Raw genomic sequence first — 72,089 nt, 5'->3', positions numbered from 1 at the left:
CTATTGCTATTGCTATAAAAGACTAACAACATAATCTAGCAAAGCAGAAAGCAAAACACTCTATCATTATCAGCAACAGTATTTAAACAGAACATCCTAACCACAACCAGTGTTCCTAACTACCATATGTGTGTGCAATTAAATCTTCCTAGATCCTAATACAATTCAAATACAGATGGAAAAGGGGAAAAGGAAAGCTGAGGGCTGGCATGGTTTGGGGAGATTAGTAGAGGAAAAGGGGGGGGGGGGACGAGAAGGAGGCAGGAGAAGGGGAAGGGATGAGGGGATTCCAGGCTTGTAGGAGCAGCATATTTACCAGGATCAGAGAGATTTGAGAACGGTGAATCTCTTCGGCTGAAGAAGCGAGGTGCTTGGCAGGAGGCAGGAGCATTTGCAGTTGCTCAAATCACGGCTGAGAGTCAGAGCACCATGGCTGGGGGAAAGTCTTAATTTCCTCACTGCGCAGTAGAAGTCACAGACAGCCTCTGTCCATGGGCAGAGTTCCTGCTTGTTGCCTCGCAGTTTAGCAGCAAACTCTGGGAAGGCGTGTGAGCAGATTGCCCATAGGCACAGAACTGCTAAACTGCCATGTCCAGAGACTCCTTATAGTGGTTCCATCCTTTGATGTCCATTTGAGTCTTCTGGATCACAAAAGGCGTTTATTCCTGCTATCCTCTGAATATTGTCTTTTAATTACCAAAAATCTCTTAGGATATTTGGTCAGTTCAGAGAGATCTCAGTCTCATCTCCTGTAAACTGTGCGCTTAGAAGGGAGGGGGAACATTGCCCAAGGCAAATCTGCATCTCAGAGCTGCAAATTGCATCTTCCCCCAGAAGGTGTTAAAAGTCAGGAGTTAGTGAGAAAATTTAGTTCTATTGGTGAGAGACAGCCATTACATTATTTCTTGTGTACCTGTATATAGTGTGTAATTATACATGTGTGAGACGTTCAATACATTTGGCTAGCGCAGAAGCATCAGTGAGGTAAGAATTAAAGTCTACAGGCGGATCTCTGTATGCATTTCGCCATGTTGAATTTCTATGGAGAGCAATTGAGTTAATCACTGACAAGGATTAACACTGGCTTCTTGCAACAGGAAGGGGAGGAGATCAGCCCCTGGCAGACTATTGATTAGCTCAGGCCTAGCCCGTTTGTTTCTGTGAGTGCTCATTCCACAATACAATGCTGGATTGCCTCCTCCCTCACAGAGCAGTTGACCTGGGCATCAGTTCACCTTGAGTCCAGGCATTTAATTGAACTCTTAATATAAAATGAAATCAGACACAGGCCTAATTTCATATACTTCTGGCGTCCATAACACCATGTACACAGTTCTGGGCTCCTTGGAGGAAGAGCATGATATAAATGGTTTTTTTAAAAAGCAGAAAGTGGTTGGAGAGGAGCTTTGCTTCCTACGCTCTATGCAAACATTTGTTTATTCCACTGTTGGTTTGATCTGCTCTGCTTCTGGTTCTGCTATCAGGTTATTTGGTGAAGGGAGGGATTAGGTGGCAGGACTGTAGGACAGGAGGGTTGGGTTAGTGAGTTACTAACCCAGCACTCACTAACCCAACCCTCACTGCCCTTCTTTATCTTCCCTTCACTTAGACTTGCCCCATTGTTGCTTTGTCCTTTTCAAAAACAACCCCCACCAAATAAAACCTTCTTTATATGGAGGGATTTAATTTTTCTAGCCATAAATAGATCACCCTAACCCCACACCCCCTTAAAGGCACTTCTTCTCTCCATCCACCCACCCATCAGAGTTAGGGCTTAATTAAAAAAAAAATACCAAGTTCTCTGAGAGGGTGTGAAGCAGAACCCAGAGCAGAGTGGCAGGCAGAGGGAGGAGAGGTTGTGGTTGTGGTGGCCAATGGTAAGAGGGGCCTACTCCGCAAGTCATCCCCACCACTGATATGGTTGTGCACAGGCTCTCCTATCCAGAGGAGCCTTGTCCCACAGTGCCGCCACCTGTGGCGGCTGAGGAAGAAATAGGAGGGAGGCCCATCTTTTGTCAAGGAAGAAGCTCTGAGACTAAGGAGGAGCCATTCCGGTTGTTCCTGGACCTTCTCAGCTTTTGGTGGAGGGTGGCGGTGGTGGCGGCCCACAGAACAAACCAGCACCCACAGAACAAACCAGGACCATCACCTCCAAATGGTTCTGGACCAAGGGTAGCATGTATGAGACCACTTTCAGCTCTGTGCTTCTGACCCACACCATGCTGTCTGTCTGCATCTACTGCAGGACACAGGTCAGCCGTGGCAAGCACTCCAAGCATCTTGGGACAACATGGATGCTGCAGCACCTACGATGGCATCACCCGGGGTTCTCTTCTTCTGCAGTCAGCAATAGGCCTGGTCAGCCCTTGGGTAGCAACAAAGTACCTGTTCCTGCTCCTAAGCAAAGGAAGTTGCCTGTGTGGTGGGTGCAGTTGGTTGGCAAGTGGTCTGGTCACCCAGATTATCTCATCACCTAGGCCATTGGGGAGATGATAGCTTTGGATGACCAGCCATTCCAGGTGGTGGAGACCGTCAACTTCTGCTGGCTGTTCCAACTACTTGCCCCCAACTACAAAATCCACTCACACACCACCTTTACCAGGCAGGTGGTGCCCTCCCTGTACCGGGTGTGCAGGGAGCCCACACAACAGCACCTGACACCAGCATGCATTTCACTGCAGATCTGTGGAACAGTCCCTTTGGGAGGCATGCTGCTTTTCTGTCCCTCACAGCACAGAGGTGGGGGCAGAAGAGCAAGGGGAAATCTGGTGGCATGGCCAGCCCCTCCTATATAGCGAAGCACGAGTGGACTGTGCTGCATGTAGAGGTGCCGGACCACAGGTGAGCTGTCAGCAGCCATAGATCAGCAGGTGGAGGGGTGGCTGTCCAGACAGCCAAACCTTCGCCAAGGGTTCATGGTCACCAACAATGCCGCCAACATCACGGAGGCAGCCAAACAGGGTCAGTTTGTGTCCATCTGTTTTTTGGCACACACTCTGAACGTGGTCGTGCAGGATGCGCTTGGCCCTTCTGGGGCTGCAGCCAGGAGATGCAGAAGAGGGCAACCAAGATGATCAGAGGCCTAGAGCATCTTTCTTATGAAGCAAGGCTACAACACCTGGTGCTATTTAGTTTAGAAAAACGATGACTGCTGGGAGACATGATAGAGGTCTATAAAATCATGCACAGTGTGGAGACAGTGGATAGAGAGAAATTCTTCTCCCTCTCACATAACGCTAGAACCAGGGGTCATCGCATGAAACTGATTACTGGGAAATCTAGGACCAACAAACATAAGTACTTTTTCACACAACACATAATCCACTTGTGGAATTCTCTGCCACAGGATGTGGTGACAGCCAACAACCTGGATGGCTTTAAGAGGGATTTGGATAACTTCATGGAGGAGAGGTCTATCACAGGCTACTAGTTGGAGGGCTATAGGCCACCTCAAGCCTCAAAGGCAGGATGCCTCTGAGTAGTACCAGTTGCAGGGGAGTAGCAGTGGGAAGGAAGTCACGTTGGCAGGTCAGCGGGCCATTACAGGGGAAGGGGAATTGGAAATCTATTAACTGTTTCCCGTTCCAGCTGTCTTGCCAGATCTTTGACCTTGGAGAGCAGTGCCAACCACCTTTGGAACCTCACCTTGCTCCTTTGTAATACCAGGTTGGTCCAGAAAAAAATCAGAAACCATCCATGATCTGATTCTGGATTAATGGCCACCACACATGCTCAAATGACCTCTGTGAGGCCGTGGGCCATGCCAGGCCTTGCAGAGGCCATTTGAGCATGTGCGGCAGCAGGAAAAATGGCCGCTGTGCTGATTTACAGAGCCCGAACGGGCCAAAAAGGAAGGTTTTACAGGGGGGCAGCGGTGATAAACGAGGCCAGTGGGGGGAGGGGGAACCATCACAAACACACACACACACACACAACCCGCAGCCTTTAGGAAGCCCCCCGAAGGGGCTATAGGTACTAAAAAATGTTATTTATTTATTTATTTATTTATTAAAAAATCACAAACTGGTGTGGGGGTTCAGTTCCAGTCCAGACAGAACTGGGGGGGCTGGGTTCCGCTCAACTTCGAACCCCTGAACCAAACCGTCGAACCATGAACCCCTGAACCAGCTTAAACATCCCTAGTGTACACTTAAGTCTGAAGACCTAGGATAGATTTGGACTTTTGTTGGTGTACCAATCACCCCATTCCTCAACAGAGTCCCTAACTGAGCTGAAGGACTTGATCTCGGGCTTGGTGTTGGAGTCTCCCAGGCTTGTGGTGGTTGTGGACTTCAATGTTCATTTTGGGACCAATCTGTCTGGGGCGGCTTAGGAGTTCATAGTGACCATGACAACTATGGGCCTATCCCAAGTCATCTCGGGACTGACGCACATTGCAGGTCATACACTTGATTTGGTCTTTCACTATGATCAGGGTGGTGTTCCTTGGGTGGGGACTCCTGTGATTTCCCCATTCTCATGGATGGACCACCATCTGGTTAAAGTTGGACTCACAATCACTTCCCACCTTCACATGGGTGAGGATCCAATAGGATTCCAAGAAGCTTTGGGGGGATTTAGTGCTGGCTCTGTCAGCGATCCTGTTCATGCCCTGGTGGAGAACTGGAACAGCAAACTCACCAGGGCAGTAGACCTGATTGCTCTTAAGCATCCTCTCCGACCTGTTTCAAAACTGGCCCCTTGGTATACGGAAGAACTATGGGGGCTGAAGTGGCAAGGTAGATGACTGGAGTGTAAGTGGAGAAAGACTAGACTCGAATCCAACAGATTGCAACATGGAGAACATTTGACGATCTATGCTCTGGCAATACGAATGCAAGTTCACGTCCGGCGGAGTTGTTCAGGGTTGTGAGAGGGCTAGTATGCACCCCTTCTCCCTTGAATCAGAATCTGGAACCATCAATTACCCGTTGTGACGTGTTTAATGAATTCTTTGTGGGGGAAATCTCTCATATCCGGGCAGACTTAGACACAGTCTAAGACACAGTGGGTGAGACGGCGGCGGGCCCTGGCAGAAGAGGCGACCAGCAGGCAAAAATGACGGGGAGAGGACCGGGGTGGAAGGAGGGGGGAGCGGCGAGGAGAGACTAGCAGTGCAGATGCTGTGCGCCGGTTCAGCTAGTATCATTTATTTTGTTATAACTAATGTTTTAACCTTTTCTGTTGTCATTTGTTTTGTATTGTTGTAAACCACCCGGAGACGGTTTTGGTTTTGGGCGGTATAAAAATATGTTAAATAAATAAATAAATATTCAAAATTGTATTCCTATTCAAAATATTCATATTCAACCCCTGCTAACTGGGCAAAGAGGCACCTTTTACATTGGTGATTCTCTTTATTTACCAGGGGGAGAGTAACTGGCCCTATCCACCCCCAGCACAGTACTTCCAGGGACTGTTGCTGGTGTGTGTCTTAAGTTTCTTTTTAGAATGTGAGCCCTTTGGGGACAGGAAGCCATCTTATTTATTTATTCTCTGTGTAAACCGCCCTGAGCCATTTTTGGAAGGGTGGTATAGAAATTGAAATAATAATAATAATAATAATAATACCAGGGGATAGCAGAATAGAAGAAAAAGAAATAGAAAAAATCACAAAATACAAAGATCTACAAATTGAAATTGAAAGGCTGTGGCAGAAAAAGACCAAAATAATCCCAGTAGTAATTGGCGCCCTGGGTGCAGTCCCAAAAGACCTTGAAGAGCACCTCAACACCATAGGGGCCACAGAAATCACCATCAGCCAATTACAAAAAGCAACTTTACTGGAAACAGCCTATATTCTGTGACGATATCTATAACAATTGACAATAAAATTCTGGCATCCCAGGTCCTTGGGAAGGACTCGATGTCTGGATAAAACAAACCAGTCAATAACACCTGTCTGACTGTGTAAACAAGAAATAATAATAAATAATAAATACAAAACAAACAAGCTTGATAACCTTCTCTTTCGTGGTCTAGCAGGTTTTAGGAGGACCAACTCACTCACTACTACCTTCCCTAGCAGTTTCAGCCCAACCTTACCCTGCTGGTGTTCCAGCCTTCTGACTCACACAACACTCAGCCATCTGGCTCACATAATACTCAGCACTCCCTCACAGAACTCTTCTCCCACAGTCCTCCTCCTCTTGATTGTTCAGCCCAGGTTGCTCAACCCTCCCTTTTATCCAGTTCCAAAGAGATACAGGGAGCTTTTTCCCTCAGGCAGCCAGAATCTTCTCTCTCTCTGTGCCTGGTGACAACCAATCACAACACTTTGTAACTTACCCTCCAAAACTGTGCAGCAGACGACATTTACCTCAGATTTGTCTGTAAGAGGTTGCTACCTCTTGGCTGTAGAAGCTAATCCCTGTAGAGCCTGGAACAAACTTTTTTTCAGAACAAACTGAAGAAAAACCAACCATAAAACATAATGGGAAGGAGGCACTCCACAACAATATTTTACTAGCATCTTATGGTGCTTTTACCCAACCATCCCATTCCATTTCAATTTCAGTATGAATTGGTGACCCATTGTGAACTTCCAATCAGCCACTGAATGCACTAATGAATGGATTATATTCTGTGGCCTGATGAAATGTAGTCAAAGAATGCTTTGTCAATTATTTAAAAAACAATTCAAATAAAAATCCTAAATGGTTACTGCAAGGTATATGTTTATAATTAGCTTTATAAATGGAATGGGAGGGGAAATGGAAATGGGGGGGAATGGAAAATAATGTTTACCTAGACACTGGGAAAGTGCATACCGTATTAGCTCCCTAATTAGCAGTCCCTTAAGACTTCAATACAAAGTTTGGGCATAAAACAATTTGCTTCATGCTCTCCTTAACAAGTGAAGAAAACTTTTGTTGATATAGCTGCATAGGGGATTGAGAAACCTAACTGCTGCTTTCACATTCATTTCCCCCACCCCTCATGTCCTTGTTTCTTTCCAGTGGCTCGCTCTCCAACCTATCCCCAGAAAGACTATTTAATTACAACAGAGGCACCAAAGCTTCCTTCTATGTGTGGTTTAGGATTAAGTTTAGCAGCTTCTCACCTACTTCAGAAATAGCACTATTCTGAAAGCACGCTCTGATTAAGTGTACAAAACAATTCACAGGAATCCTGGATCAGAGAAACCCTGTTGACAACAAGGTCACATACAGCAGTGTCATTTGAAGCACCAGCCTCAGTCAGCCCGTTGGACCAGCCTGTTGGACCTCATCAAATTAGAAATCGACGAGGGGGGTGTGAATCTGTTGATCCTTTTGGATCTCTCAGCAGCTTTAGATACCATTGACCATGGTATCCTTCTGGGACGCCTGAAGGAGTTGGGAGTGAGAGGCATGGCTTTGCAGTGGTTCTGCTCCTACCTCTCAGGTAAGTTCCAGATGGTGTTGCTTTTCAAAGCAAGAACTCCAATATGGAGTCCCACAATGCTCCATACTGTCTCCAATGCTTTTTAAGGAGAGGAGAGCTGGTCTTGTGGTAGCAAGCATGACTTGTCCCCATAGCTAAGCAGGGTCTGCCCTGGTTGCATCTGAATGGGAGACTTGATGTGTGAGCACCGCAAGATATTTCCCTCAGGGGATGGAGCTGCTCTGGGAAGAGCAGAAGGTTTCAAGTTCCCTCCCTGGCTTCTCCAAGATAGGGCTGAGAGCGATTCCTGCCTGCAACCTTGGAGAAGCCGCTGCCAGTCTGTGAAGACGATACTGAGCTAGATAGACCAATGGTCTGACTCAGTATATGGCAGTTTCCTATGTTCCTAAATTCTACATGAAACCGCTGGGAGATATCATCAGGAGATTTGATGCAGGATGTTATCAAATGCTGATGACATCCAAATCTATTTTTCCATGTCAACTTCATCAGGAAATGGCCTGACTTCCCTAAATGCCTGCCTGGAGATGGTAATGGGCTGGATGAGGGAGAACAAACAGGCTGAATCCAAACAAGATGGAGGTACTCACTGTAGGAGACTGAAACATAGGAAGTGGGTTAGAGCTGCCTGTTCTGGACGAGGTTGCACTCCCCTGGAAAGAGCAGGTACATAGTCTGGGAGTACTTCTGGACCCAAACCTCTCCTTGCTTTATCAGGTTGAGGCAATGGCCAGGAGTGCTTTCTATCAGCTTCGGCTGATTTGCCAGCTATGCTCACTTCTGGAGATAAACGACCTTGAAACAGTGGTGCATATGCTGGTAATATCCAGATTTGACTACTGCAGTGTGCTCTACGTTGGGTTGCCTTTGTATATTGTTCAGAAACTGCAGTTAGTACAGAATGAAGCAGCCAGGTTGGTCTCCGGGGTTACCCAAAGATATCATATTACACCCATTTAAAAAGAACTACACTGGCTGCCAATAAGTTTCTGGGTGAAATACAAAGTGCTGATCATTACCTATAAAGCCCTAAATGGCTTGGGTCCAAGGTATTTAAGAGAATGCCTTCTTCTTCATCAACCCTGCCACCTATTAAGATCATCTGAGGAGGCCCGGTTGTAATAGCCACCAGCTCAGTTAGTGGCAACCCAAAACTGGACCTTTTCTAGAGTTGCCCTAGGACTCTGGAACATGCTTCCTAATAAATTTAGATGTTCCACTTCTCTGAATGTTTTTAAGAACCACTTGAAAACATACCTGTTTAGTCAGGCTTTTAGTTTATAGTTTTAAAGCTTTGGATTTTAGCGTTTTTATCTGTATTTTTACATTGTTTTGTGCCAATGTTTTAATAGTTTTTAAGATTGTACACTGCTCAGACTTTTTTGTATGGGGCAGTATAGAAATGTAAGAAATCACTTGCTCCCTTGCCAGTGATCCCAGTAGCCTTGCAGCTTATTTGGAAAGGAATAATTATAGCTAATGTCAGTTTCGACCTTTTGTTTGAACATTCCAAAGAAAAGCTGCATTAATAGGTGAAAATTGCTTCTCAGCAGACACCTCAGTTGACAGGGGGCCAGGAGCAACAGGATTGTTTCAGCTGCTGGGGCTTGATGATAAATGAGAGCTGAGACAACTGCTGGGAGATGTGCAGTACACTGGCAACAACATGTTGAGCAGGGGTGACATCACCAGCATAGCCACAACAAGATGTCAGCATGCTACAAATCTAGCACATTTGGGACTCACTGAGCTGTTATTTCACCTCTAGATAACAATAGGCATTATGGCTTGCCAGAGTCTATAAGCCTCTCATTTGCAATCAAAAAAGAAATTTATTTTATTGGGTGCTGCCCTGTGTTTGATGATGGCCTGGGAATGTCCATAGTACTAGCCCTAATTAACATTAAGAACATAAGAGCAGCTATATTGATTCAGGCCCAATTTAGTCCCACATCCTGTTTCCCATAGGGACAACCAGATGCCTCTCGGAAGGACGCTTTATATAATTTAGTGCTAAAACTGGAAACGCCAGTGTTGACCCCTGTTTCTACCTCGATGTCCATGTTGACCATAAAGCCTCCCAAGGAGTCACGCAGCAGATCAGTACCAATGCCCATACACAAGACTCCTAAGTCCTGATACCAGCTCATCCTCAACGCCGTGAATTTTAATGCTGGATACCCATGGTTCATCGTCAAAGGTAAACCCTTCAATTTCAAAAGAAGCTAAACAGGGAAAGCCTAAAGGGACAGGAAATGTCCTTCTAACAACCCAATGTTGAACAACCCGAAGCGTAAGGAGGGAGACTTGGTGTCAAAGCCGAAGTCTTCAACATTGGAGGGAGGCCTCTCAAAAACGCAGTCAATATTGACATTGAAGGTTATCCCCTCCAAACCTAACCTGCTCCCAGTACTGGTATCAACATCCTTGATGTTGGGAAGCATGGCAACGTCATCTCTTTCAACATTTACCATTCCTAAACTGAATATTGTCCCTACTACACGTCAGCAACACTCCTCAGATATTCTGATTCTCAGCTCTCTGAAAACCACCAGCTATTTACAAGTAACTTCAGAAATAACCCCCTGCAACATCTTAGCCCTTCCATCAAAAGCAGGCGTTGCATTGTCACGGGGACTATGCCCTGCTTCATCGTCTCTCAAGGGATTGTTCACCTTGCTGATGATGATGTTACTGAGGTCCCTAATACACCGTCCATATCCCCTGCCCCTCAAAGGAGGCTCTTGGGGGAGGAATGACACAAGCTAATACACTGGAAAACTGGAAAACCCTGGTGTGCGCACTCCACAATCAACAGTCCTCTACAACCCCAATGGTGTCCTCAAGGTGGAGGAGACTATGACTATCAGAGGCACCCATACCCTATGTATTCTGCTGCCTCCCACTCCTCTTTCATTGGTTTCCTTCAGGATCACCACTACACTCCATCTTTACACAGGATGTGCTTCCCAGAACCAGTCAGGGATGAAAATGTTTTTCTTCATCCACAAACAATCTATCGCCCTAGATTAATCAAGCACTCCATGACTTCAGCAATGTGAAGTTGAAGTATGAGATCCTGAGGAAGTTGCTGGACACGCTCCAGGAAGGACACAAAAAATTACCACGTTCTCATCATGGATATAGTCAAAGAACTTGGCCTAGAACTGAAACAAGGTACAGAAGATATACAAGACCCAGTCTATAAGTTTGTACAAGCAGCTAAGACCTCGCAACCTACTGCATTTCCCATGCTACCAGTTTTACTGCAGGCTTCAAAACAAGTGTGGAAGAAACTATCCTCCACAGCTCCAATATCCAGGCATTTAGAGATAATGTACAAAGTACAAGGAGTGGAGAGCTGCTCTTGTGGCAGCAAGCATGACTTGTCCCCTTAGCTAAGCAGGTTCCACCCTGGTTACATATGAAAGGGGGACTAGAAGTGTGAGCACTGTAAGATATTCCCCTCAGGGGATGGAGCCACTCTGGGAAGAGCATCTAGGTTCCAAGTTCCCTCCCTGGTTTCTCCAAGGTAAAGCTGAGAGAGATTCCTACCTACAACCTTGGAGAATCTGCTGCCAGTCTGTGAAGACAATACTGAGCTAGATAGAACAGTGGTCTGACTCAACATATGGCAGCTTCCTATGTTCCTAAGAGGAGGGATGTGAATATCTGTTCAAACATCCAACACCAAATTCCTTGGTTGTGAACTACTCCTGTTCTACACATTCCAATAGGAAACATCCTGCCCCGATGGATAAGGAAGGGCACAAGCTAGACTCTCTGGGTGATACGATAAGGGGGTAGGCATTGGTGGTGGTCTGCCCCTTATCCTATCACATGTAGCCCTCAAGCTGTCTCAGTGTTCGTTTTCTGAGGTTCATGGGTGATTCTGGAGAAGGAAAGATGTCACACAAGCACACTCACAACTGTGAGTTTAAATGGGCTTTATTAAGACTAATGATAACAAGTGTAGGCGATTAGGCATATAGGCAAGTAGTTATCAATTTCATTTTTCTATGATTGTAGTACAGTGTTCAGTAACAGCTAAAAGCATTCCTAAAATCATTTTCCCTTTTCTCAATGTGCAGAGCTGCTAACTAGGAAAGAGTTTTGGCCTTGCCAAGAAACAGACAGTCATATATCAGTAAGCTGAGAAATTCTTCTTCTGTGTGCAAGAGCACCTTATCTGCTGTTACGTAGCAACAAGTCAAAATAACTCCTCAACCTGGCAATTCAATCAGTGTTTTCCCTTTAATTTGGTCTAAGAATTTCTATGACAGTTAACTCCTACCACTAATAAATGTGAGGCATCTTTGACTCTTAAGAGAAAAAGCATTTCTTTCTAACCCTACTACTAAATGCTGAATAGTTTAAAACCATTTCATTAGGAGCAAGTGGCTGAAGGCCTTTTGCTATCTCCTGATTGTTCTCAAACAAACCTAGAAGCTATGTTTGGCAGAAAGGAAAAAAGCTAAAGTACAGTTTTCAAGGAGGGAGGAAAACCGACAAGAGGAATGTCCATTAAAACAGCTTAGGAAAGTGGGGAAGAAGATGGACCGGAAGGAGGAGAGGGAGAGACAAACCAGACGCCATTTCCTGACACCTGGCAAATGGTGCCTGCAGCAGGGGCTTCGCTGGAACTCAGGATAGGTAAGAAATAGATCCGGGGACAGAGGGGAAAGAGGGAAGGAGAAGGGGAGGGGAACAGTCAGAAGTGGCTGGTTCATGAGACATAGCTCTGGACACTATTTACCAGTTTTCCAGTATGCTGGGACGAGATCTTCACTGGCTTCTCCGGTGGGAGGGTGACTGACTCTGGAGATACAGGGAGGGGCTACATGTTGCCTCTTCCATGAAGAAGCCCATGCCTACCCTTCCCCATGGATGGCTGCCTGCAGGTTTTTATACCTTTTTGGCCAGCTCTCCAGGTCAAAATAATCACCACATCTATGCAGAGTGTCTCAATCAGGCCTGGGTCTCTGAATCCCTCTCTCGGCCTTCCAGGAGGAGCCCATCAGGAGCCCGGCTCTTTGTTTGATCAATCTCAAGTTAGAGACATTTTTCTTTGTTTTATCAAGCCAGCCCTGGCTTGTAGTCATTTTGGTCTTGTTGATGTTCTTCAGCCCAGAGAAATATGTTAGAAGGACAGAGAATGTTACATAAGCAAGGAGGGGTTCAGTATTATATGAATGTGTTAACCCCCCCATAGCATGGCGCAGGTGTTATCCTCTCGATGTGGTTTCTTATAATTTCCTAAATCAGCTAGATATGATTATGCTTGACATGTCAAACTAGTTCTCATGACTGGTTTTTAGCTCAGCAACAAACTACCCAAGGCTCTTTGCTAAGCAGTAAACAACTTCAAGGCTGGGAACAATTGTGAGTGGAAAATTCCCCTTCTTTCTCAGACTCTCAAGAATAGCATTTCTGCTCACCGGCCTGGCTTAGAGAAATATCAAAGTCAGGCTTCCGTTTCCTGCAAGACAATTCAGACACAGGCCTCAGTCTAGCCTTTTGGCTTTGGGGGGTCTTAGAGCAGACCCTGGTTCTAAAAAGGGGTCCACCCACCTGTTCATATCATGGGTAGACGTTTATATTCAACCTCTACCCCATCTATGTACATAGCCAACTACATGACATGTATGTCCCACTATCAGCACTCCCTATGGGAGGAGTTCGCAGAAACTAAGCCAGAGGACAAGGCAGCAAAAGCTAAAGAACTCCAAACCAAGTCTGCAGATATAGCAATAGCAATAGCACTTACATTTATATACCGCTCTATAGCTGGAAGCTCTCTAAGCGGTTTACAATGATTTAGCATATTGCCCCCAACATTCTGGGTACTCATTTTACCGACCTCAGAAGGATGGAAGGCTGAGTCAACCTTGAGCCCCTGGTCAGGATCGAACTTGTAACCTTCTGGTTACAGGGCAGCAGTTTTACCACTGCGCCACCAGGGGCTCTTTATATATAACGAGACAACAAATCAGCACAGCCCTAATGATGACCTAATAGACTGTGAATTGGAAAACATGGCTGGAGCAGTTGCCCTCCATCACCATGCATGGGTATGGTCATCTACCCTCCAATACTAGTGGTGTGCATGGAACTGGCGTCTGCCAGTTCAAAGGTGTGTGTGGGGATCTCTTTAAGGATGGGGGGAGGGTGTTCTTACCCATTCCACTGCATTTCCGTGGGTGGGGGATCCGGTGGTTACCCCATTGTCATGGAGGGACTACCACCTGGTTAATGTTGGTATCATGGCCACAATCCACCCCTGCAGGGGTTATGGACCTATTCGGATGGTCCGCCCAAAAAGGCTGCTGGACCCAGCAGGTTTCCAAAAGGCCTTGGAGGGTTTCGATGTTGGTGCGGCCGGTGATTCTATTGATGCCCTGGTGGGAACCTGGAATAGAGAACTCACCAGGGTAGTAGATATTATTGCTCCTAAGCGTCCCTCCAGGCCTGCTTCTAAGATGGCTCCCTAGTACATGGAGGAGTTGTGGGGGATGAAGCGGCTTGGTAGGTGACTGGAACACAAATGGAGGAGAACTCGGCTCGAATCTGACAGAATGCAGCATAGAACCCATTTGAAGACCTACGCAATGGCAGTGCACGCAGCAAAAAAGCATTTTTGGTCGGTGCACATTGCGTCTGCGGATCCACGTATGGCAGAGTTATCCCGGGTGGTGAGGAGTATAATTTCTGCTCCCTCTGCCTCAAATCAGCTCCCAGAGATACTCTGCTGTGACACCTTTAGTGGGTTCTTTGCGGATAAAATTCCCTGTATTCGGGCCGACTTGGACTCCGCTATTTCTGCAGGGTCTGTGAGGGAGGTATCCCGCAATCCCTCTTGCAGTGTTAAGTTGGATCAGTTTCAATCTGTAATTCCTGATGACATGGACAAGCTGCTTGGAGCGGTACGACCTACCACTTGTTCTCTGGATCTTTGCCCAACCTGACTGTTTCGATCTAGTGGAGAGATTGTTGGAGATGGCCTAGTTAATATCATAAATGCATCGCTGAGGGAGGGTAGGGTGCCTCTCTGTTTGAAGGAGGCAATAATTACACCGCTTCTTAAGAAGCCTTCCCTGCATCCCTCAGTGATGGATAGTTATAGGCCAATCTCCAATCTCCCCTGACTGGGCAAAGTAATCGAGAGGGTGGTGGCTAAACAGCTCCAGGTGGTTTTGGAGGAAACTGATTATCTAGACCCATTTCAAACTGGCTTTAGAATGGGTTGAGACAGCCTTGGTCGGCCTGATGGTCGGCCTACCTTTACCAGGGAATCGACAGAAGGAGTGTGACTCTGTTGGTCCTCTTGGATCTCTCGGCGGCGTTCAATACCATCGACCATGGTATCCTTCTGGGTCGCCTGGGGTAGTTGGGAATAGGGGGCACAGCTCTGCAGTGGTTCTGTTCCTATCTCTCGGGTAGATCCAAGATGGTGGAGCTTGGTGACAGTCGCTCCTCAAAGCAGGAGCTGTTATATGGAGTCCCTCAGGGCTCCATTCTGTCACCAATGCTTTTCAATATCTACCTGAAACTGCTGAGTGAGGTCATCAGGAGATTTGGTGCTGGGTGTTATCAGTATGCTGATGACACCCAAATCTACATCTCCCTTTCATCCTCAGGAAATGGCAATCATTCTCTAAATGCCTGCCTACAGGCAGTAATGGGCTAGATGAGGGATAACAAATTGAAGCTAAATCCAAGCAAGACAGAGGTGCTCATTGTCGGGGCTCAGAATCTGAGAAGTGAATTAGATCTTCCTGTGCTGGATGGAGTTACACTCCCCCAGAAGGAGCAGGTGCGCAGCTTGGGAGTACTACTGGACCCAGGCCTCACCCTGGTTTCTCAGGTGGAGGCCATGGCTAGGAGTGCCTTCTATCAGCTTTGGCTGATTCGACAGCTGCGCCCATTCCTTGAGGAGGATGACCTCAAAAGAGTGGTGCACCAGCTGGTAACCTTCTGGCTTGATTATTGCAATGCACTCTACGTGGGGCTGCCTTTGTACATAGTTTGGAAACTTCCATTAGTTCAGAATGCGGCAGCCAGATTGGTCTCTGGGGCAACCCGGAGAGACCATATTATGCCTATTCTGAAATAATTGCACTGGCTGCCGATATGTTTCCAGGCAAAATACAAAGTGCTGGTTATTACCTTTAAAGCCCTGAATGGCTTAGGCCCGAGTTACCTTAGAGAGCACCTTCTTCTGCGTGATCCCCACCATACATTAAGGTCATCTGAGGAGGTTCGTCTCCAGTTACCACCAGCTCATCTGGTGGCGACTCAGAGGTGGGCCTTCTCTATAGCTTCTCTGGGACTGTGGAATGCACTCCCTGCGGAAATCCGCTATTTGAATTCTCTATTAGCCTTCAGGAGAGCCCTTAAAACGTATTTGTTTGGCCCGGCTTTCCAGGATTTTAAAATCTGTTTTAATATTCTAACCCGATTTTGGGGCTTTTAATCACTGTAATTGTTTAATGGTTGCTTTAAAATGTTTTTAAATTGTTAATTGTTGTTATATTGTTTTTAATTCGTTTTAGCTCTTTATTGTTTTAGTGGTTTGTTTTAATTGTAAACCGCCCTGAGCCATTTTGGAAGGGCGATATATAAATCAAATAAATCAAATAAATAAATAAATAAATAAATAATTTCCCCCACCGGTGCGGCCTTTTAAAATGGTCTGGCAGGGCGACAGCATGCCTCCTTGCCAGCCCCGGTGCCTCCTCAGACCAAAGGGGATTGCAAGTTGCCACTGCGCATGTGCACTTCACAACACAGATGTGAGCAAGTGCGATGTGCGCACACACATCCCAATGTGTGCACACACAGAGGCAACTTCCGGTCACTTCTGGCCTGAGGAGGCATTGGGGAGGCAAGGAGGTATGCTGCCACCCCGCTAGACCATTTTAAAAGGCAGTCCTTAAAGAGATCCCTCCACCTTCAAACCATCCAAACCACTGGTCTTTCAAAAGGTTCAGAGGTCCATAAAGGGCCTCTGAAACGGTTCTGTGCATATCTCTATCCAGTATGAGACAAAGGAAAAGATAGAAGATCTTCCCTTTGAAGGTGATGGCCTCTGGGAGGAGAGCTGGTCTTGCGGTCCGCAAGCATGAATTGTCCCCTTTGCTAAGCAGGGTCCACCCTGGTTTGCATTTGAATAGGAGACCACATGTATGAGCACTGGAAGATATTCCCTTTAGGGGATGAGGCTGCTCTGGGAAGAGCACCTGCATGCTTGCATTCAGAAGGTTCCAAATTCCCTCCCTGGTGGCATCTCCAAGATAGGGCTGAGAGAGACTCCTGCCTGAAACCTTGTAGCAGCTGCTGCCAGTTTGGGTAGACAATACTGAGCAAGATATACCAATGGTCTGACTTGGTATATGGCAGCTTCCTATATTTCTATGTTCAGCAATGAAACCAACGAAACATTTGAAAAGCTGAAAAAGTCTAAGCTGACTGCCAAATCTTTTGCAGTGCTTACCATACAACCCAACTATGCCCATAAACAGAAGCCAACCTATGCCTCGGGTACCTCCTATAATAGCTACAAACCACAATTCAAGGCTGTAGACAAGAGATGTTTCAAGAAACCTACTCAACCACACCACCCTAGAGGGAAGTCTGCCACTTCATGCCCTAAACAAGGCGAGAACAGAACCTATGATGCTACTGGACTCTGCTACCAGTCCTCCCATCCCTGATTCCCAATAACAACTTGAGATCTTGGGAACAGGTGACTACAGACAAGTGGGTCTTGTCCATAATTTGATCAGGGTATATGATTCACAGGGATCATAATTTGATCAGGGTATATGATTCACAGGGTATATGATTCACAGGGATCAAGTTTATGGCCCTGACCCCTGATCTATCAGAAAAAGTCACTACACTCTTGGAGAAGGATGCAGTAGAACCCATCTCCAAGTATTTCCAAGTACCGAAGAAAGACAGGGGTATCAGACCTATCCTGGACCTCAAAGGCCTGAACGAATTCATTCAAACAACCAAATTCCATATGATCTCCATTGCATCCATTACATAATTCCTAATAGGAGACACGTGGTTTGCCACCATTGACCTAAAGGATACATATTTTCATATACAAATTCACCATGCACACTGCAAATTCCTCCATTTCACAATAGGCCCTTGGGTCTATCAGTACAAGGTCATGCCCTTTGGGCTTTCCACAGCCCCAAGAGTTTTTAGGAAGGTCATGGCAGTGGTCACTGCAATTCTCTGACACCTTGGGATGGAAGTATATTCTGCCCGCCATTTTCCACAACCCCCAACCTACGCTCGAACGGTCGCTTTTCATAACTTAGATGTTCACATCTAAGCTTTTCATAACTTAGATGTTCACAAGATGAACAAGATGTTCACGTGGCCGTTTATCTTGACAAGACTCGCTCCTTCCGTAAGGATCTGGGTCTTTTTGTATCCTATAGGATGGGAAACATGGGAGTAAAAATTACACACCAACGGCCATCCCACTGGATTGTACAAGTGATAGGAGAAGCTTATAAATGCCAAGACAAGGACCCACCTGTAGACATTAAAGCCCATTCCCCCAGGGCAGTAGCCTCTTCAGAGGCAAGCCTTTCTGGAGTTCCGATGGACGGGTCAGAAGGGCTGCCACATGGTCCTTGGAAAACCCCTTTGTTAAGCATTATGCACTGGACCTTCGGTCTTCTAGAGACATACATTTTGGCAAGGGTGTTCTAAAGCAAGATCTTTCTTAAATGATCAGAAGGTAAGTTCAGAGGCACCCACCTCCAAAGGAGAGCTTGCTAATTGCCCAGTTATGTGAATATAGTGGGACCACGTCAAGTATAAACAGGTTGCCTACCTGTAAGATGATTCTTGAATGAATGATCCTGGGTATTCACACATCCCATCCATCCTCCCCATTCTTTGGAGGGCATGCTCTTGGCATTCACGCTCTCTCTATTTTAACCTACCCATTTTCTCATTTATCTTATCCAGTTTCTTTTACGATGGTTGCTGGAGCTCAGCGGTCATCCAGTAACCCAGGATAGCAATGCTGTAACCACCCCTCCTAAGACACATACACATGCTGGGCAGGGCTAAAGCGTTGCATAGAGCTTTAGAATCTCCCCGGACAATCCTACCGTGCAGGCATGATCCCAGTTGTGTGAATACTCAGGCTCACTCAAGGATTATGTGTTACAGGTAAGCAACCTGTTTTTCGCTTAACCTCCGTTAAACACTGGGTTTGAAAGTGGGGCTTGGTGTGAGTGCAGTGCCGAGAGCGACCTCCCTCCCAGCACGTCACACTCGCAGACTAATCCAGGCTGGGTTGCCCTAGCCTGGGTTAGAAGGCTGAATACCCTTTATGTTTTATTTGTTTTTTTCTTTAACATATTTACATACCACCCAAAACAGTTTTAAAACCGCCCAGAGACATAAATAAACACAATACAAATTAAAACAAAATTAAATTAAAACATTTAAACATTACAACAATTTAACAGTTTTAAACATTGTGCTACGTTTTTAAATCTGTTAAACATTTGTTTAACATTAACATTTAACAGTTTAACAATTTAACATTAACATTTAACAGTTGTTAAACATTTGCTTTTAATTAGATTTACAGTTTTTCTTAACTGCCTTTTAAAAAGTTGTCAGGGATAGGGAGGCTCTTATTTCAACAGGGAGCACATTCCAAAGACTTGGGGCAGCAACGCAGGAAGCCTATCCCTGACTAGCCATCAGACCAGCCGGTGGCAACTGCAGATGAACCTCTCCAGATGATCTCAATGGGCGGTGGGGATCTCATGGCAAAGAAGACATTCTCTAAAACATATATAATATAGCTGCTTCCCTCATAAGATATAATACAATAAATAAATATATAGAGACTTGTGGTTTTAAATTGTTTTAAGGTTTCATTCGCCCTGCCCCCCATTTTAATTTGTTTTATGTTGCTGTAAACTGCCCAGACACAGAAGTTTGGGGTGGTGTAAAAATCAAATCAAATCTATAAAATAAAATAAATTTTTTTTTTATTTAATTATTCATTCATTCATTCATTCATTTTTAAATAAAATTAAAGATCTATATAAGATTACAAAGTAATCTTAAGATTACAAAGTAATCTTATACAGATTTAACGAAAGGTTTATTCAGAAACAACTCAATTTTCTCCTCCTTTCCCTCTCTTTTCCTTTTTGACTCCACTCCCCATACTCTCTACAGGATCTCCACTGAGACAAGCTTCTAAACAACTAAACATAAAAGATTACTTGATAGTAAGCAAAGAAGTGTGTTGTATTCTAATGCATTTAAGGATGAGAAAACTGGTGAAAAGAGGCATGGTAAAAAGAAGGAAATGTGTGGCAAAAAAGGCATGCGTGAAGGAGAGGGGTTGTAGTTGCTCTCCGCTGCTAATTGATCAAAGAGGAACCTTCTTAAAGTGGTGATTCTTTTTATTTAGCAGGGAAAGAGCAGCTGGCCCTATCCATCCCCAGCACAGCATCCCTCCAGTGGCTGTTGCTGGTGGCTATCTTATGTTTCTTTTTTAGATTGTGAGCCCTTTGAGGAGAGGGAGCCATCTTATTTATTTATCTTTATTTCTCTATGTAAACCGCTTTGGGAACTTTTGTTGAAAAGTGGTTTATAAATATTCTTCGTCGTCTTCGTCGTAGTAGTAGTAGTACAGGGGAGGCATTGGAGCTTTTTGATAATGACCTACCAAAAACCTGAAGTCCTAGTTTTACAGTGCAAGGTGCGTTGTGAAGTATGGAGGTGCGCAAAACAGATTTTGCATTCTGTTTTGAGATAAAAATGCAATGCAGGTGGCTGAAATGTTTCATCGTTTTGCTCCCTATGGCCAGAACAAGCTGCATTCACAAGGTGCACACACAAGCGTTGCATTTCAATTTGCAATGCATTTTGCAAACCTGCCTTGAAAAACACTGCAGAAGAACATAGTAAAAAGGAATCTGTCCCTCCAACACAGACCACATGTTTCAAACACACTCCAAAAATGGCCAAAAGAGAATCACTGACCCAGAATCCACTGCCAGCCACAGTGCAGTAACATCATCGGCAGAAGTTGCTCTCTCACACACAATTATGACTCCTTACTTCAAAATTGCTACAGCTGCCACAGCAGCACCCTTTGCGAACACAGACCCAAATAATGGTAAGATACGTGTTGTTGAAGTCATGGAAGAAACTAGGGCCACTTTATTAAATAATTACAAAACCTGCAGTGGGGAATTGAACTACAGTGCAGGTATCCCTTATGTGGGTCAATCTCATAGGAGGTATGCCCACAAGAGGGCGAAAGACTGGGCTTTGATTCAGCTCGTTACCGTCCAAACCTCATCTTGGCCACGAGGTTACCCCTGATGAGGATGCATGCCAATTCACCTCAATCCAGGTCGCGAGGCACCGAGCGGCCTTTGCTGACATGCATCCGAGTGGGAGCGGATCCAGCCTGAGAGTCGCGAGATCACCAAGCCTTCCTCCATATTCCCACTCAGCATAACAGCCCTCCAGAACGTCATTGCAATTAACCTACCCTGTCCTACACTCAGCTGCAAAGTGACCAAATAAACCCAGTGACAACCTTAACAAAGTCAGTGAGAAGTAAGTGGGGAAAGGCCTCAACCATAGCCAATCAGCTGAGACCCAAAAAAATTCCTACTTGGTCCCAAAAGGCAACTGGAATATCCCACAGTGAGTTAAGGGATGGTGGGAGGGTGCCTCCCCACAAAGCAACTGAAGGAGAATTTAACGGAGCCAGCTGCTTATGCAGGCACTCCCGTGATCTGATTGGTCCACCCACAACATGTGACAGGGGACAAAAATGGCGGCCCACATGCCTGCCTCTTGGGCTGGGCCCACAACTCTACACACACACACACACACGCTCACGCTCACCCAGTGTTGGCGAAGGCAGCAAACACAGCCATAAGCTCTATTAGAGCAACTTCAGCCACATTTTGACTGAGTACACCTTGAAATGCAAATTACAGAACAGACCAGAGCAGTGAGTGAAGCACAAGTCAGTCTCAAGGCCAGACACAGCAGTCGCCAAGAAATATCAGAGTGAGAGAGAGAAAGAGAAAGAGATACCACTGTCCATTTCTCACCACAACACTAGTCCACAAACAAAACAAACCACAACTCAGGGAAGGCAGGCACCCAGTTCTACCTTTGTCAGTCTGAGATCCAGCAAAACCTGATCGTTATAGCATCAATCGCACAGCAAATTATACTTGGTGCTGAGAAAAGAAAACCACAAAATCAAACCTTCCTTGATTCCTTCCTCCTCTTCTGATGTATCCTCTTCATGAGAGGCATAAGGGCCGTCTCTGCCTCCCAGTACCTCCCAGTACATTTTTAAATTCCCTCCTTTTGTGTTCCCCCTCCTCTCTCCCCTCAGCCTATAGAAGCACAGTTGCCCATGACAACACTTGATTTGTATGGTAACAAGCCAACCAAGAAGCAAAGAGACAAGCCAGTGCCAAAAAAAAAAAAAAACCCCAGCAAAGGAAAAACAGGCTTCCAAAACAGCTCTTGAAATGTCAAAACATTTCGATCAAAATGGGGTTGTTCTGTTCTGAGCTTGAAACAGTTCCTTAATTTAAATGGTGTTCTGTTTCACATTTGAAACACTTGAAACGGCCTGTTTCAAGTTGAAAAGTTTTGACTTCAAAACATTCTGCACATCCCTATTCTGAAGCTGCTTCCCTAAAAGTGGCTCCCTCCTGATGCTGAAAAGTTAACATCTGAAGACAAAGCAAGACCTAGAGATCCACAGCCTGTTTTGTGAAAAATGAACCAGGATATCCTACTTATCACCTTGCTTGACAACAAGTTCATCCAATACATTCAATCTAATCAAATTACTATCTCAGAAGGTTACAGGGATAAATTTACAGTGCTGGAATCCTGTTTATATAGCGAAATCCTTTAAACTAAATAGCTGAGATTGGACAGGCTGGCTAATAAATGAAACCACGCTGTACCAAATAAAAATATATGGCCTATTGCATCTGTTTAACAAAGAACTTATTTAGTTAGTAAGTTCATTGGAGTATCCAAAGGAGGCCTGGAAAGGTGAAATTAATCAAGGAAATGTGAAGTGCAGCAAGAGACTTATCAAAATCCTGATGCTGTAGAAGTTGCTAGTGGAGTGTGATTTCTGTGATGAAAATTTCATTTGCATCAAGAGTTTAAACATGTTTTTGCACTTGATGTCAATATCACACATAAATGTGACTGGATGACATTATTACAAAGCAAAGCCCACTCAATGTGCAGGGCAAGGGAAGAGGAGGATGATTAATACTGATGAATGCTGTTTTCCCGGCTCTTAGAATCCAATTAAATTGTTGAAGTTCTGAAGGTGAAGAGAGAAGAAATGTCTAGTTCTGACAGCAATGGCTCTACATAGCCACTAAAACTTAGGAGAAACCGCAACTTCTACATGTGGAAGGAGATACTTATGAAAAGTCTGATGAAAGCCTGCCCCCATTTATTGAGCCCAGATTAGCCTGAATGGGCCATTTTCTATGGCTTGCAATACAAAAGAGCGTTACCCACCTAACAGGACCCTGGATAGCCTTAGCCTTGCCTAAGGACATGCATTTAACTATCACCCTTCTTTTCTAACTTTCCTCCACACCACTCAAGTTGCCATCCATGCTGTGCCCCCATGACCTCACAACAACCCAGCGAGATGGACTTGCCCGAGGCCACCTGGTGGTGACCTTCATGACTGTGTGGGGCTTTGAACACGAGTCCAAATGTAGCACTCAACAGTACATTGGCTCTCTGAGGCTCATCAGCAATTACTTACGCAGATAAGGTCAGATGTCAATAACTCTACTCTGTGCATTGTTGAGCCCAGGCTAGGGGTTTTAGAGTGGGATATGGGCAATTTCAGCTCCAGCAATGCAACAACTATCAGTGTTGCCACATAAGTGACCTTCCACTTTCCCAACTTTATATGGCGTTGTCATACGAAGAGGCTCTTCTGGAATGAGAGGGTAAAGGTAGTGTGTGGTCCCCTGCTCTGCATTCCATAGGCTTTTCATCAGCCCCAGAGCCAAAACAGAAGTGCAATCCTAGAGCACACATCTCTTCAGCTTCAGTTTTCATAGCAACCCACCACCTACAGCAGCTAAACATAATCTATAGGATTAGCTGGCTAATAATTGCATTTAATTTAAGAACACACGTGGCTACTTTGCTCCATGATTACGTTTGTTCTTTATTCCCAGTTTGATAGCAAGATAAGTCCCACCCCACCACACATAATTTTACACCTGGCAATTTTAAATCCAAAAAGTAAGAACCGTCCCCACTGTACCCACACCCACACTTCACTTTATAGAAATAGGATCCTGTTTCAAAATACAACTGTTTGCTGACTCTATGCTGAGAAGAGGAATTGTGGTGGAGTTTTCAGCTTTGCTCCTCCCAGGGGAGGAGGTGCTGCTGTATTTGATCTCACCTACTCACCTTCTACAGAAGCACGGATCAGGGGCCTGGGGAAACCAACCAAAAGCATTTAGCATGTGAACCTGCTTCTAGGATACAGGAAGAAAGGAGTAATAATGACCAAAGTGCTACATTTGGATGGCTCTCCATATGCATTCCAGGGCAAATCACACTGTCTGGAATGTTTAATCTGTGGCTTCTAGTAGTTCTGATGATGCAACCCACCCACCCCCCCAAAAAACCACATCTGCACTTTAGTAAAACCAAACACCAAAATTAATACACACAGGAGTCCTTTTTCTCCATAATTATCACTTTAGAGAGAGGCTGCACAACTTCACCCTCCAGCTGTTGTTGCACTACAACTTCCATCATCTCTAGGCACAGTGCCGACAGTCTGGGGTGATGGGAGTTGTACTCCAACACAACAGCTACAGGGCAGAAGCTGTGCAGCCCTGCTTTAGAATGAGGCATATAAATATACATATAAGTCTGTTAACCATCATTTTACACACACCAATTTAGCCTCAGAATCCTTATTTCCCCACATAGAAACCCAGTCGTAGAGGGGTTTAAGGAAGATCTGCTCTAACACTTTATCCTATGGGCAGGATCCTCTACAAGCTAACCCATATAATTCAAGGTCTGACTTAAATAAAGAATTGAGACTAAAAAATGAGGACACCCCCGCACACACCCCGATAGAACTCTCCTAGTTCCATGTATATAATACTGGCAGTGCATATGTTTATAGCAGGGAGAGGCTCCGTACTTCACTCTGAATGGCTTAGTTCCTGCACAATCACGGCCTTTTCTGAAACTTGTTCTTTTTGTTTCCCACATGCAATAAAGAACATTTGATTTGTTTGCCTCCTTGGCTTCATTCCTGGCTCTTGACACAGAGAAAGTCTGACGCTCCATCTGCTGCATCACACAGCGCTATTATTACATACATGTAGTGCCGCACAAGACATAGCTTGCAAAACATCATTATACACAATTGACAGATCCTTGCCCTAATCTAAATGAAAACTACAGTCTGCTTCTTGGAAGTCAATTGCAAAACCCACAAAATCACTTTCAGCACCCAACATTATCACAGTGCCATTGGCACAATTTCATGGTAGATTTCCTGATTTGTTTCCTATAGCTTTATGAAGTGATTTCTGGTCACAGAAGCAAAACATTCCAAGTATGTTTGATCTACCAAAACTCAGTCCAGAAGCTGAGAGCAGCAACACTTCTATATAAAATGGTATTGAAAATTGTATATAGAGGCAGAGATGCTCTTACCCCTGGATTTCAGGGCGGAAGTCCAGGGCCTCCACAGCCCCTGGGGGCCTCCAAATCCTCTTTAGTCTGTCCCAGGTGGTGGGGTCACCTGGTGGAGCATGATAATGCTTAATTTGCAGGGGAGGAGGGGCTTCCAAAGGCCTTTAGGTCCAGGCTCCAAAATTACCTAGGTGAGCCTCTATATAGAAGCAAGCATTGTGTGATAAGACAATTTTTGCCATTTTGCTTGCCACAGATATCCTCTCTATGATAAATGTGCAGTATTTTACTCTGCGCCATATTCTTTTGGGAGGTGGGAGCAGATTAAACCGCTTAATGACAAATGAGCCCATTTATTGTAATGTAGCAATTTGCCATTATATAAAGTTCACCACAAACTAAGAAAACAAACCTTACATATTGAGCACTTAGACACATTGCAAATTACAAAAGTCAAGAGAACAGGGAAATACCAGTGGAACTCTATTCACCAGTTATCCGTAGCATTTTAGAGCACAATAATAGTTCTTGGGCAACACAACTTGCTGTCCTAAATGTGGCAAACTTTACAGTACTATCCTTTAACAAAAGAACAAATTGTCTTGAGGAGAGTATCCAGTCTTTGAAGCTAATAGAGGATTAGTGACTTTGCACTAATGGCAGATGGTGTCACATCCAATTCAAGGATTCCTAAAGCAAAGAAGATGCCAGAACTGGCCAAGGCATTCCGACACCTGAGGTAGAAAGCTCAGTGACTCCCCATTGTAAAAAGTCTAATATTACGTAAACTGACCATTTGTTGCCCTTGCAAACTCTGTCACCTGTCACACCCTGTCTAATGCCAAGGCTGGCCCTGCAACAGATAAGTTATGCAGGCTTGTCTCACAGAAATCATCAATAAGGCTTAAGTGCACACCTAACTATGTGCTGGATTGTGGCCCTGGCAAGTTATCAGCCTCTTTGCTTAGGCACTGTCGCATCTGGAAAAAAGAGGGCCATAAATGCAGACAGTTGAGATTAACAGGATGATATACAGCACTGCACAGTCCTGGAGAGTGAAGCAGGGCAGCTATAAAAAGAAGACAGGGAGATTTAGCTATATATTGACAGAGAGGAGGACTATAAGAAACAAGTCAGATAACCTGATGAGCTGAATGAATAAGTAGAATTTAATGCAATTATAAAGCTGATGCATAAAGGTTAGTTGAAAATGGCATTTGTGAGCTGATGCAATATAACACGGCTACAAAGGAGCACATTAATAAGCTCACAGATTATGAATAACCATGCCTAGGCTAGGATAACATGCCCTGGTTAGATCTCCAGACATTTCAGCCAAGTGCTCTGATTTCAGCAGAAACAACACAAAATAAGAAACAGAGGAAGGCAGAATACACAAGTGTGGAAACAGAACATGATTTCTCAGACTGAAACATAGGCAGTAACTGATCGTGCTCTTAACATGAATTAACGGAGCTACTATAATTAGGCTCAACATGTTTGTTTTACATGGCACAAACCAGTGAAAAGCACTGAAAACTAAGTCAGTCCATGCAAACCACTGGGAAATCCATTTAAGAACTAGTTAGAAGTATTAAAAAAGAAAAAAACAGACACTGCATGAAACTGTCCAATCTAGCCCAGGCTCCATAATGTGCATTCTGTCAAGATCTTTTTCTTACGACCTTTTCTTTACAGCGGTACTTATACTAGGGAGAGGAATGTGAATGGTTCTCTCCCAGACAAGAGAGCGTGATTTCCTCAAAACGATTACCTTTTCCTCCCTCTCAGCTTTTGCTTGATATGTCTCCTGCCTGCCCTGTAAACAGACACACACTTGCAGAAATCTAGGAACATGACAACAAAGAATTTTGAATCACAGAGCATTTTCAACATCTAAACCAAATCCCTTCCTAGAATCACAACCACCCCCAGTTCCTAGAACCACTGTGCTGCAAACGATGACCACATTCCCAAACACCTTCTTATTATATGCCTGCTAAATATACTTCACATGAAACTAGGCTGTGGTCACACACCAGCCTTGTGCTGGGGGACGGCATTTTGCCTCACTCCACCATTGAATAGACACAGGGCAGGGAGGATGGGCTCAGGTCTCCTGAGAGGGCAGGGTCTTGGTGGCCATTGCTACCTGCCTGCCCTCCTGGGCCTCAGTCTCTGCTAACAGGCTCTGAAGAAGTAGCTCTTTTGCTCTCCTCTGAGCCTGTCTAGGGCCTAGCGGTTCTAGTTTTTCATAGTGAGGCACAGCGGCGGCAGCTGCTTTGGCCCCTTTGGGGTGTTCTTGGGCTCAGGTGCCTGCTTGGGTCTGTGGTCTCAGTGGTGGCAGCGGCAACCCGATCTGGAGCAGTGGCAGCTGGGGCATTTTTAGGCTGTGTGGCCTCAGGCAACAAGCCAGGGAAGGCTTTCTCCAGCTGACTTTCTTTAAGCGAGAGTGATAATGGGGTGTTTGGAGTGAGTTGGGTGGGGGGTTTCTGCTGTACACTCCCCCTGCAACTGACTTGGGTCCCTGGTGGTACTTGGCCCCTCCCCCCACAGTGCTGGCATCCCTGGGGGTATCTGGCCATCCTCTTAGGGAATTACTGGGAGTTTGTTCTCATTGGTTGTGTGGTTTTAGGCTGGACACTTTCACTACCGCCCCCTTGGTAATTGGGTTGGGCCATACTGTTGTTTGCGCCCTTGTAGGGTTGGTTGACTACCCCCCTCGGGGGGCTACTGTGTTTTTTGGCCAAGGGAGTGGAGCTGAGCTTGTGGTTGTGAGCAAGAATTGCTATTCCCTTCAAGGGGTTTGTTCTCTTGGTGTGCTGTGAAGGCTTCAGTTGGAGTACCTCTCTTTTTGACTGTGGGATTTGGGGGCTCCTAGGGTTTTCTGACTTGGTGTTTCTGGGGTTCATCATTCTTTTTGGGTAGGCATGGTGCCTAAGAAGGCTAATGGTAAGAAGGGTGGGCACCCAGTGAGGCCACCAAGGAGGCCGGCACCCCCTCAGCTGTCTTCTTCTGAGGAAGAGGATTATTTGGGTGAAGTCAAGGCACTTATCACTTGTTTGGAAGCACTCAAGGAGGAGAAGGGTGGCAAAGATGGTGGCTCAGGGCCTTCCAGGCTGTCAGGTTTGTGCAAGAAGCGCACGGGAGTGGGGGCAGCAAAAGCTGAACTTAGGTGTGCTCTTTCAAACAGGTTGGTGGTGCTGGAAAGAGGCACTGATCATCCCAAATAGGGAGCCCTGGATGTGGTGGACCTGACCCCTGCACCAGTTACTCTTGCCTCAGTTGTGCCGCCAACGATGCCAGCTCCAGTTCCTTGGCAGATGCCAGCCAGCAGCCAGATTCGGCTGCACCACCCACTAGTGAGGACACAAACAGCGTGCCGGTTGGGGAATTTGGGGAGCAAATAATACAAGTTATGGAGTATCTTAATGGGGTTTTTCCCCATATTGGTATACAATATGGCATTCCCCATATTGATATACAAATACAACGGATATTTATTTACCTCTTTTCTACAAAGTTCCCAAAGTGGTTTACATAGATATAAATGGATAGATAAAATGGTTCCCTGTCCCCAAAGAGCTCACAATCTAAAAAATAAATATATGATATATACCAGCAACAGCCAGTGCCGGGATGCTGTGCTGGGGACAGATAGGGCCGGTTGCTCTCCCCCTGCTAAATAAAGAGAATCACAACTTTTAAAAGGTGCCTCTTTGCTCAGTTAGCAGAGATCTAATTGATATAGCAAGGCATGCTACATGGATTATACTATGGTTCTCCCAAGCATCTGTTTGAAGTTCTCTCTAGCTGAATATGTGATACCATTTATTTCATAACACACATTTAAAATACTTGTAATTACTGTTTTCCAGGGGCGTACCATCCATTAGAGAAGGGGAGACAGTTGTCTCCTGGCCCACTGCCTCAAAGGGCCCCCCGGAGGCAAGTCACACACATCTATCCCCTTCAGCTGTAGTGATGTGCCCAGACCGGTTCGGAGGCCATTCTACAGGCCTCCGGACTGGTCCGGGGACGGGCGGTTCGGGTTTGGATGGATTGGGGTGGGGGGTTCCATTAAGGGCGGGGGAGGGTTTACTTAGCCCTCCCGCCACTTTCCACCTTTTGTGCTGTATTCTCTGTAGCAATGGGGCTGCAGGATATCTCCCTGCCACCCCTTTCCCCGCTTGACTGCGCGCTACAGTCCAGCGCTGGTTTCCTTTTTGGGAGGAGCTTGCTTCAGCAGCTCCTCCGACGATCGCCCTGGCAGTAGGCCTTTTCTGGCCTCCGGCCCAGGTCTTCTGCTGGTGGTGGCGGCGGCAGCCACAGCACCTCCACATGGAACTGATGCGACGGCAGCAGTGGCGAGGCAGCATCCAGCACCGCGGTTTGGTCGCTCGCTGGCTAGGAGGAGCTCACTCAAGCGGCTCCTCCGACGGTCGCCCCAGCGGCCAGCCTTTTCGGGCCTGCAGGCCTCCGGCCAAGGGCTTCTGCTGGTGATGGTAGCTCCAGCAAGGGTTACGCTGCATCTAAGCAGCAGCACAGCCTATTGTGGAGGACTGCGGGGTCGGAAGCAGAGGTGGCAGCATTCAACGAGGCAGCGTGCGGTTTGGTGCCTCACTAACTTTTGGCCAGCAGCGGTGGGGAGAGAGTTGGTCGGCGGCTTCTGCCTTGGGTGGAGCAGCTGAGTGTTAGTGGCCCTTGGGACAGCGGCAGCAGTGGGGTGGTTTGTAGGCGGCTTCAGCCGCAGACGTACCAGCCCGCCTTGTGTCTGATTAGCAATTAATTATTTAAATTAAATGGGGAGACAGAAGGAAAAGAGAGAGGATAGAAAACAAGGGTGGGGGCAGACAGCAGGGCACAGAAAGCAGGGCACCGACAGAATCAACCCCACATGGTCCTTATTGGTGTGCACTGCTTTTGATGAAGGCAGACTGCTTGGTAGTTGGAGAGAGTACAGCCCTCTTTCTTGTGCTGGTCGACTCTGTCCCCCCCACCCCGTCAAGTCAGACCGCAGGAGCTGAGGAGATGTCCTGCCGCCCCATTGCTACAGGAGGCACGCAGTCAAGTGAGGAAAGGGGCGGCAGGATACCTTGACCAGCACAAGAAAGAGGGCAGGGAGGTATCCTGCCGCCCCATTGCTACAGAAAACATGGTGCCAAAGGTGGAAAGCAGCGGGAGGGGTAAGTAAACCCCCCTGCCCTTAATGGAACCCCCCACCCCAGTGCTGGACCACAGCTCTGCGGTTCCGTTCACACCCCTATTCAGCTGTGGCACTCGCCTGATTGCAGCCAGCTGTGCAATGGCCGACAGCCTCCTCAGTGTGGTGAGGATTCTGATGGCGGGGAGGCTTTCCTTTGCCTTCAAGGCAAGAGCTGAGCAGTTGCACCTGTGTGCCCTCTCTTCTCTTCTGGTTGGGGTGCGTCAGCAGCCACATGCTGGCCTCGTGTGCCGATGACTGAGCAGCAGGGAGGTGTGAGGGAAGCTAGGCGAGGTTGGCCAGCCCAGCCCGGTGGCATGGCAATTTGCAAAAAACAAACTTGAATAAAGGACCCGAGGAGGAGACAAGGAGGAGAGAAGCTCCAGAGCAAGCAGGATAGGGACTGCTACTGTGTAGGGGAGGCATTATGTCTCCACACTCACCACTTGAGCCCCTCTTTCATTCCCCTCCTGTGTGAGTCTTTAGTAGCTATTAGCAAGCAGCTCTGAAGTTGCAAGACTCCTCTCCAGAAATGCAGGAGCAGTGTGTGCTGGGAGTGCAGGTGGGGGACAGGAGTGGGATATGAAGAACCAGCGTGTAGGTTTGGACAGCTCAAGCCTTTGAAATTAGGCTTCCCTCTCCTCTCCTCTTTCTCGTCACCACCCCCCCAGACCTGTAGCTGCAGGTAGGAATAATAATAATAATAATAATAATAATAATAATAATAATTTGATTTCTATACCGCCCTTCCAAAAATGGCTCAGGGTGGTTTACAAAGAGAAATAACAAATAAGATGGCTCCCTGTCCCCAAAGGGCTCACATTCTAAAAAGAAACATAAGACACACACCAGCAACAGTCACTGGAAGTACTGTGCTGGGGGTGGATAGGGCCAGTTACTCTCCCCCTGCTAAATAAAGAGAATCACCACCACATTAAAAGGTGCCTCTTTGCCCAGTTAGCAGGGGTAATTGACACCCCCCCCAAATTCTCCTTGACAGCTCAGCCCTGGCTGATCGATTTTCACAGTGCTTCTCCTTGGCTGAAAAGAAATGCCTTTTGGATCATGTTACAGTCTTCCACTCAGGCAGCAGAAGAATGTATTAGCATTTGCATGCTAATTATTTGTCAGAGAGACACAGGTGGCCAGGCCAGCAGGGCAGTTTGTTTGTTTGTTTGTTTAGTTTTTATACCGCCCTTCCAAAATGGCTCAGGGCGGTTTACAATTAAAACCAGAAATCATTAAAACCAATAACAATTAAAACAGAAATACAAATATGAAACACCAATTTAAAAACATCTCAAAAAACAATTAAACTATCAGAACAATTAAAACCCTGAAAACCAGATTAGCTTTAAAACAATTTTTAAAAAATTTAAAAACCCTAAAAGGCCAGGCCAAACAGATGGGTTTTAAGGGCTCTCTTGAAGGTCACTAAGGATTTAAGATTACGAATTTCTGCTGGGAGTACATTCCACAGCCCAGGAGCAGCTACAGAGAAGGCCCACCTCTGAGTCGTCACCAAACAAACTGGTGGTAACTGGATACGGACCTCCTCAGATGACGTTAACATGCGGTGGGGATCGTGTAAAAGTTCCTTGCTGTCCCAAGATGAAGACAAGACAACTCTGTTTGTTTTAAAATATCATTTAAATTTTATAACAATTACTTTTCAGCCCTTTTTTGCAGTATGAAACATACTTTTTTGCTTTTAAAATCAATTCATTGATTGTTCATTGGTGGAGAATGCTGCATGCTTTAGTTATTGAGAAAATGGGAGCTTTTTTGGTTGGTGAGTGCTGGCATCCATTGTCCCATTTTGCATTTGTAAGGTGGGGAAATACCTTACAAATGTAAAATGGGACAATACATGCTCTGTCTTGAGTGGAAAGTCAAGGCAGAGCTGAAAGATTCCTGCAAAAAGTAGTCTTGCCAATTGAAAGCCCAATCCTGCATAGTGTGTGTGCACTCAGAAATAAATCATATTGAATGGGCATAGTTGTAACCAAGGAAGCTTCATCTACTGTACTTAAAAGCAGAACCAGTTTTAAGTTCAGCTTTGTTAGCTGTTGTATTAGTAACTTGTAACTGTAGTTGGGATAGTTAGCAGAGACATGGGGCCAGGAGAAGGAGAGGAAGGCACCAAGGGGCCTATTTTAAAATCTCATCTCCGGGGGCCCACTCCAACCTTGGTACGCCCCTGCTATTTGCTCAACATTAGATGAAGATCCAGGGCCACAACCAGAAACCCACATGGCTCTATATCCAGCTGCCCCTTGTGGTGATCTACCAGGACTACAGCTTGGAGGATCTCCCTGAGCAGTGAAGCATTCCCAAGTAGTAGCTCTGCCCACCCAAGATGGCCATTGTTTCTCCCTCAAGAGAAAAGGTGGGGCTTTGGCTGGGCAATCATAGAGTTTCATGCTCTCCCTTGTCATGGAGCAATTACTTTCCCCCTCCTAAATTCAAAAGAATAACCACTTAAAAGGCACGTCTCTACCCCCTGGTAACTGGGCAAAGGGATACCTTTTAAGTAATGATTCTCTTGTACTTAGGAGTGGGGAAGCAATTGTCCATTTGTATCCAAGTACAGCGTCTTTTCTAACGGCTGTTTGCTACTGTGAGATTATTAGACGGTGAACCCTTTTGCAACAGGGAACCATTTTATTTCTTTCTCTGCGTTAGCTGCTTTGGTGACTTTTTGTTGCAAAGTGGTGTGTGTGTGTGTGTGTTTGTGTGTGTGTATTCTTGATGAGGATGAGGATGATACTGATACCTATTTTTGTTTGTTGGGGTTTTAAAAGATTCCGTGAGCCCCTTTGGGGACCGGAACTCTCTGTAGTATGTAAATTGCTTTGAAACATTTTTGTTGAAACATGATATATATTTTAATACTAAACAGAATTAACATTTTATTTGTCATTAAATATCATTATCTCATATTTTTGCTTACGAAGAAATTTTTGTTGTGATCTTAAACTCATAGGCGTAACTATGGGGGGGCAGGGGGGCACGTGCCCCGGGCGCCACTTGGCAGGGGGCGCCAAAAAGTGCCCCCGCCGATTTGCCGGAAAAAAATCTTTTTTTTATTTTTTATTTTTATTTTTTTTGCAGAGCAGTCCCCCTCCCCCGGTCCCAGCGGGGGGCCCCCCATTGGCATTGCTCATCCAGCACTGGGCGCCGCGGCGTCTTCATAGTCCAAGTCTCTGACTCTCACTCCCCGGCGCGCCCTGCCACCCCGCCACCAGTCGCACATGCGTAGAGAGGAGGACACGCACCAGAGCAAACTTCCTGAACAACTCCCTCTTCTGAACAACTTCCTGAATGCCCGAACCAGTTCCCCTTTTTTCTCATTCAAGTCCTTCCTCCCCTATAATCTAACCACGTTTTAACTGAAAAGGTTCAGGGAGGGGGAGATGGGGGGATGTGGAACCTTGGGTTCCACATCCCCCCATCTCTCCCTTCCTGGACTTTTTCACTATGTAATGCAAGCTAATTTAATTATATGTCATCATCAAAATGGATTAGCTGTTTCAGCCCATCAGGAAAGTCTAAACCTCCACCGATTTAATTAACCAGACTGAAAATTAGATGAACAGAGAATGTTTTAATGAAAGGTGGTATATAAATTTAACAATAAGTAAAACTATCATTAGGAGCAATTAGCGATTACTTAAACATTGGTGCTGCCAAGCAATTTGTAAATAAAACTTGAAGCCCTTTGAAAATAAGCTGGAATTAATTGTAGGTTGGGCAGGGGGTGAAAGTATATACTTCTAAACATTTATTGTTAAATTTATATACCACCTTTCATTAAAAAAAACCCCAAAGTGGTTTGGTTTTAGTCATGGATTTTAATTTTAATTGCTCTTTTTGTCAATGTGATGAAGATTAGTTAAATCTGAGTGGTCTTAGGCAACCAATGTTGCATCTGAAATGCCATTTCATTTTTTATTGTCATAAATACTCTCCAACCAATTTAAATAGCAAAGGTGTATATTATCGCTTTATTCAATTGCAGGGAATCTCAAAAAAGCAGGATTTGCAACTAAGGCAGTGCATATCTTCTCTAAAATGGCCCTTTTATAGTTTTTCTAACTCTGAAATCGTAACATAAAACAAAGCATAAATGCATAAATGCTTCCCCCTCCATTTGAAACCTTTTCTGGTGTAAATAGCGCACAGTTTGGAAAAGGGGAGTCTTTCTTTAACAGCGGGAGAATAAGGAGTCTTTAGCACTATCACCCTGGTCCCTCGAATTACTTTGGAGTCCTTGGTTTTCGTTTTGTTAAAATACAGTCACTCACAAGGGAAAGTCAGGAACAGAACCAGGGCGTGAGGGAGGGGCATCATAATCATAATAATCATCATTGCATCATAATTCTGATGTTTGAGATACAAGTCAACTTCACAGGGTTGTTGTGAGGAAAAACCTAAGTATGTAGCGCATTTTGAAATTTTTGGTAATTTTTGTAATTTTTTAAATTTTTAAAATAAAAGTTTTCTGAAACATGTGTGTCAGTCAGATGTATGTTGGTGGGGGCGGCGGGGGGGGCGCAATTTCAGTGCTTGCCCCGGGCGCCGTTTTCCCTAGTTATGCCTCTGCTTAAACTGTAACTAAAATTAAAAGACCAATAATGGTAGATCAGCAGGTGATAATAGGGGAAGGGAATTAAGAAATTTAATTGTGGTTTCTCCCTCAATCAGGCCCACTACTACCTATGAATGTATTATGAATTTGAACTGTTTTATATTAGTTCTATATTATGTTTTAACTTGTACACCGCCTGGAGATTTATATATCAGGCAGTATAGAAATTCAATGAATACACACACACACACACACACACACACGGATATGTATATTAAGATATGCCTAAACTTACACCACAACTCTGGAAGAGAAGATACAAAGGAATTTGAAAAGACATTTTTGTCTGCTTTGTTTGGCTACCTGTCTATGGCCAAAATCGTAAATTAAAATTTTACACCTGTCTTTTCCCAAAATATCTATCATCTGTCTATCCAGAAATATGTATACACCACTTTTCAATTAAAAGTTCATAAAGCAGTTTGCATAACAAAGAAATGTGGGTGGTTGCAGAGAAGCTTCCCTATTCCAAAGAAGCTCACAATCTAAAAATATACCATTTCTTCTGGATTAGACTTATTTCTATATTATTTTCAATTCCATGGCATAACAGTAAAAGTCTGTGTTATTGCATGCTAGTTCAGCTTTCCCATTGAGTTTCCGTAGAGTTGCAAAAGGGGCCATGCCTGACAGAACAGTAGAAACTACTACAAGTTTAGAGGGCTGATATGGACAATTACTGGCTCACATGAATAGACAAGGGACATGTCAAGGATGTACCCAGTGTAATATAGAGACTTGTGTTTTGGGCAGTATACAATAAATAAATAAACAAACAAACAATAAATATGTTGAATATGTTAAAATAAATAATATAATATCTTTCACGGATGTCCATAGCAGTCCCAGTGTGTCCCTTTATTGCATCAGGAGTCTGTTAATCTGAGTGACCACTCTATATGCACTCCAAATACAATTGTAAACTTGGACAGCCCCCACAACCCCACCCCAAGACAAACAGGCATGATAAAGGGATATGCTAAAAGACCTTCAGGATGTCAGTGAAAGATGTCACAAGAGGTGTGCTCTCAGCAGCTCCCTTTTCTAATTGCATGGGCCAGTAAGTATCATCCAAACTGGACCTTAGACATAGACACCTCTGAATCCAGAAACCCAAATACCTGAACACTGCTCCTACTGTACCATTCTTTAGAGCCATTTTCTAATTTTTGTTTCCCATCCCATGAAGATATCAACATTTCCCATCTATTCCATAAGAAATGCTGATGCCAAGTTTCCAGTGGGGCAACAAAGATTCTAAGCTCAGCTACCTTCTTGTTAAGAAGTTGTTCCACCTCACTAAACATTGCTAATAATCAATTGCTATTTAATTAGCCACTGCCCTGATACATCTAAATTAGATCCTTACTGGAGACACTTAATTTAAAGTGGAGCCAATAATTTTTATTCATTAACTGTATTTTAAACATCTGAACTCAGAATGCAACTGTAAACATCCTTGTTTGGTTAGCCGCATAATTTTTCTTGTAGCTGTTGTGAAGAAATTGGAACTACAGTAATTATTTTTCTTGCATAGCACTTCCCATCCAAAGCTACTGTAGTGTTCTACACTGAACAGAAGGTTAATTTGCGCTATTTGCATACCGAGAAATTAGACATAACATTCCAGATCTCCTAACCAGAATCACCCTTGTAATCAGAGTTTAAAACTAAGGCTTGAAGTAGGTTTGCAAACCCTGGTTATGAGAGAATTTGTTAACATTAATGATAGTCAGCACTGATACAGATCTAATGTATGGTTAAGCAAAGCATGAAAGAAAGGGGAGAATTCACACACAGCCCAGAACAGCCTTACAAGTTCCCAATCGTGGTTACATCTACACCATAACAGAAATGGAATCTGAAAGAAGCATTAGAGCTAGGGATGTGCAAAGCATTGAAAGGTTTCGACTCAAAATGGGCCATTTCGAGGGTCTCAAGCTCAAAACAAAACACCCTTTCAATATGCATGCTGGGAGAAGTAGTCTGAGCTGGAGCTGTGGTATCTCCCAGCCTCCCTCCTGGTAGTTTATCGGTTGCTCTGCTCTTCCTAATTGCTCTAACTTTGAGCACCTGGGCCAACAGAGCCTCGAAGGGTGAGTGAGAGTCACCCGGTGGGTTTTTCTTCCCAACTTTGGCCCTTATAAAGGAGAGGAGCACTGGGGGTGCAGCCTCTGGTACAGCCACCAGTGTTGCTCTCCAATAGGCAGATCACTTGCAAGCGGCCACCAAAGCCAGCCACCAAAGGGAGCTGGTCTTTCGTGAAGACCTTCAGTGGTGGGACCAAGGGCTGGGTTAGGACCTCCTGATAGCAGAATATTATTGTCTTATTATTGGTTGTGTCTTGTGCAGGTATGTGCCTTGGGTTGTCCAAAGATGGAGAGATGGGGGGGGTGAATCTGGGGTGGCCATTCCAGTGGTGGTGGGGAATCATAGCATTGGTAGGTCAGCAGGCCATTACAGAGGAAGGGAAATCAGAAATAGCTGGCCTATCAGCTCTGCTCCCCTTTCCTTGGGGAGCAGTGTCAATCTCCCACAGAGCCTCACTTTGGTACTTTGTAATGTCAGGTCAGTACAAAACACACCAGAGATCATCCATGATTTGATTTTGGATGAAGGAGCTAACCTGATATAAATTACGGAGACATGGTTGAGGGAGGCTAGTGGTCCAGTCTAGTCCCAGTTTCTCCCATCAGGATACACTGTGGAGGAGCAGGTGAGAAGATGTGGGCAAGGAGGTGCTGTGACTGTGGTCTATAAAGACACCATCTCCCTTACCAGGATCCCTGTTGGAAAATTGGCCCATATTGAGTATCTGCACCTAAGCCTAGGGAACAAGGATAATTTGGGACAACGGTTGGTGTATAGATCACCCCATTGTTCAATGGAGTCCCTAAGTGACCTGACAGACCTGGTTGCAGAGTTGGCACTGGAGTAACCCAGACTGTTGGTGGTCAGGGACTATGGGTCTGGGTTGTCAGGAGTGGCTCAGGAGTTCATAGTGACCATGATGACTATTAACAGGTGGTCTCTGGACCTCTGCACGTTGCTGGTCACATGCTCGATTTGGTCTTTTACTCTGATGAGGGTGGGTTTCCATGGGTACAGACTCCTATTATTTCCCCACTGTCATGGATGGACCATCACCTGGTTAAGGTATGACTTGCAACCACAACCCACCTCTGTAGGGATGACAGATCCATAGGTTGGTCCACCTGATTGGATTCAATGGGATTCCAAGAAGCTCTGGAAGGGTTTTGAGTTGTCTCTGCTGCTAATTCTGTCAATGCTCTGTTTCTTTGTTCTATATTGACCTATTTCTACATTGTTTTCAATTCCAAGAAATTGCAAACTTGGAATAACAAACTGAGTATAGCAGTAAACACAATCACTCCTAAGCATTCTCTCCAGTCTGCTTCAAAATTAGCCCTATGATATCCGGAAGAATTCAGGGAGCTAAAGTGGTGAAATAGATGACAAGAGCACAAATGGAGAAAGACTCTACTCGAATCCAATGGGTTACAACATAGAGCACATCTGAAAATCTATGTTTTGGCAATACTTGTGGCAAAGAAGCAATTCTTTTCTGCCCGCATTTCATCTACAAGTTCATGTTTAGGGTTGAGAGAGGGATCATATGCTCCCCCTCCCCCTTGAATCAAAATTTAGAATCATGGGTTAACTGCTGTGATACTTTTAATGATTTTTTTCCCCACATTTGAGCCAATGCCAAAAATTCTCTCATTTGGGCCAAACTGGATCCTGCAATTAGGGTAGAGTCTGTTATGGAGGTATCTAGCAACACAAGTGATCAGACTGGATCATGTTCAGTTTGTGACTCCTGAGGATGTTGACAAGTTGTTTCAGACTGTGCATCCTACCACCTGCTCTCTTGACTTTTCCCAACTTGGCTTATTTTATCTAACAATCAGGTTGTTTGGTCTGGTAAATATCACAAATATTTATAGTAAACATCATAAATGTTTCTCTGAGGGAGCGTAGGATGCCTCCTTTTCTTAAGGAGACTATCATAAGAACATACTTGGAAAAGCCTACACTGGATCCTTCAGAGTTAGGATACTATAGTCCCATCTCTAATCAACCATTGTTGGGCAAGGTGATTGAGAGAGTGGTGACTCTCAGCTTCGGATCATCCTGGAGGAAACTGATTATCTAGGCCCATTTCAAACTGGCGTTTGAGTCTGCTATGGGGTTGAGTCTGCCTTGGTCAGCCTGATGGATGATTTCCAATTAGGTACTGACAGAGGGAGTGTGACTCTGCTGATCTTTTTGGATCTCTCGGTGGCTTTCAGTACCATCTACCATGGTATCCTTCTGGGTCACCTGAGGGTGGTGGCACTGTTCTACAGTAGTGAGAACAGTGAGAGTTACTGTATGGAATTGAACTGGGTGTCTCCAGTGCTCTTTAACATCTACATGAAACTGCTGGGAGTGATCATCAGGAGATTTAGTGCAAGGTATTCTCAATATGCTGATGATACCTAAATCCATTTCTCCCTATCAAGTTCATCAGGAAATGGCATATCTTCCCTACATACCTGCTTGGAGGTGATAACAACAGGGTTGTTGTGAGGAGAAACCTAAGTATGTAGTACACTGCTCTGGGCTCCTTGGAGGAAGAGCGGGATATAAAATGTAAAAATATTTTTTTAAAAAAAATTAAATAATGGGATAAATAAGGGATACACTGAAGTTGAATCCAAATAAGACAGAGGCGCAGTGGGGAAATGGCTTGACTACCAAGCCAGAGGTTGCCAGTTCGAATCCTCACTGGTATGTTTCCATACTCTGGGAAACATATTTTCCAGACTCTGGGAAACACCTATATTGGACTCTGGGAAACACCTATATTGGACAGCAGCGATATAGGAGGTTGCTGAAAGGCATCATCCCATGCTACATGAGAGGAGCCAATGGTACACCCCTCCTGTATTCTACCAAAGACAACCACGGGGCTCTGTGGTTGCCAGGAGTCGACACCAACTTGACAGCACACTTTACCCTTACTGAATGTGGAGGGTCAAGAACCAAGATATGGTTTAGATCTGCCTCTTCTGGATGGCATCATGCTCCTCTTGAAAGATCAAGTACGCAGCTTGGGAGTGCTCCTGGATCCACTTTCTCTGGTTTCTCAGGTTGAGGTGCTTTTTATCAGCTTCTGCTGATACGTCATCTACATCATTTCTGGAGGCAAATGACCTTAAAACAGTAGTACATATGCTGGTAACCTCCAGGCTTGACTACTGTACTTAGGCAAGTAACTGCAACTAGTACAGAATGTGGCAGCCAGGTTGGTCTCTGGGACAACCTGAAGGGACCATATAACACCAATTCTGAATGAATTGCACTGGCTGCCAATATGTTTCCAAGTGAAATACAAAGTGCTGGTCATTACCTATAAAGCCCTTAATGGCTTAGGTCCAGGGTACTTAAGAGACCCCTTTCTTTGTAATGAAACTGCCTATTAAGATCATCTGGGGAGGCCTGGTGGCAACTCGGAGCAGGGCCTTTTCTGTGGCTGACTCAGTGCTTTGGAATGCATTCCCTGCTAAAAGAAGAGCTTCTCCATCTCTGATTGCCTTTTGAAAGACCCTTAAGAAACACCTGTTTGCTCAGGCTTTTAATTAAAATTAATTAAAACTTGTTTTCTTGTTTTATTCTGTAAAATTGTTTTAATTTTTTCGGTTGTGTTTTAATTTTTTCTTTTGTCATTTATTTTGTTTTGTTGTAAACTGCCCAGATACATAAGCTTTAAAATATGTTAAATAAAACAAACAAAATTATTGTTTGACTTTGTGAATTATTCTTAATTATTTATATTCTGTGAAAGTGTTTTATTTTATTTTTTTTATAATGTAACTTGGATTTTGTACACTGCCTAGAGATGTATATATCAGGTGATATATAAATATGATAAATAATAAATAAATAAATAAATAAAATAAAATGGCCAATTTCAAGCTCAGAACAAAACAACCCCCTTTTGATTTAAAACGTTTTTATGTTTGAAGGGCCATTTAGGAGGTGTACATGCAGCCGAGACTGTGGGGCTCCCAGCCAGTCCTGGGGGGATACCCACAATGCACAGCAAACTTGTGCGGTTCCATATGGGATTTCCAGCGGCCAGGGCAACGCGTCCTGGCCCCTGACCCTCTGCACAGTCGGAGAACGCTGGTGTCCTTGCAAGCATGCTATTCACGTACCCTGCAAGGATGGGGCAATTGTCTGCAGGGGAGGTAAGTTTTCACAGCCTTCTTCTAAGGCACCTGAAGCCCTTTCTCACTGAGCATAAGAAAGGGCTCAAATAATAATTTGTCCTCCATAGAGCTGTGCTTTGTTTTCCATGCAGCTGTTCATGTGTGTTTCAAAAATCCTCGTGTAGCTTGTTACTGCTGCATGCTACAATCAGAGACAGCCATGGTATGGACTGGGGGAAAGCATGTGCTCTGCCAGAGCTGTTATGAAGGCTTTCACTGCAGCCTATCTCCCAGTAGACAGGGCAAGCTGCTTTTCAATTTGAAATGGGTTTGCTTGCTCAGCTGGGTGTTCAGCTTCAGCAAACACATCTCCCCTGAACATGCACACTTACCCAGCCTGTGCTAAAGCTATCTAGAGTTGCAGCCTTCGTTTTTAGTTCCCGCTTTGCTAACTTGGTTTATCCTCCGAAGTGCTCAGTCCATTTTATGCATCTGACAAAGTAGTATGTTTGTGAAAGCTCATGCAACAACAAACTGGTTAAGCCTGATTCAAACAGATGGACTATGGTGTGGTTAAGCTGCTTGGTGGGGATATGATGAGTCCATGCCACATCATAATCTCTAACTGATTAGAGGTTAGCTAAACCAGGGATCCTCAACGTTGGGCCCTCAGATGTTATTGGACTTCAACTCCCATAATCCCCAACTAAAGGCCACTGGGGCTTGGGATTATGGGAGTTGAAGTCCACTAACATCTGGGGGCCCAACGTTGAGGATCCCTGAGCTAAACCACATCTTGCAGCAGGCAAGGGGGAAGGCTGGGTAAACTCACCTTCCCCACAGACAAGCAAGTTCTTGTTTGGAAGCACAAACCGCACTCCCAAATGATCAGCTCCGGAGGCCAGGACGAAGTGTACCCGCCTCTGGGAATCCCACAAGGTACCACGTGATACATTGGGGGATTCCCCCAGGAGACAGGCGCCTTTGTTTGCAGCCAGGTTGGAAGCAGACTGGCTCTCACACAAGCAGCAAGCCCAGGTTAAGGGAGCACTCACTCCTTAACCTTGGCTAGCAGCTGGGTTAAAAATCTAGGCAAGGCAGTGCTGGCCCACAGGGATTGGGCCCAATCCTGGAAGTTTTCATGAGCAGCCTAATGTGCAGCTGTGCACGAGAACAGACTCAGTAAGTACTCACCTTGGTACCACTGGGGATTCATAAGTGAAGTCAGTTACAGATCTTGTCTCTTGTAAGTTCCCCTTTATGCAGAACAATCCCTAATTCCAATAGCAGCAACACGGTTGCTAACATCTGAACTGGGCCCTGGTTTCCACAGCTCAATTCTTACTGAACGGCAAAGATGTCCCTGGGTCATATCACTGCAAAATGCAGGGGGAGGTGCTCCTTCATATTCAAAATTCCCTTCACACAGAAAATGTAATGCCAGAGAGAAGAGTCGCCTCATCTTTGTGACATGTAGTTTTCTATGTGCAAAGTTTTATTTTATTTTATTTTATTTTATTGGAGGAGATAAGATAGATAAGATAAGTTTGTTTGGTCATTGACCAGTAAAATTTTATTGGAGGAGCATTAAATGCTCAGAGCCCCACCTGTAATCTGAAGTGACTGCAACTAAAATTAAAATCGGACAGATCTGTCACCTCAGTGAGAACTAAATCCAAATATTTAGGGTCTTTTCAAATCAGTCTATCTCATTTGCACATTCAGCAGAATGAGGTGGTAGGATCCTGAGGCAATAGAATGGACTGTACCATTTTAGACTAATACAAGGTACTCACATTTTTTAATGTTCTACTATATTAAAATATCCCTGCAAGTAGAAAAACTGCATAGCAGTGAGCAAACTGGTCTTTTTCCTTCTATATACTGAAGTGTTTTCTTTTTTTGCTCCAAAGTTTATAGGTTAAATTCACACCTGTCTCTGGCTTCCATGATTTAACCCTGGCACCTCTATATTACATAATAATATGTATTGTAATGTCTTACATATACACTGTGATATCTAGGTGTTCTAATTTAAAGCCATTGCCCTCTGTGAGAAAATATATGGAGCTACAGCCATAATTTAAGTGGACAGTCTGTTGGTCTTCAGCTAACCTTTCTTGTTATCTATTCTGAACTTCAGCTTATTATTTCTGGTGAGATGGGATATAAATAGAAACTTCTGTAAGCTATAAAACTATATTGTCAGGCTTTACTGACAAAAAGGATTTATTAATAATTGGACAATAAGGAAAACTATACTACTACTACTGATATTTATATACTGCTTTTAAACCAAGTTTGCAAAGCAGTTTACATCAAATATATAAATAAATAAATAAGATGATGATTCCCTGAACCAAAAGGCTCACAATCTAAAAATAAACATAAGGTAGAAACCAACAGCAGCAACTGGAGAGATATGCTGTGCTGGGGTTGGATAGGGCCAGTTGCTCTCCCCCTGCTAAATATAAGTATCATTAATTTGAAAGGAGCGTCTTTGCTCAGTTAGCAGAGATAAAGACTACGCTAAGTTTGAGATTAATCACAGCAATGGAACAAAAACACTGAGCTTTTCAATTAAGGCTATAGTCCTATACACACTTACTGGGGAGAAAGTCTGATTAAAACCAATGGTACTTACTTTTAAGTAGGCATACATAGAATGGATTGCACTATAAAGCCAAAAACCTTAAACATTACAATACACAGGTAGGAAATGAGTTACATCACAACCAAGCTATCCTCCTCCAAGCTATGCCCTGTAGGGATCCTCTGCTGATAAAAACAAGGGCAACATTCCTCAGGGGGTGTCTTACTGTGAACCTCTCCCAGCCAGCTTCCTGTGCTTCACTTGCCATTCTCTAAGTCCTGCAGTTAAACAGAGTAATGACCACAGGTTTTGCCCCTTAACTCTGCTTCTACATAGGCTAGAGCTTAGCTTTTTGTTTTTAATGAAAGCTGGGAATCCGGGCAAGCTAACAGGCTAACCAGGCACCAGGGAATATGCTTAAAATCCAGTAAATATCAGGAAACCCATGGGAGATGGCAACCTTAAAAAGCACACAAAATCATGTCATCGCTTCATTCCCCAGGGCACCATTTGGCAACTTTACTGTATATTTATTTTATTTTTCTAGGTAAACTGCTTTGGGAACTCTTGTTGAAAAGTGGTCTAGAAATATTCATAGTACTAGTAGTTTCCACTGCCCACCAAGGTAGCAGCTTTCCTCCAGCAAAAGGAAGAAGATGAGTCCATTGCCCTGCCATCAGGTAAGCACTGCCCCTCCCCTCCAATCTGTTCTCATAAAGTATGTGAAAATTCGCTGAAAATATCCTGTTCTTGTATTGCCTCAGTAAGCTTTTCATATGATCGAAACCCGAGAGTCCGATGACCAGAGTCTTTTCACAGCATACAGCACAAATGTTAGATTTTCCATTTAGTTCAGTTTCCAGTCCATTGTTCCTTTTTCAGTATGAGCTTCCATAGTCCAAAAATATAGATTAGAGTAATAGGATGTATCGGACACCCCTTGCATCAGATCTGATTGGATCAAGCCTTGCTGGGTAATTTATTCATCAGACCCAAACCTGTTTGCCCAACAGGTGTTAGAGGTTGTTAATTTTTACACTCAATAGGTAAAACAGCAGAGCACTAAGGAATGAGAACACACTCCAGTTACAGAGTAGGTAGCAGCGAATGGCTTAGTTGTTGCAGCTATTTAGAGAAAACACATGGAGATCCTTGTAGAACTAAATACTAAACATTTATTGGTTAAATACATTTGGATAGGAAAGGCCTAAACCTAATCTAAAGGACTACATAATGGATAGGTAAGGAGAAGGAGATGTTTCCATCTGCTCTCTAGGAGGAAAGGAAGGATTGTGACTCAGCATAGTAAGTGCAGAAGAATCAGATCAGGGTTCATAGAGTAGAGACAAGACTCACTATCCCTACTCCCAGTGCCCCCTAGTGGTCATTAGGACAGTTGGTGCAAAAGGTCGATGCACTGGAAGTCTATCTCCAACAACAGTTCCAGTTATCAGCTCATTTGTCATCTCAATTATAGCCTTAGTGTTTTTAGTGCTTGCCAATCTCCCTGTTACAGAAAGTTCCATGCAAGCAGGAAGTTTCTGTATCCTCCAGTGGGTTGCCATATATAGTTGGTCACAAGTTGTGTAGGTCTCTTCATATACTTAACTGAAAAGGCAAAGTTTCCTAATACTATATTGTGTTTATTAGAAGCATAAATATATAGGAAATAGTGTTTCAAAGGACTGTCTTTGCATCATCAATCCTGCACTTTGCCTTTGCACCATCAGTAAAGCACTGCAGATTTCTTTTTAGCTGCCTTGCTGCCAATATCAATCACAGGCCAGCTTTGTTTTTATGGTGCTCCAGGGATTCAGTCTTGTTAGAAAGAGAAGCTCTTGTTGCTGTTTATTATAATAGTCATAAAATAGTCCTTGATGGTTGTTAGGCACTCGTAGCTGAAAGTTACTCTTTTATAGGTTTCAATGAAATTTCAATATTTAGGCTATCTGTTGGGTAGTAAAAAAAGGAGTCTGTGCTTCTTGTCTGAAGGCCTGCTTTTCTTCTCCAGTGCAAATCACAATTTACCTACAATTGCATTCATCTTCGTGACATCTTCATTTGATCATATCCACCAGCGTACATATCCTTGGCTACATAATGCAATATTAACAAGAGACTTGATCTCTTAGCAGTAATGACTGTGGGGTGATGGTGAGGGGTCATAATTCAGAGGTAGAGCAAGCACCTATGTTACAAGCAGAATGTCCCAGGTTCGGTCCCTGGCATTTCCAGGTACTGCTAAAAAGACCCCCATCTGAAGCCCTAGACAGCTGCTGCCAATCAGTCAAACGAGAATAAGCTAGAAGCACCAGAGGTCTGATTCTGTACAAGGGACCTTTCTATGTTACTCTACCAGTATTAAGCCAGATTACCTCCACCAGAATGTAAAGCCAGAATGTATGTAAATCAATGTCATTTAATGGAGAACTGCATATTCTACACCAGGCATTCTGAACATTGAGGCCCCAGATGTTTTTGGACTTCAACTCCCATAATCCCCAGCCTCAGTGGCCTTTGGTTGGGGATTATGGGAGTTGAAGTCCAAAAACATCTGGGGCCCCAACACTGAGAATCCCTGTTCTACACAACACTGTTGCTTCTCCTCATCTTGAGCACATTAGCCCTCAGTCCTACATTGCAAACAGGTTTTTAAGCACAAGATATGTATTTTATGCCTTTTTTAAAGCTTTGCTTCCATATTACTGAATTGCTAACTCATTTACACATATGTACATATTAAATTGTTCTGAAAATTATTAAAGCAGAAGTTGCCCAAATAGAAACAGTGAGCAAACAAAATGAAAACCTCTTTAGACTCCATAAATCCAGACAGGTAGCAGCCTCAGTTCCAGTACCATTACATCTATCCATTTCTGATGAACACTGTATTTTACCAGCACAATCTTTGAGTAGACCAGACTATGCAGCATAAAAATGGTGAAGCTTTAAATTAGTAATATAGGATGAACTATAAAAGGCTTAAAAAATAAAAAAGGCAAATCACATAGCTTCCACAAACAATACTAGATTTTTCTTTTTTCTAGACTTCATTTTGAGTTTTCCGCTCTTTGCAAAACTGCTCTTTACCCCCAAGTTGAAAAAATAAGTTAGGAATTCAGAATGAGAACAATTAAAAGAGGAAATTAGCCACAGGTAAGGAGCTCCTTACCAGGCGCGTAACAATGATAGGGCAAGGGGAGACAGTTGTCTGGGGGCCCCACTGCCTGGAGGAGCACCCCAGAGGCACCTCATGTGACTCCCCATTGCCCCCTGCCCAGCCCCATAGCCTCTCAGCCACTTGCCCTCTTCACCGTCTCTCCTGCTTGTTCTGCTGGCCCGCAATGGAAGCAGCAGGCAAGCTGCAAAGAGCTCCTTTTCTCCCGCCTCTCAGCTGATCGGCGGGTGGGCGGGGCTTCCAGGGAGGCCTCCGTGTAGGCCGCAGTGAAGCCTGAACTCGAGTAGGGCCCAAGCAAGCCAGGAAGGAGGAGGCAGCCAGAGTGTTCTCTGCAGCAGAAGACCCCTTGCTGCCCTGCTTAACCCAGACCAGCATTTGCCAGGTAGAGTGTGAACACCTTTTTGTGGTTACCTTTCCCGCCCCCCCCCCCCCCAATATATAGGGATCTGCTTGCCATAGGGCTTGGATGGGGGGGGGAGGGACCGAGAAGTCTCTGAATATTTATTTTGAAACAGCTTGGAAAGTTTGCTGACTTAAAAAAAAACTATCTAAAAAGTCCTATAAGTGGCTTGTTTCATGGCAGAAAATTGCAAAAACTTCTGGAACAGTATTTTATTGATTTTATTCATTCATTCATTCATTTATAAATGCACTTATGTTCAAGTTGTTTTGCAACCCAGAAGGTCTGAGTGAGAACTGTGAAGCATGTGTGGTGCTTTTATTTTATTTTTCTTGTGTGTGAACTGCTCCCCAATAACTTGCAGGGACTTCAGGGTCAATCTGGCCAACATGTGAATGCAACACCTCCATTCCAGAGGAGATGTGTGTTAAAGGGCTTTAAAAGCCTCCTGTGAAAAACCTCCTGCAATCAAACTTGACTGAATTTGTTCAGAATTCTGAGAAAACAAACATAGGTTCACCCTGCATGGTTGAAAGTCTCCTTTGCTAATCTGCAGCGAGGGGCCCATTTTAATAATTCATCTTTCTAGTGTGTTCTAGGCATTAAAAGTAATACAAATGTATAGTACTCAATGTAGATCACTATATATTGTGATGTGTGTGTGTGTATTCAGTGAAATGTATTTGCAGGCAGCATACTTATTTTGGAATATCAGACTTAAATCCTTGGGGGCCTGGGGTGTGCGGAGGCCCTGGACTTTGGGGGGGGCATTTTAAAATCTTGTCTCTGGGCCCACTCCAACCTTGCTACGCCCCTGCTCCTTACAGTACCTGCTCACCCCCTCCCTGCTGCTTTCCCCCCACCAGTGATTGGGGCATTCCTTCCTGTAGCCCCAATCAGTGTCAACATGCAAATGACTGGGGCGCATGTGTGCTGGTCATTTGCATGCTGTGTACTGACCTCTGCCTATTCAAAAGGCAGATGGAGTGGATGTTGGAGAAGCAGGAAGCTATGAAATACACTTCCTGCCACTCTAACTTCCCCAATCTCTGCTTTTTGAGCAGGTAGAAAGAAGACTGAAGGCAGGAAGGAGTGCACAAATGGCAGCTGACACCCACCACCAACAGGTAAGGAGCATTTCCAGAAAGAGCTTTTAGCTCAGAATAGAGGGTGTGCATTCACGCCAAAATCCATGCGAATATTGGGGAGCACTTCACACACAATTCAGGTTTTTCATTTTGCATTAGTGCCTAGACCAACTTATGTCCAGGTTTTTTTAAAAATCCACTTTTTGCATCTTTTTTGACAATTTCTAACTTGCAATCTGCAGTAAAGCCTGCTGTCTGGGAAAGCTCCTGCAATAGTCAGATCAGAAGCATCTGACCCGACTCTTGTAAATACTTTAGAAGGGCTCAGCACAAGGAGGGAGGCCACTGGCAACCTTCACTCTCCACATGGAGCCCTGGCAAAGCTTTGGAGGGAAGGATGCCTGCCAGCCTTTCCTCCTCTTCCCAAAAGGCTTGCAAGGGTCAATCTGGTGCTTGCACGCCTTTGCAAGGAGGAGTGCCAGCAGACTCAGCTATTTAGGAATTCCAGAGGGGCAGCTTTGAAAGGGTAACAAAAGAAAAATTGGGTGTGTGAATGAACCTATGTGCTGCATACCCCATGACAACACAAATTTAATTCCCATACAAATGAGAGCACCTGCTATTAAAAATAACTATACACCAAGCTATTTACAAAATTTAAATGCCCATTTCGTCACCTTTTCCATTCCTTTGGATTGCAGCTGAATGGAAATCCTTAGATTTGTCCAGTGTCCAACTGTAAAACATGGATATCAGACATATCTCTGCTTCTTTATACTTGAAACAAATTCCAGTGCTTGCATACTATAATCTAGAGTATGAGAGAATGAGAGAGAAGTGAGAATTTCAGCTGAATAAAAAGTGGAGAATTTTTTTTTTTCATTTTTCTTGGATCTACTAAAGGAATAAGTTAGCTCTCTATCCTGAAAGGATTAGGACACAGAACACATTTATTGTACAAGCTGATCACTCTCAGAAACACAAATCATAATAGCCTTTGTATCATTATAAAAACACTGTGCATTCATGAAAAGGTGATTTGTGATGGAAAGTAATCCAGAGTAAACTGTGAAAGGAATATTTTATGGAAATTAACTAGGCTTAGCATTTTGATACATTTTTACTATGCATTTCCCCCCACTGTACTGGTGTCTCATGTACTGTAAATGATAGCAGTTTAGCAAAAATGAAAACTGTAAAGAATGATTTTCAAGAGTTATGCCATGCAACAGAGCTACAGTTATTGCCTACCTACAAAATAGACCATCGCAGTCAAAGTGTATAGAGCCTGTAGTTTAAAAGCAATATTTATATGAGTTTATGGATTAAAGAGACTTGAGAATTTAAATGTTTCTCTTACTTGAAGTGGGCAATTATTTTGTGTAGGCTGAACTAGCCACAGTGGTTCAGCCTGTATTTTTAAAGCTTCAATTTCAGGATGATGATGATGAGATGATGATTTTAATTCATACAATCTATTTAATGTATACTACCCTGAGCCACTTTAGTAAGGGCACTAAAGTCAAACATGCATAATAAAACAATTAAAATGTTAAAAAAAAATTACACCAGATTAAAATTAAAATTAGATATTAAAAGTCAGGCTAAAAAGATGGGTTTTTAAGGCTCTCCTGAAGGCCTCCAAGGAAAATAATCTTCTTATATCCATGGGGAGCATGTTCCACAACCTAGGGGTGATAACTGAGAAGGCCTGATCCCAGGTCAGTCACCACCAGATGAACTGGTGGCACCCAAAGATGGACTCTCCTAGTGATCTTAGTGAGTGGTGGGGATCTTATAGAGAATGGCGCTCTCTCAGGTAACCTTGACCTAAGCCATTCAGGGTTTTAAAGGAGCCAATCAGCACTTTGTACTTTTTCAGGAAACATATCGGCAATCAGTGCAATGGTTTACAAATAGTTTAGGAACAGGTTGGTATCAAATGGACTAATCCCTTGGAAACAGCACTTAAATCACTGTCAGTTACTTTTTTATTAAAGTAAAAGACTTTAAGGGAAAGCTGAAAAACCTCTATTTTTTAACAATATTGAGTTCTGAAGTACAAACAAAGCGATGAGCAACAAGTGATAGTCACTGGTGATATGTGCAACGTAATACACATTAGGGGGGAAAGAATCATAATTAGTCTCTAAAAGGCAGAATGGCACAGAATGCACATTTCTGGGCATCCATCCACTTCCTCCAGTCCTCAGCCTAGTTCCCCCAACACAACATTCTCTCTTCCATTACAACTTGTCCCCCCCCCCCATTTCTTATTTTTTCCTCCCCGCCATCCCAGCTGATGCATACACAAGAAGTCACCACAAGGTTCTTTGAGGAGAACTTTGACATAGTAATTTTGGCTTATGCAGCATTTTGTGACTGATTGAACTTTTAAACTTGAATCAAGCTAGAAAAGGAGGACTCATGATCCATGAGGAGCAGAGGCAATCTTGTGGTGATACAGATGCCACTGGTTAGACGGGTCAGCCATATTAACTCTGGTCGCCTCCCAGGCAATTTTGATTCACACTCATTGAACCAGTCCATTTGGACCAGTACATTCCCTCTGATTTTCTCAGACGCCAGACTCCCTGAGCAGGCTTACCCAAGGCTCCACTCACTTATTCCTGATGGATCCACTGAGGCCTCAAGAACTTCCATTCCCACTCACCACCCACACACTCAGCAAACCTCAGATGTTACTCCTGCAACGTGAACAAAGATGTGTTGGGAATTCTCTTTGCTAAGAGAAACCCTTTTTCATTATAGCAGAGTGCACAGAGCCACAACACAGTGGAATTTAGTTAGGCATGCGTGTATGCTGAGAGTAAAGTAACTTGAAGCCAGTTCATAGTTTCAAATCAATATAAATGGTATTTATTAGAGAACTCCATTCTAGATAGGAAAGTGAGGAGTTAGGATCTCTAATCTATCTATCTAGCTGGATGCAGATGGATTCTGTATCTCTGCACACATGGTGCAGGGAGAGGAGTTTGCATGTTGCAAGGCAGAAGGAACAGGAAGAGAAGGAGAGGGAAGAGGAAGTGACAAGGCAGGAAGGAAGGAAGTGTCCCTAAGAGTAGCAATCTACATTCCAAAGGGATAGGGTCAGAGCAGTAGAGAACGGATGACCAATGTCTTGACCCTCTAGCCCTCTGACTCACTAGTCTGTCCTCCACTGTCATTGAGACAAGAGACAATGCAAAGTCCTTCACTTCCAACACCCCCTCTCGATGTCTCGTGACTCAGTTCACAAGATTCATTTTCTCTCTCAATTTTTCAAAGCTGGGTCTTGGTAGTGGCTTAGTGAGTATATCTGCAAGCATTTCATTTGTTGGGCAGTAGATCAGCTTGATTAGACCATCCTTTTGCAGATTTTTCACTACATGATACTTCACATCAATATGTTTGGTACACCTCTTTACATCTTCTTGTTTGGAGAGTTGAATGCAGCTTTGGTTGTCTTCATACACTGGTATGGGCTGTGGTATATCTATACCTAGTTCTTTCAGCAGCTGACACAGCCATTGTATGTCGTGACAGCCCTGTGCAGCTGATACATATTCTGCTTCAGTGGTTGATGATGCTGTTATGTCTTGCTTGGTGCTTGACCAGCTTATGGCTCCATCTCCATAGAAAATTATGTGACCACTGGTGGATTTCCTTTCTGTTAGGTCTCCACCCCAGTCTGCATCTACATATGCTTCTAGTTTTGGTTGCCTGTTAGCTGGTAGCTTGAGTTTAAAGTGTGCAGTGCCCTTTAGATACTTAACAAGTCTCTTAATTGCATTCCAGTCCTTGACTGTTGATGATGCAGTCTTTCTGCAAAGTAAGCCAACTGCTGTACTAATATCTGGCCTAGTGAGTGTACTAATATATAGAAGCTTACCCAATGCTTCACGATATCTATGGTTGTCAGATAGTGGCTCAGTTTGATCTTCTTGCTTTATGTAGTTCACTTCCATTGGAGTTGGTGTAGGATTCGCATCTTCCAGTCTGAGCAGGTTTATCAGGTCTTTAATTTTCTGTTCTTGGTTGATGAGGAAACTTCCATCTTTCTCTCTTTGTACTTGAATGCCCTAGTAGTGTGCAATGTTGCCAAGTCGCTTGACTTCCACATCTCTGTTCAGATGGTGCATTATTTCCTTGCTGTCATCTGGATTTTCATAGGCAAGAATCAAATCATCAACATACACCAAAATGTAAGTCCATTTGCCATCTCTGCATTTGGTGTACAGGCAAAGATCAGCTTCACTTCTTTTGAAGTTTGCTTGAAGCAGTATATCATTTAGTTTTGTGTTCCCTGCTCCGGCAGCCTGTTTTAAACCATAAATACTCTTTTGCAGTTTGCATACAAGGTCCTCTTTGCCTTTCTCTAAGAAACCTGGTGGTTGTTGCATGTAAATGTCTTCTTCTAGTTCGCGATGCAATAATGCAGTTTTCACGTCTAGGTGTTCAACATGCATTCCTTTGCTAGCAGCAATACTTAACAGAGTCCTTACTGTGGTGTGTTTGACCACTGGTGCAAATGTTTCATCATAATCTTCTCCATATTCCTGTGAATATCTTTTCGCTACTAATCTGGCTTTGTAGTGCTGAATCTCACCATCAGCATCATGTTTGAGTTTGAAAACCCATTTGCAGCCTATAACTTTCCTCCCTTGAGGTAACTTAGCAAGAGTCCAGGTTTTGTTTTTCTGTAGAGCCTCAAGCTCTTCAATTGCAGCTTGTTTCCACTTCTGGGCTTCTGGTTGTGGTAGCTGGGATATTTCTTCCCATGATGAGGGTTCTGGTTGTTCCTCTGTGCTTGTGAGGTAGGACAGTCTTGGGGCTGGAACACCTCTGGTTGAGCACCTCACCTCACCCTCTGTGGTCTCTCCCAATATCTCAGGTGCATCTGGTGGATCGCTAGGGGTCTCTGTGTCAAGCGTGGTTGGATCTGGATCTGCTCTCGCCTCCTCCTCAGTTCCACTGAGATCAGGAAGCATAATCCAGTTGTCAGGGTGTTTGGTCTGGTTGCTTGCTTTGGTGTAGGCCCCCTCTGAAGATGTAGCTCTTTCATTTTCATCAAAATACACCGATCTGCTTATGGTTATCTTGTTGGTGTCAGGATCCAGAATTCTGTAGCCTTTGGATTAGCAATAGCAATAGCACTTACATTTATATACCGCTTTATAGCCGGAGCTCTCTAAGCGGTTTACAATGATTTAGCATATTGCCCCCAACATTCTGGGTACTCATTTTACCGACCTCGGAAGGATGGAAGGCTGAGTCAACCTTGAGCCCCTGGTCAGGATCGAACTTGTAACCTTCTGGTTACAGGGCGGCAGTTTTACCACTGCGCCACCAGGGGCTCTTTTAAAAATCCCTTTTGTGGCCCTAGCCCCTAACTTAGTCCTTTTTTCCTTTGGGATGTATGAGTAAGCTGTGCTTCCAAAGACATGCAAATGTGTCAGAGACGGCTTATGACCATGCCAAAGTGCATATGGTGTTGTTCCTACAGGCTTTGTGTACATTCTGTTTTGTATGTATGTAGCAGTCATGATGCCTTCTCCCCAGAGTTTCTGTGGGAGGTGTGCGTCAGCAAGCATGCATCATGTCAGGAGGCTTCTGTTCTTCCTTTCTGAGACTCCATCTTGTGACGGATTGTAAACTACCATGGTTTGATGCACGATTCCATGTTCTCTCAGGAACTGCTGTGTGGCGCTGGACATATGTTCTCCTTCATTGTCTGTGCGCAGGATCTTTGGCTTCTGCCCAAATTTGTTGCCTGCCATGGCCATGTAGTCCTGGAGTTTCTCGAGCACCTGTGATTTCTCCTTTTGTAGAAAGGCAACTGAATATCGTGTATAATCATCAGTGATTGTTAAGAAATATTTGTGATTACCTATGGTCTCTGGCAGTGGTCCAGATATATCGCTGTGGATCAGCTCCAGGGGTCTTCTGGTCTTCCTTTCACTCTGCTTAGGAAATGGCTGGTTAACTGCTTTGGACTCAAGACAACAAACACAGTTAGTCACAATGTCACATGGTACAAAATCAATGCCATCAGCTAATCCCTTCATGTTCTGAATTGACTCATAGCTCCTGTGTCCCATGCGTCTATGCCACAATTGCAAGCAGTTTTCATGCGAGCATGACTGAGCAAGGTTCACTTCATTGGGCTGGCATGCTTCAGGTTTGGACCAGGCTGGTCTTTCTCTGTCTGTCTTTGATACAGGTAGCTCCTGCATGCTGTACAGGCCATTCTGAGCCTACAAGGCAAACTTCTCTATTCTGGGTAAGAACACATTGTTCATTTCTAATATACAGTTCACAGCCTTGTTTCTCTAGCTTGGATATTGAAAGCAAAGAGCTTGAGAAGTCAGGGATATACAAAACATCTCTTATAAAAAATTGCTTAACTGATCCATCTAATAACTTGCAATACAAAATTTCTTTGCTTTAATTGTAGTATTATTGCCCAAATGAACAATCTCTTCAGGAATATCAAACAGTTCAATATAGAAACTTAAATTATTTGAAATATGGACCATCAAACCTGTGTCCAGAATAAACTTTTCATCACCTTGCATCAGGGAAACACTGAAATTTTTATTTGAATCTGTTTCTGTAAAGTCAGCCTTCTTTGTCTGATTCTTGGGACAGTTCGCCACCTTGTGGCCAAACTGGTTACACAGAAAACATCTAACAGCATTAGTCCCCAGTTGGCCTCCTTCCAGGAGCAGTCTCCGTGCTTGAGGTCATGTGACCTCTCTCTCTGGACTGAGTTCCCTTGGCAGTGGAGCCAGACCTCTTTGTATGCAAATGTGGGGGGCCCATGCGGTTTCCTCTTGCAGCATTCCCTCCCCACCTTGGGTTTCCTCTGGAATGGCCAATTGTTGCCTTAAGAGCAGTTATTTGCCAATTCACCTTCATATCAAGAATTCAAAACTTTTCTTCTGCTTGCCTTAGAAGATATAGTTTCCACAGCTCTCTCAAAGGTTAGAGCAGTGTGGACTTCCAATTGGCCGATTATATTGCTATAGCTGGGGGCCATGCTTAGGAACAGAGCTTCCAGCTTCTGATTCTCTGTAAATTCCTCCTTTGCAGCTTTAAATTCAAAGAAAAAAAAATCTTCCAGCAATGCTACATGCGTGGCAAAACAGTCCCCGTCTTTATACTGGAGATTCTGCATTTTCTTTCTCAAGTTAAAGGTGTATGCCCACCCCTTTATCATATGCAAGGAATCTAGCTTGCTTAGCATTTCCTTTGAGGTCTCAAGATCACATATAGTAGAAAGATAATTTTTACTCACAGAAGTCACGATCAAAGCTTGAGCTTTAGCATCTTTGAGTAGCCACGCCTCTTTAGCAGTTTTCTCAGCAGCTGTGGTTCCATCTGCGGGGGGGGGGGGGGGGGGCGTCTTCTTCAGTGACTTTCTGTAGTCCTCCTGCTCACAATGCAATCCTCAGTCAGGTTTTCCATTCCAAGTAATTGTCTGGGTTCAGGATAGTCAGCCTGAGCTTTCTCTCTAGGTAAGTGGCCATCCTCACTGAGCTCCGTAAAAGGGCAGCTGCTGTAGACTAGCAATTCAAAGTGTCCACGGCTAGATCTCACTGGATCTCCTGGAACAAACCTAACTCTTTAGTTGCAGTACACGCAGCTCAAAATACTGGGCTCCTATAACCTGCTGGGAATTCTCTCTGGTAAGAGAAACCCTTTTTCATTATAGCAGAGTGCACAGAGCCACAACACAGTGGAATTTAGTTAGGCATGTGTGTATACTGAGAGTAAAGTAACTTGGAGTCAGTTCATAGTTTCAAATCAATATAAATGGTATTTATTAGAGAACTCCATTCTAGATAGGAAAGTGAGGAGTTAGGATCTCTAATCTATCTATCTAGCTGGATGCAGATGGATTCTGTATCTCTGCACACATGGTGCAGGGAGAGGAGCTTGCATGTTGCAAGGTAGAAGGAACAGGAAGAGAAGGAGAGGGAAGAGGAAGTGACAAGGCAGGCAGGAAGGAAGTGTCCCTAAGAGTAGCAATCTACATTCCAAAGGGATAGTGTCAGAGCAGTAGAGAAGGGATGACCAATGTCTTGACCCTCTAGCCCTCTCTGACTCACTAGTCTGTCCTCCACTGTCATTGAGACAAGAGACAGCGCAAAGTCCTTCACTTCCAACAAGATGCACCTTTTAAAAGCCGTGGCTCTGATATGTAGCAGGGAGAGGGCAACTGTCCCTATCCAACCTCAGAACAACATTTTTCCAGTTATCACTGCCCCTTTTGTTTCTTTGAGCCCTTTTGGGACAAGGAGCCTTTTGGGACATCTTATTTCTTTTTCTGTGTAAACCACTTTGAGGATGTTTTGTTGAAAAGTGGTATATAGGGAGAAGGAGAAGGAGAAGCATCTTGGTTCAACTCCAACTGTGCTTGAAGTTGTGTCCTCAATTCTTTTCTTTTGGTTGCCTTGCTGCTCTGCTCCACTATTATTCCTTCCTAGATTCTTTCTTCTACAGCTTTGCTCCATTCACTGGTGACTCAGCAGTAAGGACTTTCTTTCAACAACCTCACTGCAATGGGCATGGTCAAGGAAAGAAGCAACTATGGTTTCTCTGCTGCCTTTTGTTTTGGCCACAGTCTGTTGTGGTCCAGGCCTGATTTATATACTAAATATGCTCATTAGCTAGCATACAAAATTAGGCCTGTCTCATAGTGTCACCAAGTGACCAAGTTCTTTTATATAGTGACCATGTAGGATCTGGATGCAAGGAAGAAAGGAGATCAGACCAATCCTAAATGATTCAATGGGCTTTACTGAGTATAAAAGAATAACAACATCAATCTAACTGAGCAGAAAGCAGAACATTCTATCAGTATTACTAACAGTATTTCAACCCTAGCCAGCACCAATATTCACCCGGTGTTCCTAACTAACATATGTGTGTGTATTAAATCTTAATACAGTTCAGATATAGACGGAAAAGGGGGGGAGGTAAGGAAGGCTGGGGGCTGGCATGGTTTGGGGAGATCAGGAATTAGTAGAGGGATGAGGGGAAAGGAGAAGAAGGGGAAAGGATGGAGGGATCCAAGGCTTGTAGAGGCAGCATATTACCAGGATCAGAGGCCTGAGAGCGGTGGATCTTTCAGCTGAAGGAGCGAGGCTTTAGCTGGGGACAGGAGTCTTTAGAGCGATCATCAAGCATGCAGTTTGCTCAGAGCAAGGCTGAGAGTCAGAGCACCATGGTTGGGGAAGTCTTGACTTCTCACTGCACAGCAGAAGTCACAGAGTTTCAGTTCATGGACAGAGTTCCTGCTTGTTGCCCTGCGGCTTAGCAGCAAACTCTGGGATGGCTCTTGAGCAGATCTTGCTTGTAGGCACAAGATTGCTTGTAGGCACAAGACTGCTAGTTCTCTGTCCAGTAAGCTTCATTCTTTATAGTTGTATTTTCCTTTGATCTCTCATAGAGTCTATTTGAAATCTCCTCATCTTTTCCTGGGTCCCCAAAAAGGTGACAACTTGCTGTTACCTTCTGGATATAATCTTTTAATTATTCAGCCAGTCCAGAGAGAGCTTAATCTCATCTTCTGTTAGCTGCTATCTTGAGGAGGGGACATTGCCCAAAGCAAATCTGCATCTCTGAGTTGCAAATGGGCCCCTTCTCTTGTCCCAGATTTGCTCGCCTGGTCCCAAAAGGTGTTAAAAGTCAGGAGTTAGTGAGAGAATTAGTTCTATTTGTGTGAGACAGCAATTACATTATTTCTTGTGTACCTCTATCTAGTGTGTAATTATAACAAGAGAATATTTAAAGTAACATAAAAAGGGGGTACATGTGTGAGGCAAGTTAATCAACACATTTGACTAAGGCAGAAGCATCCTGTCAGTGAGGTAAGGGGATTACTGGACAGCAGGTTAATTCCAGCAGTGTGAGACTGGTAATTAAGCCTGACCCATTGTGTTTCTTGTGAGTTCCACAAACACTGATAACCAATGCTAGATTACCCCTGCCTCTACAATTCATTTACCAGGCATTACCCAGGCAGATCTGGGTGTCAATTCACCCTGAGTCCAGGCATCAATTCCTGTCTTAATAAAATTGAACTAGACACAGGCCTGAATTCCATACAGTTCTGGGTTGGTATCTCTGGGTTGAATGTTGGGGTCCCCAACAAGTCATGGTTCAGCAACCATGGGCTCGGTGGGGGGCGGGGACCATGAGAGCTCAGAATTTGGTTTGTAGCAGATCACAGTGCCATCCTTAGGAAAGTATGATGTTAACTTTCCAAGAAAACAGCAGTCGGCAGGGATATGAGAGGCATTAGCTAAAAGATACTATGGGCAAGCAGCAGTAAGTCATTCTAGGCACCTGAAATGTGTTTTATGCTGCTGGATACTGTAGCCAAGAGCTTGCTTTGAGAAGTTCAGACATTCGATAGAAGTTGGTAATGGCAATCTGGATCTTCAGGCCAGATCCTCTGCAAGCCAGATTCCTCATTATTCATATTTGGATGAAAATGATGACACAGGTGGCTCCCATGTTTCCTTCATCCTAGTTTGGTTAGAGTGCTGCATCTTGGCATTGTGAATAATTTTCTGCTAAATGAGGTGTCTAAATCAGAAGTAAATACACTTTATAAAACAAATGTTTCTCTTGCATATCTGCATAATAAATATTAATCATTATAACAGTTTAGGCAGGGGATGTTTATGCAAAAACACCGCAGATGTGGTAAAGCAATGAAAATTATCAAATCATTCTTAACCTTTTGCCTCAGACATTACATAACACTTATGCTAAAGCTGAGCTTAATTTTTCAAGGTCTTAGTGGTGTTGTAATCATAGCTATAATGTGTGAGTTCACTGGAGCCTTCATTTTAAATATACTGTTGTCAGTTGATGCAGACATCTGCCTCTCAGCCATCTGTTGCTGGAACTGGCCATTATCAGTTTTGTCAGTCTGCTACTATGTTCTGCAGATGCCAACCAGTTGGAACCATCTGTTTGTGTCAAAAAAAAGGTAACAATTCATTTTGAAGGGGAGAAAAGAGACACCATTATTTAATATACTTGTGATATACTGCTGACCTAAACATTTTTAGTAGAGGTAGAGAAAACTGATTAACCAAAACAACTGCAATGTAGGGGTATCATTGGTGAAATAAGTATGCTAACACCAAGGACTGTTCACATAAACCTTCCCTGTGAAGTCAGTCTGAAGCTAACAACAGTATACAGTACTTTGAATGGGGCTTATATTCATTGGGTAGCTCTATGGATTGAGGTCATCATTTTAGTGCTCTGTAGAACTGCTCCATAATTTCTTTTTTCCCCTCCATATTTCCTCCATACATTCTTCCATAATTTCCTGTTCCATAATCCTACATCATACAAAGCATTTTTCCTTCCAGTGGAATAGTCACACACACACACACACACACACACACTCCTATAATCCACTGGTTCAATATGATCTACCACCTTTGGGGAACCATTGCCTTAAACTGTAGCATGTTGAAGGCCTAATATTTCAGTTTGCCACTAGCTAGCTCAATTTTATGGGAACATAAATGAAATAATGAATATATTTGATAGATCTCACAATAGATGTCAAAATTCAACAACTTACGCAGGCATCTATCATCCTAAAGAATGGGCTCTAATGTACTAACAGTCTATGTAGGTAATGTATTTAAAATAATAAAGCAGAATGGGGCCTATTATCACTGAAGGCTCATTCTTTTCCTTGAGTCTCTGTCACACCATTATTTATTATTTTGCTAGTTCACGTATGGCTGCTTAAATTTACAGGAATAAAAGCTCAGTGCCCAAAGCATCAGCAAAATGAAAAATGGTCCCATGAACTTCAACTGAAAGTGGAACAACAAGGTGAACATGGTGAAAATCAAATTTCTAATCGGATGCACCATTCAAACTATAGGGACCAGACATTCCCCTATGACAAGACTAAAAACATTTAGTGAGTTTAGGTCATCTGACAGACTTTTATCATACAAATGAGCACACTTGTTAATAAGATCTGATTTCTCAAACAGCACAGCAAGCAGACCTGCGGTAAGAGGAAGAGGTCATTTGATTTTTGCGTAGGTTTTTTAACAGGTTTTTGCTCTCGTGCTCTCAATTTTGTCTGAAGTGGTCGACATTTTTTCACATTTTTTTCATACTACAAATAGGAAAATAAGTGTTGTGCAACACTTTTGCAAACCACCATTAATACAGTGCAACTCTAATTTCCCGTAGTTCCAAATTCATCCAGAATCAGTCCCTCAACTTCATCCAGAAACAATCAGCCTATTGCCACTGCTGTTGAACTTTTACCTAGTGCAACTAACTTACTGGTTGTAAATTTTGCTCTCCATTCCTTAAAGTTTAACAAAATTAAAAGAAACAAATGCCTATACAACCTCAGATTTGCTCACATAAGCACCTTTTCAGTAATTCTGGGCACTCCAGAGAGAACTAGAACGCTTACAATGCAACCTTTCAGAACCACAGTTAGGGTTGCCAGGCTGCAACCTGGAGAAGGTGTGTGAAGCTTGCATGGGGGGCAAACTAAGCTCTTCTGTTTACTCAGTTGGCCTCCCAGCCCCTCAGTCTCTTCTCTGGAATGGCAGAGGAGCAGTGCAGTGTTGCCTCAACAGCAGCCACAGAGTCAGTTTTACAAATACTACAAGCCTCTTGTATAGGTAGTATTGTGGCCCTGTCCAAGGTACCAACCGCAGCAGACTTCTCTACATCAATGTGAAAACAAGATAGCGGAGATCAGGACATGGCTGGCTCTGCCAGCCATATTGGCCAAGGCCTTTCTGCACAGAGAGTGAGCATAGCATAAGGGGAAAGGGTGGGAAGCGGCTTTTACATAGTATCCAAAGACTATACACCACAGGCCATGTATGGCTTTGTGGAAGGGTACTGAAGAGTTACTACAGCTCCTTTCCCTTCTTCCCTAGGAATCCCTGGCAAGGCCCTCTACAGACCCACCTAACTGGAAATCATATACTGTATAAACATTGCCTTTTCAGAAATGACCATAACTTTTTAAATGTTTGTTTCTCAGCTATGTATTACCCCCCCAAATCTGAAAAGGATATCTACTCAATTACTATTCTACTCTGTTACTAATCTACTCCGCACAGTACATTAAGAATAACTTTTAGATTCATCCAAACTGCAAACATTTTTCCCAGTTGAACTCTGAAGATAAGTCTAAAGGCTATAACTTCCTCATAAAACAACAGCCAGAATAAGCAGATCCCGAACTGCTAACTAGGTACTATACACAAGAACTAAATTCATTTGCAGCAGCAGAGAGGCCAAAATGAGTGACAGATTTTATTCTTATGCTTGGCATGCAAGGCACACAATTAGATGTTCATTGATGTTCCTAGGGGAACACAAATTCATATATCCCAGTGATGAGGGCAATATACATGCTTAACTAGATAGTAAATATTTGCCAATACATATTTGTGGGTCTATTTTACTTGAAATAGATTAATCCTAACAGTTTGTTTAAGGAGGGAATACAACAGAATTAGACCTACAAACTCAATATTCATAACATTGTGTGGGATAAACAGTACATAAATTGGCTACAGATGGATTTATCTGCATTTAGGGACTGTATATTCTAAGGCCTGTAAATCCTTCCCAATTATGGTTTAACATCGGCATATGCCATGCATGTAGCCTGCAAGCATGACTGATCCAGTCAAATTTTAATTACAGTACAACCTCATTTATTCCATTGCCCCGAGGGACATCCAAGACATTCAGATAACAAACAGTTCAGGTACATGGGGCAGCTACTTTTATAAGGCAGAGCTGACACAGGGTGCCTAAAGGAAACACAGTGAAGCCAGGCAACAAAAAGTCATAACATCATTTTTAATGGAACATTTGGCAGGTTTAAATTTGGAAAAGCAGGGGCTCTGAAGCCATCACTCCCTACCTTTTTGGCTTCCTTTTAGTTTCTCATGAACTGAGGACTAATTTTGAGCAACCTCATGTTCTCAGCAGTTCTCAGTTTACTATGGGCCAGAGCAGTTCGATGGCTAACCGGCTCAACCTCAAGCCGGTTCACACATCCCTAGAGCAGGGATAGGGTGAGCCCAGAGGGGTTCAGTGATTATCATGCAACTTCACTCTTCCTTTAGCGGTGATTGGACCCTCATGGCTCAGATGCAACCTCTTTCCTCAGAGATGGAACCAGACGATGAAGAACCGAAAGCAGCCCGGGGGTTAGGCAGCAAGGGTAAATCCAAAAGGTGTCTGTTTTTGTGCAGCCAACTTCTAGTAGCAGCAAGTGCCAGTGATTCTGTTGTAGCAGCAAGTTCATTTCCCCATGACCAAAACTTTGCACAGAAATTATTCTGGCATGGGACTGCTCCACCCCAGCTCATTAATTTCCCACACAAAGCCCAACCACATTTAGGGGTGTTCGCCAATTACCCCGGAGCAGTTCCATTAACAAACCTGCTCCACAACAGATTAGCCTTGTGGGAGAAGTTGGGCCCAAACTGGGCAACTTGCCTCCCCCAACCAGGTCTCAGTTATACATGCCAGGTTGGCTCCTTCATCCACGACTGGCATTAGCCTAGCACTCTCACTCCCTTCTTCTCTCTCTCTCTCATTACTTTGCTGGATTATTCTTCACAGGAGTTAATACCTTGGTAGTGTGAATTGCTGAGCTTCTGCTCAATTACTCGGCTGCAACCTCTGCTCTTTCTTCTCTGTAAGCCTCCTTTTTCTCTGTCTCCCTGCCCCTTTCTAACCTACTAGATTTCCTTGGCCCTGACTCTGCTTTTCACTTAATCCTGGTCATTGTACCTTCTTCTCTGACACTGTTTTGCACCTAATCCTTGTCACTGTTTCCTTGCTTCAGTCATTATGGTATCTTGTTGTCTGGGTTGAGGTGAGGGTTCACCTCTCCCTACTTCCCCCCCATCCCTTCTCTGACACTGATCTGAAACTATCTTCAATAAGACTTAGTCTTGGTTAGTGATTTAGATACATTTACCGAGTTTGTTAGCTGAATGCTTAGTTAACTCTTTAGTTATTCATTACCTAGCTAATTACATAAATATTAGAGAATCCACTCCAGCCATACAAAAAAGGTTACGTTTTACTACCTAGACACCACTACCTACTAGTATGTTCTGTGTAATGTGAGAATACTCACGTGTGTTCTTAAATGCCATGCCTCCTCATTTATAATCTATCTTTATTTGGGCCATTAAATCCGTGGCTGTCTTTTCTCCTGGGGACTCCTTAACCAAGCCTTGCAATCCAAATTTAGGGGTACCAGGTCACCCCAAATTTACAACCTTAAGGAGCACATCCTTACACATGAACCTAATCAACTATAACTATATAGCCTGCTTCATCTTTTGAAAAAAATCAACATGGCTAACAAAATCATGAGACATACGATGCTGCCATATGCTGAGAAAGACTAATGGTTCATCCAGCCCACACACTGTCTATTCCAGCTGGCAATAGCTAGCTGATGTCTCAGACAGAAGCCCTTTCCAGGCGTGCTACCCGAGATCAACTTAACTGAAGAGTCCAAGGATTGAAACTGGAACTCTCTTCATTCAAAGCATGCATTCTGCTTTGGCCCTTCAACAATCTCAGGTCACCTGGTGAAGCCCGAATCTAGATACCCATCTGAGGTTAGATTGGTCAGACTGGAAGCAGGCCCATTTCTCCTGTAATATTTTCCGCAATGGAATGCTTTCCCCTACACATTTATATATTTTCTGAATATCTAAATGAAGACTCTTTTATCCTATCAGGCTTTTAAAATTTGACAACAGAACATTTTTTTAATGCTTTTCTTCTTATTGAGTTTTAATAGGTCTTAATTTACTTAATGTTTGATTAATTTTAATGCATTTTATAGTCTGTCAAAAATAATGTTGCAAAATTCCCAATTTAGAGCCAGTAAGATAATGTTCATTTTCTTCTGCTGGAGCAGGATGTTTCTCTAATGTCATTCCTGTGTCAAGACAATTGGGTTTTCAAAGTAGGGCAAGAGTAAGACCAGAACTCAGTGCATCTTGCAAAATGAAAGTAGTGAAGAAAACTAGTTAGCCTTGCTCCATTACTCATCCTAATTGAAATATGTGTTAGGAGTCTCAATGGAGTTTTCTGCTCTTTTCTCTTCATATGTTACACTCCTTCCCACAACAATAGCACAGAATGTTATTGCCAATCTATTCTGCTTAATTTCTGAGTGAATGGAGAGATTCAGTGCTAGCTAAAAAGGGCAGCCTTTCACTGGGCAGATCTTCTCCCTAATCCCAGATAGTGTGGCCTTGCTATAGTTAACGAGAGGTGAGGGAACACCACTTTCTTCTTTAATATCACATCATATCTGCCAAGGCTGAGCCTGGAGCTGGAAACAGGATCCAGCTCCAGAATGGCTTAAGCTTTAATCCACATTGCCCAACTATCAACTGATTGCTAATCTCCCCTTTTAGACAAGGTGAAGAGTGGCAGCCCAGTTTCAGAAATTCCTGGATGATGATTATGTAGATCCATTTTAGTTGGACTTTTATCCTCATTTTGGAACTGAAATTGTCATGGTTTCTCTGGTTGACAACCTTGCCAGAAGATGGACTGGGTGGAGTGTATCCGTGGCTGATTGTCCTGGACCTCTCTGCAGCTTTGAATACCATCAGTCATGGTATCCCTCCTAGATCACCTGTCAGCCATGGAAGTGTTCCAGCAATTCTGTTCCTGTATGATGAGTCAGCTCTGGAAGTTGGTCTGAAAGTTTAACTCTGCACAATGGCATTTATCCTATGGGGCTCCACCAGGACTGGATTATAATGAAGCAACTGCTCCAGGGATGGGAGGCCCTTCCACTTCATCCCACCCTCCAACAAGACTGTCAGTCCCCCAAGCAGGCAAAGATTGCCAGAGTATGTATGTCTGTAAATGGATACTTTAAGGTCCATGGGTCACCACCCTACCAGCCAGTTGTGATGCAGCTAGTAATTAGAGATGATGTTTGCTTTATTTTATTCATGCCTACCTACTCCACCTTGGTTCCTGTAGATTAATAAAGTAACCTTTTAGAGAGAACAATCTCACCTCTAGTGTGTGCGCATGCTCAGAGACTCTGGAATTGCTGCTCCCCATGAGCGGACTGTTTGGTTGTGCTACTTAAAAGAGAAACTTACCTGAAAGGGGTGAATCAAGCCTGGCTCACACTCTGCGAGGAAAGAGGGGACCCACCAAAGGTTGGTTCAGACCCAGACTTGAATTCTCTTTGGAAGCAGAGAGTGATGGCAGCGACTACCAGACCCGCACTGGAGCAGGGGCGAGTGAATGAAACTGCCTAAACTCTAGTGGGGTTTCATTTAGAGTGAGAATATGCCAAGATCAGTTGTGACATATGAATCCACCAACTTCAGCATATTGCTTCAGGGAACTCAAAATCTGAAACTCACTTGAATGCTAGGATTCAAGGAAGTTGTACGAACCTTGGGTTTATTAAGCGTGAGCTTACCCTATAGTAGTATTTTTGTTACATATAGTAAAGGTGATAAAGAGAGTCCATTTCCCCTCCTTCCCACAGTCATAAAGTCCAGTGAATATTGCCAAGTCATAAAGTCTGTCATGAAGTCCAGTAATGCTGCCAAGTGCCCAGGCAGCACAGTAGTGCTGACCCCTGAATCCTGTGCACACTGACCTCAGAGTAAACCCCACTGAACAAAGTAGGATGTCTTTCAGAGTGTACATGCCTTATCAATAAAATGATAAAGGAGCATGCTAGGAGAGTGTCAAGATCTGCGGGAGATCTCATGACACAGGCATGCTCTCAGTGCATCCCCCTTGCATGGGTCAGGGAAGTACTGTCCGAACCAGCAACCCATCTTAGTAACACCCAGCCTTGATTACAGTAATGAATTATATGTGTGGCAGTATCACCTGCTCCCACAGAAATGATGGCCAATGCAGGTGCTCCTCCAATAGTTGGGTGGTCACTGGAGAGAGGATTTCTCCGAGGTTGGACTCTCCCCAAAGAGAAGTTGCCTGGTGCCTTCTTCACTTTCTTTTAGCCATCAGACAAGTCTGTCCCATTTACCTGAGCTGTTGGCATTTAACATTTGTTGTATTGTTTAGCTTTTGCTATTTGTTTGTCTGTATGTTTATTGTTTGATTTCTATACCACTTTTCATTAAAATAATCCCAAAGCAGTTTACCATTAAAACAATGCACAATTAAAATGCAATTTAAAAATACAAATACTAAATATACGAATAATATATTTATATTCCAAAGCTTAAAAACCTATATAAGACAGTCACACACAAAACACAAAGCAGCAACAGCAAAAACTGTACTCTCATATAAAAGCCTGGGTCAAGAGCCATGTTTTTACTTGTTTTCTAAAAACTGTGAGGGAGGCTGAGGAGAAGATGCCAGCTGGGAGATCCAGTCAGGAGCTGGTTATCCACTGTAACGACTGGTTTGGCTTAAGGTATGGGCTGCAGAAATATTTTTAATGTATAGTATTGATTATGAAATTATTTTTAACTGGATTGTGGTTTTAAATTGGCTTAAGGTTTTTATTTTTGTCTTAATTTGTTGTATGTTGTAAATCATACAGAGATGGAAGTTTGGAATGGTCTACAAGATAGATAGATGTGTTGTAATTGCTTGATCTGTTCTTTCATGCCTGTACTATGATTGTTTCTTGAAATCGTTTTAATGATTTCTCATTAAGCCATCCTGAATGCCTTTTAGGGCAGAAAGGCAAAATGTGTATATTTTATTAATGGAAAACAGTAAACAACAAAAAACATATTCACCACAAAAAACAATTATATTCTGCTTATGACGCATTTTGAAGATATTGTGCTTTTGACCTTTCTAGTGCGTAATCCTTTTGATCATCCATTCCCCTTTTTCCCTTGCATTTCATCAGGCCCAAGTAAAGACAGGGAAAGAAGTGGCATCCAAAAACGGATCGCTGGCAAGGTTAAAAGAGCACAATAAAATCTGTTAACTTAAGCAGCTGGCAGTGCAGCAAACAGCACTGCAGAGATAACTTTAATGAAGCAAAATAATAATCATGATCATCACATAATCAAGACTGGAGAAGAGGAGAACTACAGAGGGGCCTGCATTGCGTATCTGGCAATTCTGTTTTGCTTCTTGTGTTATTTTCTGCTGGTGACCACAATAAATACTCTTTCCTGAGTGCCAATTAATTCAAGTCACAAACATCTGCCCTGAATTCTTGCTGGTAATTAGCATTGCAGGTTATCAACAGGAAGCTGGTACCCACAGGCACTTCAGATAATTGTCTTTCAATATTAGCACATCTCTGTCTATCACTAAAGGTCACTGAGCCTTCAATTCTGCCAGCTCCATTCCCTCTTTGCATTTGCTAAAGAAGTGGAGAAAATTATTGCCACTGTTGCAGATGTTCCAGAGAGGCACTGGCGAAAAGCTATGGGCATTATAAGCCAGACACATGAGCAACATAAGCATTATGGCATTTTCCTGTACTAATGCTGGATTTCTGAAATAGCTCAGGAGTTAATGAGAAAAACACTAAAGCCTAGTTAAATGTTCATGTGTTTGAATGTAATTGGGGGGAAACCATATGGAGAGAAAAATATATAATTAGGCTGGAGCAAAACTATTGGTCATGCCCACCACTATATGGGATATGGGTAAAGCTACTATTCCCCAGTGAAAAAAATTCTAAGCATGATTTTGCCGATTTGATGGAGGCCTGTAAAGGGCAATTGTTAACTTAGTTATAGCACAGCTGATTTTCAGAACCAAGCTAGAAAACCATTGTCAAACAATCCTTGAAAATTCTGTGCTTCCTTCTACCCTAAGTTTTTCTTTTTTAATTTAAAACCTCTCTAAACAAAATACAATTTTGTCACACACACCCCCAAAAAAGAGCTACATACTGAGAGACTGGCAATAGAAATATTTGCACATGTGTGACTATCACGGTAGGTCATGAGCCTGGAATCTCACCAGCTCCAAGTAAGGGTCATATTCAAACATTCATTATATAGCACCTTAGAGTATTCAAATAACTTCAGATACACGATTTCAGTACTTGTTACAAAAGTCCTGTGAGGCAGATGGATATTACTGTTGCCAGACTAGGAAGTGGGAGCTGGAGCTGAGAGTATGTATGCAGCTGAGACAAGCTATGGAACAGGGATTTAAGTCTTGCAGCTTACATGCTTAGCCACTTCATTACATCAGTTATCAGCTCCAACATAGCACCCAGGTGTCTGCAATGCTTTAGTTTGTCACCAGGAAGGACTACATTAAAAGAAATCCCTGCAATCTCTACAGTCTGAAAAGTCATTTTTGTCTGAATGAACTCTGTTGAAATTGGTCACAAGTGTGACATTATAGAAAGGCAGGTGCCCAGAATTTGTGCAATTGCCACAAAATAGTGTATCAAAGGGCATTCAAAGAATACAGTTCACCTTTTGGCATTGCAAGTAAACTCTTGATGTATCCCAGCTTTTTTAAGACTGGAGAGATGTCACACATCGTCAGTGATGCTATTAAAAGCATAATTCCCTACATCCATAGCCATCAGGCAAAAGCCATAAGACTTGCCAGCATTGGATGTGATTAATGAAAATAATGGTGGTATTGAACAAAATAAACTCACACACACAAACTGCTAAGTAACAATAGTTCTAACCACAGTATACTGGTTTATATACACACCACGGCCCTCCTGATTAAAAAAAGAAGTGCCTCCTGACTGAGAGATACTGTGAGCGACACTTGCTTTCAAGAAAAATCAATATTCACTTCACAGAGTGCAAAACTTTTAGCCTCTCTCAAGGTACAGCTTTACAATCAATGGAATATTTTGGCCACAGTGACCTTCACCAGGGGATGCTGTACTTGCCGCTCAGTAGTCAGCACACTGTACAAACAATCTAGTTCTTCGCGCCTAATTAAAGCTTTTGCATCATAATGTCACTAGATTTCCCCCTCTGGCTGAGCAATGTGGTACAGTGTCACCCTTTGGCAATACATTGTCTTGTAGTTGCTAGGTCAGGACTGAAAGTGCACATTTGAACAAAGAGCAGATTCATTGTTCAGGTTTGTTTCCCAACATAGGAACATTATACTGAGTCAGACCATTGGTCTATCTAGCTCAGTAACAAAGAATGCATGGTAGCCAAAGGCATGGCCACAGAGCCACAGGTCAATGTGGGCTTCCTAGAAGCATCTGGTGGGCCACTGGGTGAAGCAGGATGCTGTTGGGCTGCCTTGGGCCTGATCCAGCAGGGCTGTTCTTATGTTTCTTAATGTCCTCAACAGGAAAAGGCAACCGTGAGCAACTACACCGACCCTAGCTTTACTTTACAGTTTTCAAATTTATGATGTCTGTCTTAATGGCCTCCCTCCATTTCTACAGGCCTCCACCAGAGGGATCCTCTACGATTACATTGTCACCCATGACTTTACAATTATCCTCTGTCAGGCAAGAACAATTGGCTCCTTCAGTCAACTTGACTCTAGTCTGGAATCACAAACACCCGAAGAAGTGCTAACACTATTCCTGAGCGATGCCACTTTAGATTGCTTATGAGCGAGGGGGATTTGCATGACTGAATGCTCCCATTAAAAAAACAAAACCACAATTCCTGTATATAGAAAGCAGTCGTCAGTGAAACATATTCTCTACTGTGACAGGCTAGCATTCTCTGTGTAACTGGTACCTTCTGCGAGCAAATCAGATGTTCAAATACTAAGCTATAGTCCCATCTCCAAAGACGACATTATCCCTTGCTGCTGACCTCCTTGCTTAAGACATCAGCACAGTGCTACTTGGCTGTGGGGCCAGAATTATTTTATTATTATTATTATTATTATTATTATTATTACTACTACTAGTAGTAGTAGTAGTAGTAGTATGCATTTATATCCCACTCTTCCTCCAAGGAGCCCAGAGCAGTGTACAAGGTTCACAACAACCCTGTGAGGTAAGTTAGGCTGAGAGATACATGACTGGCCCAGAGTCACCCAGTGAGTTTCATGGCTGAATGGGGATTTGAACTTGGGTCTTCCAGGTCCTAGTCCAAGCACTACACCATGCTGGCTCTCTTGTGTGGACATTATAAAGATGTTATAATCTCTATGTGGGGCTGCCTTTGTATGTAGTCCAGAAGCTATAGTTGGTCCAGAATGTGGCAGCCAGGTTGGTCTCTGGGTCATCTAGGAGAGACCATATTACTCCTGTGTTGAAAGAACTACACTGGCTGCTGATATGTTTCCAGGCAAAATACACGGTGCTGGTTATTAGCTATAAAGCCCTACACAGCTTAGGCCCTGGATATTTAAGAGAATGCCTTCTTCACCATGGGCCCCACTGCCTGTTACACTTATCTGAAGAGGTTTGTCTGTGGTGCTGCCAACTCGTATGGCGGCTACTCAGGGACGGGCCTTTGTTGTTGCCTCTGGACTTTGGAATGTGCTCCCTGTTGAAATAAGAGCCTCCCTATCTCTGGCAACTTTTTAAAAGGCACTGAAGAGACATTTATTCACCCAGACTTTTAACTAGATTTATGGTTTAAATTTTTTAAAGTTGGTTTTAAATTATTTTAATGTTAATGATTTTAAAGTTTAAATTATTTTAATTGTTTAATTGATTTAGTTTTTGATATAAATTGTTTTTATTTTGATATAAACCACCCTGAGCCATTTTTGGAAGGCCGGTATATAAATCAAATACATACATACATACAGTACATAATCCAAGGATGTTTTCTAGTCATAATAGGACACAAATAACATACGTAGAAACATGTCAAGAAACAAAGCCAAAACAAAAGCAAAGAACGTATTCTATTATTGCTAGGTTATTAGTTATGTGTGGAAATCAAGGCAGTCAGGAAAGGGTTCTCTACTCAGCCATGTGGAAAAGGGCTAGATATTGTTCTGAAAGCTAGTGTATGTGTCTAGCTTCATTTCCGCAGGGATCCTCAACGTTGGGCCCCCAGATGTTATTGGACTTCAGCTCCCATAATCCCCAACCAAAGGCCATTGGGGTTTGGTATTATGGGAGTTGAAGTCCACTAACGTCTGGGGGCCCAACGTTGAGGATCCCTGATAGAGCATGAGGATACAGGCAGACAACAAGATAAAGGGTAGGGAGTATTTAGTGGGCAGGGATAGCAGCCACAGTATTTGCAGTACATCAGATTTTGGGTGTGGTTCAGGGCAAGTCAGTTGCAAACATTAGTTTAGGATCTGATGTTTTATTTTTAAAAATTACTTTGCATAATGGCCAGATGTTCCAAACTCTGATAATTTGTTGAATGAGCCAAGCAGTCTCTGCAAACCCTCCTGCTCTCACACACGTGGCTAAATGCCAAGTTTCCCAGTTTGTTAAACCATGGTTTCCAAATATGTCCAGACTGGGAAACTGATTTAAGTGATCCCAACAAACCAGTGCATCAAACCAGGATCAAAGAGTAGTTTAATGTCCTGAATGCTGCTCACAGACCAACTGCTTTATAATCTGTTCTAGCATTTCCCTCTTATCAAAACCAGATTGACCAGTCCGGTCAATCTTTTTG

At 43.6% G+C, this 72,089-nt stretch overlaps 1 long non-coding RNA gene across 1 annotated transcript; it reads left to right on the top strand.

The window, feature by feature from the left end:
- Positions 1-11,922: 11,922 nt before the first annotated feature.
- On the top strand, positions 11,923-67,731 carry LOC128344099 (uncharacterized). Its single transcript, XR_008315673.1, has 4 exons — positions 11,923-12,039; positions 44,365-44,497; positions 48,460-48,522; positions 67,433-67,731. It is a non-coding gene; the product is annotated as an uncharacterized LOC128344099 (long non-coding RNA).
- The last annotated feature ends 4,358 nt before the right edge of the window (positions 67,732-72,089 follow it).

This window comes from Hemicordylus capensis, chromosome 2 (genome assembly GCF_027244095.1).
Source record: "Hemicordylus capensis ecotype Gifberg chromosome 2, rHemCap1.1.pri, whole genome shotgun sequence".
In the NCBI taxonomy this organism is placed as follows: domain Eukaryota; kingdom Metazoa; phylum Chordata; class Lepidosauria; order Squamata; family Cordylidae; genus Hemicordylus; species Hemicordylus capensis.
This window is presented reverse-complemented; position numbering and strand designations above follow the sequence as displayed.